The 71535-nt window shown below is 39.6% G+C and overlaps 5 protein-coding genes and 1 long non-coding RNA gene across 8 annotated transcripts; 3 read left to right on the top strand and 3 right to left on the bottom strand.

The window, feature by feature from the left end:
- Positions 1-23093: 23093 nt before the first annotated feature.
- Positions 23094-26730, top strand: LOC130742765 (trihelix transcription factor ENAP2-like). 2 transcript variants are annotated; one of them, XM_057594864.1, is made up of 2 exons: positions 23094-24115; positions 26375-26730. In XM_057594864.1, the coding sequence occupies exons 1-2, from the start codon at positions 23257-23259 to the stop codon at positions 26386-26388; spliced, it is 873 nt and encodes a 290-aa protein (XP_057450847.1). In that variant the 5' UTR covers positions 23094-23256; the 3' UTR covers positions 26389-26730. The 2 variants fall into 2 exon arrangements, with proteins under 2 accessions (XP_057450847.1, XP_057450846.1); XM_057594863.1 differs by lacking the exon at positions 26375-26730 and adding an exon at positions 24432-24735 and having other exon boundaries at positions 23100-24115.
- A 6289-nt stretch (positions 26731-33019) lies between these two features.
- LOC130748389 (protein LIGHT-DEPENDENT SHORT HYPOCOTYLS 10-like) lies at positions 33020-37949 on the bottom strand. Its single transcript, XM_057601609.1, has 2 exons — positions 37066-37949; positions 33020-33327 (listed from the first exon to the last, which is right to left on the bottom strand). Exon 1 carries the CDS (start codon positions 37642-37644, stop codon positions 37081-37083), a length of 564 nt encoding a protein of 187 aa, XP_057457592.1. The 5' UTR covers positions 37645-37949; the 3' UTR covers positions 33020-33327; positions 37066-37080.
- Positions 37950-46075: 8126 nt separating this feature from the next.
- LOC130744170 (uncharacterized) lies at positions 46076-46954 on the bottom strand. The gene has a single exon (XM_057596358.1). The coding sequence runs from the start codon at positions 46952-46954 to the stop codon at positions 46076-46078; it is 879 nt and encodes a 292-aa protein (XP_057452341.1).
- A 4232-nt stretch (positions 46955-51186) lies between these two features.
- LOC130742763 (pre-mRNA-splicing factor 38-like) lies at positions 51187-56304 on the bottom strand. 2 transcript variants are annotated; one of them, XM_057594862.1, is made up of 7 exons: positions 55863-56300; positions 55653-55737; positions 54048-54138; positions 53457-53586; positions 53292-53362; positions 52383-52535; positions 51187-51458 (listed from the first exon to the last, which is right to left on the bottom strand). In XM_057594862.1, exons 3-6 carry the CDS (start codon positions 54065-54067, stop codon positions 52514-52516), a joined length of 243 nt encoding a protein of 80 aa, XP_057450845.1. In that variant the 5' UTR covers positions 54068-54138; positions 55653-55737; positions 55863-56300; the 3' UTR covers positions 51187-51458; positions 52383-52513. The 2 variants fall into 2 exon arrangements, with proteins under 2 accessions (XP_057450845.1, XP_057450844.1); XM_057594861.1 differs by lacking the exon at positions 51187-51458 and having other exon boundaries at positions 51479-52535; positions 53457-53557; positions 55863-56304.
- LOC130742764 (uncharacterized) lies at positions 54342-54810 on the top strand. The gene is made up of 2 exons (XR_009021266.1): positions 54342-54416; positions 54582-54810. It is a non-coding gene; the product is annotated as an uncharacterized LOC130742764 (long non-coding RNA).
- Positions 56305-58550: 2246 nt separating the features above from the next.
- LOC130744169 (uncharacterized) lies at positions 58551-59996 on the top strand. The gene is made up of 3 exons (XM_057596357.1): positions 58551-58721; positions 58804-59666; positions 59811-59996. Exons 1-3 carry the CDS (start codon positions 58646-58648, stop codon positions 59994-59996), a joined length of 1125 nt encoding a protein of 374 aa, XP_057452340.1. The 5' UTR covers positions 58551-58645.
- The last annotated feature ends 11539 nt before the right edge of the window (positions 59997-71535 follow it).

Raw genomic sequence — 71535 nt, 5'->3', positions numbered from 1 at the left:
TAGGAGAGTGAGAGAAGGTTTCCAAGCTTGTGTTCAAGGTTCTTAGCCAAGCATGGCTCTTGCCATGCTTGGCTAATCTCTCTTCTTTTACTTTGGTTTTCTTGTAAGACTTTTCCTTTTAAGTTATAATCTTAAGTTCTTTCCCACATGTTCTTCTTCTTTCCTTGAATCCCATATCCATGTTTTATGTTTCAAGTTAGAACATGTGCTAGCTTTATGCTTTTCTATAATAGAACGGAAGTTTGTTATAGATTAGGGACTTGTTATGGGATTACCTCTTCTATACTTGCTACTAGGAATAGAGGAAGGGTTGGGGTTTGTTGGCCTGAACTTTATAATCTTTATGCTTCAAACAAATGTTTAAGTACACAAGGAATTGGGCTTATCTTTTGGTTTGAAAGAATTATCTATGCGAGGCATCGATAGGTAGTTGCTTAGTCTATAACATCAAGGAGAGATTCATGAGAACATGTGCTTAGAATGATGTGCTTGAATTGATTAGTTGAGAAAGAACCCAAAGTAAATCACTCCTTCTTTTCATTCTCTGTTTCATTTCTGAACTTATATTTTCTTTTTCCTTATTACTACTTCGTCATATGTTTGCCTCAATAAAACAAACCTTCAAACTCAAAGCTTGAACCGAATCCATTCACTCACAATCCCTGTGGTTCGATATTTATAACCGGGTGGATTCCGTACACTTGCGGATTTACCAACAAGTTTTTGGCGCCGTTGCCGGGGATTGTTTGTGATTTTTGGTTTGAGTTACGAGTTTGAAGTTTAGTCTACCTAAGACTTAAACTTAGGGCTGAATGGGAGACAACCCATGTTTTTTTTTCTGTTTTACGTTTTGTCTTCTGTTTTGTTTTTCAGGAAATAAAAGCCAAAGTGGAGAACACTTGGAGGCACTCAATCACTTGAAAGGAGGTTCTTCTCTTACATTGATTTTAGTCCATGCATTTTTTTGCATATTTTTCCTTTATAGATTTTGTTTATCTTTTTTATCATGCATTTTTTTTATAGAGTCTTTTATACCTTGGTCTTTATGCCCTTTACTCAAATGACATGTTCCCGAGTCTTGCTCACTCACATGATGCTGGTTTTGAAAATGTTTTTAAGTGGATACTTTGTGCTTTCTTTTGGGGAGTGATTGTATGTTTGGGAAAGAGAGGGAGAGACTTCGGTCTTCTATGTGTTGTCTTGATGATAGAGTTGATGTGAGTCCACAAGGGTCCATCTTTGACCCTTCACTATATAATTTCCCTGGAGGATCCTGACTCACTTGCACTTCTTGGTTCTGTGTTTCATTTCATGCGTCCTTGAGTCTAGCTTTACGAGACTTGCATTCTTGAGACTGGTAGGTTTTCTTGTACTTCAGAAATTGTTTTATAACATCTTTGTCCCTAGTTGACCCTTTTGAGCCTTATGGAGATTTCCTTGGTATCTATGTTTAATGGGCAGGTTGTTTGGAGGATTCAATGGGGAGTTGTGGTTCTTAACTCTTGATGGAGCTAGTTTATAAAAAGTGCAATTGTCTCTTGCCCCAAAGAAAAAAATTGAAAAAAGTCAAAAGAGAAAATGAACTCCAGGGTGTGGTGGAGTTCCCAAAAAAAAAGAAGAAAAAAATATGAAATAAAAAGGGGTTAAGAGACTTGAGAGCTAAGTATCAATAGCTTGAAAGCTCCGGAATTCCAAATTGGACCACACTCAAATTTTGTGCAGCCTTAGTCTTCCTTAGGGACCACCTACCTTGTGATTTACCTAGCCAACATTACAACCCTTTTGAAGTCTCATTGAATAATGCATTGTCAACTTTAGTTGCTCTTGAGTGAATGATTCTCAGAACCTATGAACTTGCTTGTGTGCTCAGTGCAATAAACAATTGTCTCATGCTAGGATGATAGTTCTAAACGCTTCTCATAGTGGACTCTAATTCTTCTTTATCTAAGAATAGCATGAAGTTGATTGTTGAATCTTTCTCTTGGAACTAACTGCATTTACTTGATCCCCCGGTTATCTAAAACAGTATCCCTCTTTTGGCATATGTGTTGGGAGTAATTCTTTGTGCTTGAGGGCAAGCTAATCTTAGTGACGCTCGAGGGCGAGCTGTCGTTGAGTATAGTGGTGTGATGACCCGGATTTAGTAGTGTTTTTAGGGTCATTTCTTTGTAGGTTTTGAGTCTTTTTCTTGTGTCTCATGTAGTGTTTCATGCATTCTCATGCATTTTTATCTTTTCTTGAGTCTTTGTTTTGTCTTGGTAATTTTGTAGTTTTATAGGGAGTTTTCTTGCATTTTAAGTTAAGTTTAGGACTTGCATGATTTTCTTTTGTTTTATGAAGGACCTCTTGTGCTAATGAGCTCTTTGAGCTTCTAGAATCTTCCTTGACTTGTTGGTTAGGTTTGGAGAGCAGAAACTGAAGGAGAAAGAAGGCCAAGAAGCATGGAATTGATGGAGAACTTAAAGAGGAATGAAAAGAGGAGTTTCAGAAGCCAAAAAGTCATTTTCAGGCGAGCTGGAGCGCCTAGGCGTTGGCAGGCGCTGGGTAGGCGCCAATTAGCTCCAGAGAGCATGTTTTGGGCATGCAATTGGCGCTCAGGCACTCTGAATTGGCGCCTGAGCGCCCGGAACAGCCCAACCTCATGAATTTTGCCTATAAATAGGATTTTAGTCATTTTCTCTTGGAATCTTTGACAATCTTTTGATACTTTGTAAAATTCAGAGGTAGAGGATCATCTAGGAGAGTGAGAGAAGGTTTCCAAGCTTGTGTTCAAGGTTCTTAGCCAAGCATGGCTCTTGCCAAGCATGGGCTAATCTCTCTTCTTTTACTTTGGTTTTCTTGTAAGACTTTTCCTTTTAAGTTATAATCTTAAGTTCTTTCCCACATGTTCTTCTTCTTTCCTTGAATCCCATATCCATGTTTTATGTTTCAAGTTAGAACATGTGCTAGCTTTATGCTTTTCTATAATAGAACGGAAGTTTGTTATAGATTAGGGACTTGTTATGGGATTACCTCTTCTATACTTGCTACTAGGAATAGAGGAAGGGTTGGGGTTTGTTGGCCTGAACTTTATAATCTTTATGCTTCAAACAAATGTTTAAGTACACAAGGAATTGGGCTTATCTTTTGGTTTGAAAGAATTATCTATGCGAGGCATCGATAGGTAGTTGCTTAGGCTATAACATCAAGGAGAGATTCATGAGAACATGTGCTTAAAATGATGTGCTTGAATTGATTAGTTGAGCAAGAACCCAAAGTAAATCACTCCTTCTTTTCATTCTCTGTTTCATTTCTGAACTTATATTTTCTTTTTCCTTATTACTACTTCGTCATATGTTTGCCTCAATAAAACAAACCTTCAAACTCAAAGCTTGAACCGAATCCATTCACTCACAATCCCTGTGGTTCGATATTTATATCCAGGTGGATTCCGTACACTTGCGGATTTACCAACAACAACCATTAATGTCTCCTCCAATATGAAGAGTTTATAAGAATTTTGGCATTTGTTTGCCATTAAGTGTAAGTTAGATAGTTATTAATATTAAATTGTAGGCCATTACATAGAAGGATTGCAAACTGTCTTAATTTTTCAGTCCATTGTAAATCTCCTTTTATGTTTACTTTGTTTCCAATCACTTAAGTCCAGAAAAATAATACCTTAGATTTCCATTGTCGCAGGTGCTGATTCCACTAAGCTTGGATTGGAATCTTTGATATATTGAGTCATTTTAGATCTAAATATCTCTATCCTTTTTTATTTTATATGGCTTCTATAAAGCTTTAGAACATTCATTATTTCACTTATTTAGTTGTGATTAGAAGTCAGTTTTTCACTGCTTTATATTATGGTTCTGGAATATTTATCGTAAATATGGAAGATTATGCTTCTTTGTGATGTCAAACAGAATGGAATACTATGAGGTTAGAAGTAGAAATAAATTAGGATGTGATAGTCTTTTATGATAAGTGATATATTTATCTTATTTTGGTTTCTAGGTTTTTATGGTGTTTCATTTTCAATCTCTTTATCATGTCAAGTTCAAAATTGTTTCGTGTTTATGTTTTTCTTTGATAACAAAGCAGCTTTTGCTCTACAGTTTTTCAAAGGAAACACACTTCAAGCTCCCAATATTTTGGTTTTGGCCGAGCTCATATTACCAATTGAAGTAGCTTTTGTTATGTATTCCTATTTTATTTTTTTATTGTTATCAAACCCGTATTATTTTTCCCAGTTTTTTTTTGTTTTACTTATAAATTGTTTGTTTTATGTAGCATTGATTGTGTATTCACTAACAGTTGTGATTAATAGCCTGGTCGTTACCCCATTAATTCTACAGTTTTCCCAACCCCATTTATTCTTAAACGTTTTCCCGTTCCCATTAATTACACATTTTTCACTTCCCCTTAGCTTTTGTGCATTGGATTTTTTTCAATGCTTTATATCCATGATGTTTTTCATCTCTTATGTTTTGAATGATTGGTTCTACAGGTTCAGATGAAGAAAAAATTCTGGACGCTAATCATCTTAAAGAGTATGACGCCTTGATCATAAAGAGGCTAAAGAAAGCAATAATGAAGATGATATGGAAAATTATGTTTTGTAATATATCCCTTGCTATGGAAGCCCTACTCCATTAATTACTGAAACTTAGCTATGTTTTATGTATTTATGTTATCGTTTTTTAACGAGGGCATACTACTTAGTGCGCTTATCGCGATGTGACGAAATTGTTTTATAACTAAAAACTGTGGGCTATAGCGGTTAGTATCAAGAGTTAATCTTTTTTTTTGTCATGAATTCACCATACAAAAGTTAAAAATGACAATGAACATTGTGGGAGTGAATCCAATTGTAATGATAATTAGAAGTAATTGATTGTTGTTTTTGGTTTCTTATATGAGAATTTGGTATTTGAAGAAGATAATAAGTCTTACGTGGAATTTTATGGAAAACTTATGAATATTTGTGAACCAAATAATTTAAGCTCGAAGAAAGCTTAATAATATTTGTGAACTAGGTAATATAAGCTCGACCATTTAAATAGTCTATATACTGTCTTTTTTATTTTTATTTAAGTTACAAGCTAAAAAGTTCACATGGGAATTAACTTTTTATTTGAAAATTCTCTCATAAAAATGAAATAGAAAGATAAATTTTATTGTAATTTTAATATTTTTGTTATAATATTTTATAACATTTTAAGACTTAACAAATATAGAACCATGAAATTTTCATGTAGAATAATGTTTTATTGACACTTCCTATCTACATTTACCTTAGATATATATAAGAAAATAAAATAAAAATATGCGTGATTGGATATGTGGTAAATAATACAGAGATATATATGATGATAAATGTATGAAAATGAGATAAAAGAGAAAGTGTGATGTGAATGAATCATTAGAGTATTACTTTTGGATGTGTGTATAATTTTTATTATATTTTAGCTTAAAATATCTCCCTCAGTAGTCCAAAATGTTCCCACAGGTGGAATATTTTACATGAAAATAAATTCTTGTCAAAACTAATTTAAGAATAAATTCTAATATAGTTTTAATACTTTTTCATAAATTTATAATTGCTTTTGGATGTGTGTATAATGTTTTTTTATTCTAGCTTAAAATATCTCCCTCAGTAGTCCAAAATGTTCTCACAAGAGGAATATTTTACATGAAAATAAATTCATGTCAAAACTAATTTAAAAATAAACTATAATATATTTTTAATACTTTTTCATAATTTTATAATTACTTTTGGATGTGTGTATAATTTTTTTTTTCATTCTAGCTTAAAATATCTCCTCAGTAGTCCAAAATGTTCCCACCGGAAGAATATTTTAAATGAAAATAAATTCATGTCAAAAATAATTTAAAAATAAATTTTAATATAGTTTTAATACCTTTTAATAATTTTATAATTATATATAAGTATGATAATTTGATGATGAAAATATGTCGTGCATTGATTATAAGATTTTTTTTTTCAAACCGCGATTAGAAGACTTTAATGCATATACAATCTATATTATTTATATTTAAATTACAAGTTTGATAGCTCACACAAGGAGGAACATTTTGATTGAAAATAATTTTACATAAAAATTAATATAGAAATAATTTTTAATAAGTTTTTACTGGTTTACAACAACATAATAATTGTACAACTTTAATTTTTAATACAAATTACAAGGGTAAAATTCTCCTATGGAGAGAGACATTTTTTTAATAATTTTATATATATATATATATATATATATATATATATATAAGTTGTGTGAAATTTTGCGTTTGGTGTGATATTCGTTACATGTTTATTTTTTCTAGTGCTCATCGTTTTTGCGTTTGGCGTGAATTCATCATACCTATAGAAGCATTGTAAAGTAACGAAGTTAACTACCAACATGAGATTACAACAAGCTGAGTCATCTTCTTCACTTGGAGATCAAAGAATTTGCGGATTGACTTCTTCAAGTGGGAGATGGCACGATTAAGCCAATCGATGAGGATGATTCTATTATAGAAATTCCCTCTGATTTGTTGGCAAGGGAATCTGATGATCCTTTACTTGAGTTAGTCAATTTTGCATATCCCAATTTTGCATATCCCAATGTTGTTGATAATTTGGTAAACCATGCATATTTTGAACAAAGAGCACTACTTGCTCCCACACTTGAAAGTGTTGAAGAGGTTAATAACTTCATGTCAATGATCCCTGGGGAGGAAACAGAAAATTTGAGTTACGACACTCCATGTAGGTTAGATGAAGACTCAGAAATTGATGCATAATGGTTCACTTCAGAATTCATAAATGATGTTAAGTGTTCTGGTATTCCTAACCACAGAATTGTTCTGAAAGCTGAGGTTCCTATCATGCTGATTCAGAACATTGATCAGTCTGCTGGATTGTGTAATGGAACTAGATTGATAGTGACTGCTTTGGCACCTCATATCATTGTTGCAACAACTCTTTCCGGTTCAAAAACAAGCAAACCGGTTTATATTCCTAAACTTAGCTTAACTCATTCTGACACTGGCATTCCTTTCAAATTCTCAAGGAGACAGTTCCCTATAACTTTTTGTTTTGCTATGACTATAAATAAGAGCCAAGGCCAATCGTTATCGCATGTTGGATCATACCTTCCTAAGCCGGTGTTCACGTACGACCAGCTATATGTAGCTTTATCGAGAGTAAAATCTAGAAAATGGTAGAAGATACTTATAGTCGATGACAAAGGAGTAGTATCTAATTGCACTCGGAATGTCGTGTATGAAGAAGTATTCCAAAACATATGAATGGTTAGATTATTTATCTTTGATTTCATACTTCTTTGTATCATGCACATTGTATTTCCCCGTGATGTACATTTGAATGTCTTATTTAAACTATTTTCCAATTTTTTGCAGATTCAATAAACTAAGAATGATGATGGGTCAACAAGATATAAGTGGAATGCATAAGGATCCTATTTTTCTTTTTAGTGCTTCTATAAATTTATGTAATCTTCCGCCTTTGTTGGATTAAAGTGTGATTTCATTGTTGTGCAAAAGTATCAAATTTAGTTTCAATTGTTATCTATGGTTTTATGGCAGTTAATCTATTTAATTTCATGTAAAAAAATTAACGCGACAAATTTAGAAAAATCTTTCACCGTGCAGCGCACGGGTAAAATTACTAGTTCATATCCATCAACCCTGCACTATCCAGAAAATCTCTGAATAAGTCCATACTAGTGTTGTTCTGAGGATGTAAACCATCCTTTTCCTATTGAGATAAGGCCTCATTAAAGTCTCCAATGCAACACCATGCATGGTCTTGCAACGGCTAGAGAGAAAGAAGCTCCCCCCAGAGGTGTCTACGCTGCTGGAACCTTGGGTGAGCATAAACAAAGGTGCATTCCCACGAAGAAAGTTCTCTTTTGAGTTTGATTGCAGTATGAATGTAGTTTTGAGAATCAGCCAGGACTTGTAACTCCACAATATCATTCCAAAAGAGGCCAAGACCGCCTGACATGCCTCGTGCCGGGACACAGTAGTAGTGTTGGTATTTTAAAGTTCTCTTCATCCTTTCCACTCTTTCCAGAGGCGCCCTAGTTTCCATGATGAAAACTATGGCAGGCTGGACCTTTTTACAAAGGTCTTTAAGCTCGGAACTCGTCGCGGAAGCCGCCAACCCGCGACAGTTCCAGCTCAGGGTTGTCATAATTCAGGGTGGGGCAGCTTGTGGCCTGCCTCCTCCGCCATTTCAGCATCAATCAAAGTACTGGTAGTTGGTTTGCCAACACAAGTCAAGGTAGAAGTTTTCTGACATTTGTTAGATCTTCTAGCACAAGTATCCTCAGCCAATATTTCACTTCTAACCATCTCCGCTGTTGCCAAAGAGATGTTAGCACCAAACAAGCTTGAGCCCCGATGAGTGGGGCTAAGGTAGTCTAGGAGGACTACAGGTTGCTCAAGTCTAATATCCTCCTTCTGAATGTCCAGCTCCTGTAAGACCTGGATTTTCAGAACAAGTTAATTTCCGACTCACGCGTAGAATCAGTGTAAGCGTGACAGGAGTTTGATGATCGAGAAAGATTAATGAAGAAGAAAGTTCAGGAATTGCTTGAGGAATGTTGCGTAGTCGCTTTAGGAATTAGTGTGAGTCGTCTGCACACCGGCCTTATGGCGAGCGTGTCCAGAATAGGCAGTTTCGCTTTAGAGCAACGTTTTAAGGGAGATTTCGAATCCTTGGAAAATTTAAAGATTCTCTTTATTTTTCCTTCGACCAGCGTTTCATTTCGGAACTCTGGACTGTATGCACGATAGTATTCACTTTTCGGAAGTCCGCCGACGCTACTTTCTTTGCTTCGAAACCCTAGATTCGAGCAATGGATGAAGACTTTTTCTATTCGGGACTTCTAACGAAGTTTCCGTTTGTGTTGCCAGATTTTTTTCGACATTTCCAATCTTTTTTCAGTAGGAAGTTTTGTTGTTTGAGCATCACAGCAAAAAGTAGTTTTTCGGGACAGGTTAACTTACACCGCCTTTGGGATTTTAGATATCGTTTTTCCCAAATCATAGATGTTTGTTTTGAGTTCTGGAATTCTGACGCCAGAATCTCTCTTAGAATTCATCGGTGATCGTGCTGCAAAAATCGGAATCGCGAAATTTTCATTTTCCCGCGATTTCACCTGCCTATAAATAGCTCGAAAAACAAAATATCTTCTCCATTTCACTCATCAAGGCCGCGAGTTCTAGGGGGAGAGGAGGAGAAAGATTTTTCACGAAAACTCGACCAATCTTCGTGCAGTTCGTCCCTACTTCTAGGTATTGAGGTAACTAGCATGATTCTTACCTCTGATTACTGTTTCTGTTGCGTTTCTGAAGTCGTTTCTGTGCTCACAGTTTTGAGCTTTTTCTAAAATTGTCCGATTTCTCTGATTTCTTGGTTGGGGTTTGTTCTCTAGGTTCCCAAGAGCCTAAAACCTCTGTCAGTAAACGCTGATTGTGATCCAGTTGACATGGATCTGAAAAACTGATTCAAAACCCTTTTTGTCTCACATTTCAAAACTTTATTGTCGAAAAGCTATAATCTGACTTCGTGCCTTTAGGATTTGTTGTCACGGATGTCATTAGGATCAATGCTGTCAAATTTGTTTTCCGAACTGATAACTTTGAGGTTTTGAGCCTTTATTTTGGACCAAAATGCCCTTGGATAGACGTATTTCGACCCGATTGTCCGAAAATTGTTCTGACAGTTTCTTTGCCTTAGTTTTACCCTAAAACTACCTTGTGAATTGATTTGATCGAAGAAAAAGAGCTGAAGCCCTTTTTCCTTTGAGGTCGTGGGCTATATCAGTGGGGGGGGGGAAGTTTTTCGGTTTCGAAAACTTGTCTTTTCGTACCCGATTGTCATATTCTGAAGCTTTAATGCTTTGTCTATCGTTTATGTGTTGTATTGCGATCGAACTAATCGATTTTGTTTGAATTCTGCTTTGTTTTTCCTCCGAGGTTCAGTTGAAGGAACTTTGGAAGGTTCAGAGCACTTGAGTGAAGAAGCTTGTGATTTCGAAGCTGGATCAGCTCAAGGTTAGGGCAACTTACTATATTTAGCTATGATTGCATGATAGGCGTCGATAAATTCGACTTATGTTATATCTGATGTTGATTATGATGATGAGTTGATGTTATGATGTTTTTCCATAACTTGTGATGTTGTGATATTGATGGATTGTGCGTTTTGACGCGATTTCGGAGTGGGGAACCTCTGAACTGGTTAAAGTTGGTGTTTCGGGTTGGATGAACAACCCTAGGCAAGTTCAAACGAGGGGTTTGAGACTTAGCCATTTGTTGGGATTCGTTGGAATTCTTAGACTTTCCCCGGGAAATGTATTTTGGGTGGTTGATCTTTGTAAACCTAGAATGAATAGAATTTCGAAAACTTGAGATTTTGGGAGACTTAGACTTTGAGAAATAAACTCATAACTTGACTAATCCAATTCGAAACGTTTTTACTAAACGAATAATTATAGGAGAACTAAAGGAGAAAATAATTGCGAAAGACGGGGAAAAGTCGACTTTGTTTGTGGGTTTGGAGAGTTGTGGAATTGGGAAAGCCACTAAGGTGAGCTATGGTGATGATTGAAGGTCACCGAGGACTCTAGTACTCTTGGGAGTGTTGTTCGAGTCGTGCTGTATTGACCGGCACAGACTCTGGGCTTTGTTTGTGGGTTTTGTGGTGGGAGTTGTGTTGTATTGACCGACACTAACTCCGAGTCGTGTTGTATTGACCGACATTGACTCTGGCTTTGATCTTGGGTGATCTTGTTGTTGGAGCCGTGTTGTATTGACCGACACCTAGTGCTCTTGTTGATTGGGCTGTGTTGTATTGACCGACACTAGACCCTTGTGTACTTTTGTGGGTGGAGTGGTGTTGTATTGACTGACACTTACTCCGAGTTGTGTTGTATTGACCGACACTAACTCTTGGGTTGTTTTGAGGTTGGGTTTGAGCTAAATGGTCGTGTGGTGAGGACGATTTGATGTTTGGCTAACCATATTGCATCAATCGGGTGAATAACGGGAATGGTTCACCTGTGCATCTTTTGGTGAATAACGGGAATGGTTCACCAATGTGTTAATGATGAATAACGGGAATGGTTCATCATACGGTGAATAACGGGAATGGTTCACCAATGTGTTTAGGATGAATAACGGGAATGGTTCATCCAGGATGAATAACGGGAATGGTTCATCCATAGTGAAGAACGAGAATGCTTCACTTGTGGCGAACGGGAACGCGTCACAAATCTGGATCATGATTGCATATCACACATACATTCATTCTGACTTGAACTGTGTGCTGTTTGGTTATTGAAGCAATGTTAGAGCCATAACATGCTAGGATTGTTTTTATATATATATATATATATCAACATATATCTATACCCCATATCACATGTTGAATATGTTGAGTGTATATCTACTTATTTCTGTGAGTTGACCCTAGCGCCTTGGCTTTGGTTGTATGTTTGTGTTTGGGCGGTCGGCCTGCTGCCAGATGTCGATGGCCGATTGGTTTTCGATGGTCTCTCCCTCGGGGGGTATCAGGTATGAGCTCGTCGATCGTGCTGCCCCCACCGCTTGGGTGATCGATGTCCCTAGTCACCGAGCGACGTACAGGGGAAGGGTCATGGAGGACCAGACGGATGAGCGAGGATGCCTGACGAGAGGAGTGCTACGGCGTATGGAGCTGAGTTTTGATTTGCCGCCCTCAGTTCACTGTGGACCAGGCACTGGTCATGCACCACCTGCACCACCTCCGACTTCACCTTCTGTTGAGGAGGACCCGGCGGAGACCGAGCCTGCTGTTGCTACACCTGTTGTGCCACCTCCTGCTACTACCATCGATCCTACCGACGTGGCGTCGTCCTCTAGGCTTGTGCGGCCGAGGAGGGAGTCTGTCGTCCCATCTGCCTCATGTCTCTTATCTTTCTCTTCACCGTACGGCTACCGTGTGGACCCCTTGATGAGGGTGGTGGAGGAGGATGTTCTTGCAGGAGAGGTAGACGTGGAGACTGGCTTGACTAGGGCGGTGCGCAGGACAGTTAGGAGGGAGGTCATGGATTTGGACACCGAGATGATTACGGTGGATTCCGATTCTGATTCCGAGAGCAGTGGGGAGAGCTACTCGCCGAGCAGCGATGAGGAGGAGGAGGAGTACTGAGCTGGACTGGGAGGGTAGGTTAGACTAGCGTCATTTTTGTGTAGAGCTCTGATCGTCAGTTTCTTTTTGGGACAGGGTAGGTTCCGATGTGGTGGCTTTTTGTGTGGTTCTTTTGAGGAGGATCACAAAGAGTCTGTCGGAGTACAGGGGTCTTTTGTTCAGGCCATTTTTGGGTGCCGACATTCTCATTGGATGACTGTATTTTGATACTTTTACTTACAGTGCTGGGTTGTACATATTTGCCTACGGGCGTACTACTTTGGAGTCACTGCGGGTGCGCGTGACGGGAGGGTGCAACTGAGGCTGTACTTGTGTATATATTTGTATATCGGTTAGTTTAGTTGTTGGGTGTTGTCTTTACTTCTTTATCGCTTTGATTTAAAGGAAAGAAAACGAAAAAAATTACTTGTTTTCCGCGTAAAGTTTATTTTTTGTTACTAAAGTGACACCTGGAAATCGGGGTGTTACATTGTGGTATCAGAGCTTAGTCGAGTCTTTTGGGAGTCTTTGGGGAATAGGTCTTCTGTGCTAGGTTGTGTGACTCTGCAAAGAGTGAAAATTGATTGTCTGCAGAACGATTTTTCGTTCTAATTGATTGTATTATTATTACTTAACCATATGATATAGTTTTGGTGCTACCGTACGATTAGGACTAACAGTTTTCTTGGGGGTAACAGACGATGGTGAACACGAATCAGCTGGCAGAGATGATGGCCACTATGGCCCAGGCAATGACTAACCAAGCAAATGACAATGCTTTAAGGCGTGCTGCGGAGGAAGCGCGTGATCAACACCAGCGTCAGAGGGAGGCGACTCTGGATCAGAACAAAGGTTTGAATGACTTCAGGAGACAGGATCCACCTAAGTTTTCGGGAGGTACCGACCCGGACAAAGCAGATCTTTGGATAGAAGAAATTGAGAAGATCTTTGGAGTGTTACAGACTGCTGAGGGAGCCAAGGTGGGACTGGCAACCTATCTGTTGTTGGGAGATGCTGAGTACTGGTGGAGAGGCGCCAGAGGGATAATGGAAGCCAATCAGGTTGAGGTGAACTGGAATTCTTTTCGAACTGCTTTTCTCGAGAAGTATTTCCCAGACAGTGCTCGTGATGAGCGTGAATCAAAGTTTCTGACTCTTAGACAAGGGAGCATGACCATTCCGGAATATGCTGCCAAGTTGGAGTCTCTAGCAAAACACTTTCGGTTTTTCCGTGACCAAGTTGATGAACCCTACATGTGCAAGAGATTTGTGAGGGGATTGAGGCCTGATATTGAAGACTCGGTGAGACCGTTGGGGATCACGAGGTTCCAGGCATTGGTTGAGAAGGCAACTGAGGTGGAGATGATGAAGAATCGAAGACTGAACAGGACTGGAACAGGGGGACCGATGAGGTCGACACCACAGAGTTCTCAGGGAAGGGGAAGGTTTCAAGCGAGGAAGCCATATCAACGTCCTGCGGGGAGAGGGTTTACCCCGGGATCTTACAAGCCGATGGCTGCTGCTGCTACTTCAGGAGAGTCGGGAAGCCGTACCCAGAACCGTGAGATGACTTGCTTTCGATGTGGAGGGGCCGGACACTATGCAAATAATTGCACGAAGCCACCAAGATGCTACAATTGCAATAAATCTGGGCATCTGGCTATGGACTGCAAAGCACCAAAGGCTGAACCGTCTGTAAATGCTGTTAGTGGGAAGCGCCCAGTGGCGAAGGGAAGAGTGTATACCATGGATGGAGAAGAGGCTGAAGGAGCTGATGGTTTGATCAGAGGAGAATGTGAAATTGACGGTAATCTTCTAACTGTACTCTTTGATTCTGGTGCAACTCATTCTTTTGTCTCTAAGGATTGCGTATCAAGACTGCATCTGCCTATTACTACTTTGAGCTTTGATTTTATGGTAACTACACCTGCTAGGACTCTAATTGCTAATGCCGCATGCATGCACTGTTCAGTAGTATATAAAGATAGAACTTTTCATGCCAACCTAGTATGTCTACCCCTTAAAAACCTAGATGTAATCCTAGGGATGGATTGGTTATCCCACTACCATTGTCTTTTGGACTGTAGTCGAAAGAAAGTGGTGTTCCCAGACTCGGATCTTTTCGAGTATCTTTCCATTAACCACATTAGTGCATCGTTGAGCGAGGGTACTCAGAAGTACTTTTCATTGCTAAGTCTGGAAGGGAAGAAGGAATCGGATATTCATGGTATTCCGGTGGTTCGAGATTTTGCGGATGTTTTTCCTGGAGATGTACCTGGACTGCCGCCTGTACGCGATGTAGAGTTTGTGATCGACATTGTACCTGGAACTGGACCGATTTCGATTGCACCTTACCGTATGGCACCTGCGGAGTTAGTAGAGTTGAAATCTCAGTTGGAGGATCTTTCGGCAAAAGGATTCATTCGACCAAGTGTTTCACCGTGGGGAGCGCCAGTGCTTTTAGTTAAGAAGAAAGACGGAAGGTCGAGATTGTGTGTGGATTATCGACAACTGAATAAGGCGACGATCAAGAACCGATACCCGTTGCCAAGGATAGATGATTTGATGGATCAATTACGAGGGGCTGCCGTATTTTCCAAGATAGATTTGAAGTCAGGCTATCATCAGATCAGAGTGAAGACTGAGGATATACCAAAGACTGCATTCAGAACACGCTACGGACACTACGAGTACCTAGTGATGCCGTTTGGAGTGACAAATGCACCTGCTGTTTTCATGGATTACATGAACCGTATCTTTCATGAGTTCTTAGATCGGTTTGTGGTGGTGTTCATTGATGATATATTGATATATTCAAAGGACGCAAAGGAGCATGAGGGACATTTGCGCCAAGTTCTACAAGTGTTGAGAGAGAAGAAGCTGTATGCGAACCCTTCCAAGTGTGAATTTTGGCTGGAGGAAGTCAATTTCTTAGGCCATGTTATCTCAAAGGAAGGCATAGCTGTGGATCCGGCGAAAGTAGAGACTGTTTTGGCTTGGGAGCAACCGAAGACAGTGACAGAAATAAGAAGCTTTGTGGGTTTAGCTGGATACTATAGACGCTTCATTGAGGGATTTGCCAAGATTGTTGGACCTTTGACTCAATTGACGAGGAAGGATCAACCTTTTGCATGGACTGAGGCGTGTGAATCAAGTTTTCAGACTTTGAAGGAGCGTTTAACGACGTCACCCGTGCTTATTTTGCCGCAACCGGAGGAACCTTATGAGGTTTATTGTGATGCTTCGTACCAAGGCTTGGGATGTGTGCTGATGCAACATCGAAAAGTGGTAGCTTATGCTTCGAGACAGTTGAAGACTCACGAGAGGAACTATCCGACTCACGATTTGGAGTTAGCTGCCATTGTGTTTTAGCTGAGAATCTGGAGACATTATCTCTATGGTTGTACTTTCACAATATTTAGCGATCACAAGAGCCTTAAATACTTGTTTGATCAGAAGGAGCTGAACATGAGGCAACGAAGATGGATGGAGTTCATCAAAGACTATGAGTTTACATTGCAATATCACCCTGGGAAGGCAAATGTAGTTAATGATGCTTTGAGCAGAAAGATGCATGTCTCGTCAATGATGGTTAAAGAGTTGGAGTTACTGGAACAATTTCGAGATATGAGTTTAGGCGTGACACCGTCTGAGGGAAAGTTGAAGTTCGGTATGATCAGAATTGCCAGTGGACTGATGGAAGAGATTAGAGAACGACAACTGCAAGATGAGTTTCTGCTAGAGAAGAGGAACTTGGTAATTCAAGGGAAAGACCCGGAATTCAAAGTCGGAACGGATGATATCTTAAGATGCAAGGACAGAGTTTGTGTACCCAACAATCCAGAATTGAGAAGGCTAATCATGGATGAAGGACACAAGAGCAAATGGAGTATTCATCCGGGAATGACAAAGATGTATCAAGATTTGAAACTGAATTTCTAGTGGCCAGGAATGAAGAAACAAGTGGCTGAGTATGTAGCTGCATGTCTGACCTGTCAGAAGGCGAAGGTAGAGCATCAAAGACCTGCTGGTATGCTACAGAGTTTAGACGTGCCAGAGTGGAAATGGGATAGTATATCCATGGATTTTGTGGTAGCTTTGCCAAGAACACAGAAGAGACACGATTCGATTTGGGTGATTGTGGATCGTTTGACCAAGTCAGCGCATTTTCTACCAGTGAGAACTACCTACAATGTAGAGAAGTTGGCTGAGATTTATGTGGCGGAGATTGTAAGACTACACGGAGTTCCGACAAGTATTGTGTCTGATCGGGATCCAAAGTTTACTTCGCACTTTTGGGGAGCTCTTCATGATGCGTTAGGAACCAAGCTGAGATTGAGTTCGGAGTACCATCCACAAACAGATGGGAAAACAGAGAGAACTATTCAGTCGCTAGAGGATCTACTACGGGCTTGCGTGTTAGATAACAGGGGAAGCTGGGATGATCTTCTGCCATTGATTGAATTCACCTACAACAATAGTTTTCATGCGAGCATTGGGATGGCACCGTATGAAGCTTTGTATGGTCGAAAGTGTAGGACACCGTTGTGTTGGTATCAAGATGGAGAGAGTTTGTTGATTGGGCCAGAAATGCTGCAACAGACGACTGAGAAGGTCAAGCAGATCAGAGAACAGATGAGAGCGTCACAGAGTAGACAGAAGAGTTATGCAGATCAGAGACGCAGAACCCTGGAGTTTGAGGAGGGTGACCATGTGTTTCTACGAGTTACTCAGACTACGGGGGTTGGACGAGCTATTAAGTCGAGGAAGCTCACGCGAAAGTTTATTGGGCCTTATCAAATCAATCGACGTGTTGGACCAGTTGCATATCAGATTGCACTACCACCATTTCTTTCCAACATTCATGATGTATTCCATGTGTCGCAGCTAAGGAAGTACATTCCAGATCCGACTCATGTAATCGAACCAGACAACGTTGAACTGAAGGATGATTTGACCTTTGAGGCACCGCCAGTGAGTATTGGGGATAGAAGAGTAAAACAGCTGAGGGGAAAGCAGATTTCGTTGGTAAAGGTGATATGGAACAAGGATACGGGAGACGCTACATGGGAATTGGAAGACAAGATCAAGGAACTGTACCCCGGACTTTTTGCAGAACTCTGAGTTTCGAGGACGAAACTTTCTTTTTGGAGGGGAGTATTGTAAGACCTAGATTTTCAGAACAAGTTAATTTCCGACTCACGCGTAGAATCAGTGTAAGCGTGACAGGAGTTTGATGACCGAGAAAGATTAATGAAGAAGAAAGTTCAGGAATTGCTTGAGGAATGTTGCGTAGTCGCTTCAGGAATTAGTGCGAGTCGTCTGCACACCGGCCTTATGGCGAGCGTGTCCAGAATAGGCTGTTTCGCTTTAGAGCAACGTTTTAAGGGAGATTTCGAATCCTTGGAAAATTTAAAGATTCTCTTTATTTTTCCTTCGACCAGCGTTTCATTTCGGAACTCTGGACTGTATGCACGATAGTATTCACTTTTCGGAAGTCCGCCGAAGCTAATTTCTTTGCTTCGAAACCCTAGATTCGAGCAATGGATGAAGACTTTTTCTATTCGGGACTTCTAACGAAGTTTCCGTCTGCGCTGCCAGATTTGTTTCGACATTTCCAATCTTTCTTTAGTAGGAAGTTTTGTTGTTTGAGCATCACAGCAAAAAGTAGTTTTTCGGGACAGATTAACTTACACCGCCTTTGAGATTTTAGATATCGTTTTTCCCAAATCATAGATGTTTGTTTTGAGTTCTGGAATTCTGACGCCACAATCTCTCTTAGAATTCATCGGTGATCGTGCTGCAAAAATCGGAATCGCGAAATTTTCATTTTCCCGCGATTTCACCTGCCTATAAATAGCTCGAAAAACAAAATATCTTCTCCATTTCACTCATCAAGGCCGCGAGTTCTAGGGGGAGAGGAGGAGAAAGATTTTTCGCGAAAAATCGACCAATCTTCGTGCAGTTCGTCCCTACTTCTAGGTATTGAGGTAACTAGCATGATTCTTACCTCTGATTACTGTTTCTGTTGCGTTTCTGAAGTCGTTTCTGTGCTCACAGTTTTGAGCTTTTTCTAAAATTGTCCGATTTCTCTGATTTCTTGGTTGGGGTTTGTTCTCTAGGTTCCCAAGAGCCTAAAACCTCTGTCAGTAAACGCTGATTGTGATCCAGTTGACATGGATCTGAAAAACTGATTCAAAACCCTTTTTGTCTCACATTTCAAAACTTTATTGTCGAAAAGCTATAATCTGACTTCGTGCCTTTAGGATTTGTTGTCACGGATGTCATTAGGATCAATGCTGTCAAATTTGTTTTCCGAACTGATAACTTTGAGGTTTTGAGCCTTTATTTTGGACCAAAATGCCCTTGGATAGACGTATTTCGACCCGATTGTCCGAAAATTGTTCTGACAGTTTCTTTGCCTTAGTTTTACCCTAAAACTACCTTGTGAATTGATTTGATCGAAGAAAAAGAGCCGAAGCCCTTTTTCCTTTGAGGCCGTGGGCTATATCAGTGGGGGGGGAAGTTTTTCGGTTTCGAAAACTTGTCTTTTCGTACCCGATTGTCATATTCTGAAGCTTTAATGCTTTGTCTATCGTTTATGTGTTGTATTGCGATCGAACTAATCGATTTTGTTTGAATTCTGCTTTGTTTTTCCTCCGAGGTTCAGTTGAAGGAACTTTGGAAGGTTCAGAGCACTTGAGTGAAGAAGCTTGTGATTTCGAAGCTGGATCAGCTCGAGGTTAGGGCAACTTACTATATTTAGCTATGATTGCATGATAGGCGTCGATAAATTCGACTTATGTTATATCTGATGTTGATTATGATGATGAGTTGATGTTATGATGTTTTTCCATAACTTGTGATGTTGTGATATTGATGGATTGTGCGTTTTGACGCGATTTCGGAGTGGGGAACCTCTGAACTGGTTAAAGTTGGTGTTTCGGGTTGGATGAACAACCCTAGGCAAGTTCAAACGAGGGGTTTGAGACTTAGCCATTTGTTGGGATTCGTTGGAATTCTTAGACTTTCCCCGGGAAATGTATTTTGGGTGGTTGATCTCTGTAAACCTAGAATGAATAGAATTTCGAAAACTTGAGATTTTGGGAGACTTAGACTTTGAGAAATAAACTCATAACTTGACTAATCCAATTCGAAACGTTTTTACTAAACGAATAATTATAGGAGAACTAAAGGAGAAAATAATTGCGAAAGACGGGGAAAAGTCGACTTTGTTTGTGGGTTTGGAGAGTTGTGGAATTGGGAAAGCCACTAAGGTGAGCTATGGTGATGATTGAAGGTCACCGAGCACTCTAGTACTCTTGGGAGTGTTGTTCGAGTCGTGCTGTATTGACCGGCACAGACTCTGGGCTTTGTTTGTGGGTTTTGTGGTGGGAGTTGTGTTGTATTGACCGACACTAACTCCGAGTCGTGTTGTATTGACCGACACTGACTCTGGCTTTGATCTTGGGTGATCTTGTTGTTGGAGCCGTGTTGTATTGACCGACACCTAGTGCTCTTGTTGATTGGGCTGTGTTGTATTGACCGACACTAGACCCTTGTGTACTTTTGTGGGTGGAGTGGTGTTGTATTGACCGACACTCACTCCGAGTTGTGTTGTATTGATCTACACTAACTCTTGGGTTGTTTTGAGGTTGGGTTTGAGCTAAATGGTCGTGTGGTGAGGACGATTTGATGTTTGGCTAACCATATTGCATCAATCGGGTGAATAACGGGACTGGTTCACCTGTGCATCTTTTGGTGAATAACGGGAATGGTTCATCATACTGTGAATAACGGGAATGGTTCACCAATGTGTTAAGGATGAATAACGGGAATGGTTCATCCATAGTGAAGAACGGGAATGCTTCACTTGTGGCGAACGGGAACGCGTCACAAATCCGGATCATGATTGCATATCACGCATACATTCATTCTGACTTGAACTGTGTGTTGTTTGGTTATTGAAGTAATGTTAGAGCCATAACATGCTAGGATTGTTTATATATATATATATATATATATATATATATATATATATATATATCAACATATATCTATACCCCATATCACATGTTGAATATGTTGAGTGTATATCTACTTATTTCTGTGAGTTGACCCTAGCGCCTTGGCTTTGGTTGTATGTTTGTGTTTGGGCGGTCGGCCTGCTGCCAGATGTCGATGGCCGATTGGTTTTCGATGGTCTCTCCCTCGGGGGGGATCAGGTATGAGCTCGTCGATCGTGCTGCCCCCACCGCTTGGGTGATCGATTTCCCTGGTCACCGAGCGACGTACAGGGGAAGGGTCATGGAGGACCGGACGGATGAGCGAGGACGCCTGACGAGAGGAGTGCTACGGCGTATGGAGCTGAGTTTTGATTTGCCGCCCTAAGTTCACTGTGGACCAGGCACTGGTCATGCACCACCTGCACCACCTCCGACTTCACCTTCTGTTGAGGAGGACCCGGCGGAGACAGAGCTGCTGTTGCTACACCTGTTGTGCCACCTCCTGCTACTGCCATCGATCCTACCGACGTGGCGTCGTCCTCTAGGCTTGTGCTGCCGAGGAGGGAGTCTGTCGTCCCATCTGCCTTACGTCTCTTATCTTTCTCTTCACCGCACGGCTACCGTGTGGACCCCTTGATGAGGGTGGTGGAGGAGGATGTTCTTGCAGGAGAGGTAGACGTGGAGACCGGCTCGACTAGGGCGGTGCGCAGGACAGTTAGGAGGGAGGTCGTGGATTTGGACACCGAGATGATTACGGTGGATTCCGATTCTGATTCCGAGAGCAGTGGGGAGAGCTACTCGCCGAGCAGCGATGAGGAGGAGGAGGAGTACTGAGCTGGACTGGGAGGGTAGGTTAGACTAGCGTCATTTTTGTGTAGAGCTCTGATCGTCAGTTTCTTTGTGGACAGGGTAGGTTCCGATGTGGTGGCTTTTTGTGTGGTTCTTTTGAGGAGGATCACAAAGAGTCTGTCGGAGTACAGGGGTCTTTTGTTCAGGCCATTTTTGGGTGCCGACATTCTCATTGGATGACTGTATTTTGATACTTTTACTTACAGTGCTGGGTTGTACATATTTGCCTACGGGCGTACTACTTTGGAGTCACTGCGGGTGCGCGTGACGGGAGGGTGCAGCTGAGGCTGTACTTGTGTATATATTTGTATATCGGTTAGTTTAGTTGTTGGGTGTTCGCTTTGATTTAAAGGAAAGAAAACGAAAAAAATTACCTGTTTTCCGCGTAAAGTTTATTTTTGGTTACTAAAGTGACACCTGGAAATCGGGGTGTTACAGCTCCTGCAGCGAATTGGGTCCAAGGCCCGCTCTTATAGCACCTAATTTCAGGTCTATTCTTGTAGCCAAGGTCGTCTCCTTAGTCATGTTCGTGTTACTGACATTCACAGGCTCACCAGTGCCTCTTGTACTCACCGCTGCTAAGTTGGTTATGAGAGAACCCAAGGCAGCCTTCTCAGGGTGAGCAGACACCAACCCTTTAGAGGACTCCTCCTCTAATCTACGGGCACCTTGGGAAGGGGACGATTCCCCCTGCCCCTCACCCATGTTGCTGCCGTTGTCATCATAGGTGTTGCAATGTTTGGCTTTATCCTTGTGAATCTCCTCCACCACGAAGGATCTGCCTGGCTGATCCAGTTTCTTCTTCCAAAACTCATACTCCTTACTCGGATGTGAGGAGGTGTTGCGTGCTTCCCCAGAGTTCTGCTGGCCACCAGAGGCAGCACCCTGTGGCTGGGTGGGTCTTCCATGATCAGTGAGAATGGAGGCTAGGGATCTGGCGGTGCCATCACCGAGAGAGGGAGTGAATCTGGGCATATCAGGGTTGCACACTGCCATGGCTCTAGGTTTACTGCAGTCTTTTTGTTCATGCCCCACAATCCTACATTAGTAACAGAGGCCTTGTAATTTCTCATATCTCATGAACACCCAAGTTTTTGGCAGATTTTTCCTTGGTGCCCAGAAGCCAGTGATGAGAGGGCGTGAGATATCAATACACACTTTCACTCTGAAAAAAAGAGCGCAGAAGCTTACCTTCTACCTTCGGATTCTCAACTTCTAGTACTTCCCCACTTTTACCGTAGTCATAAGCTCCAACGGTAACCCATGAAGCTGAACCCAAAACTGGACTCTATTGAAATCGATCTCATAGACCGAGATTTGGGGGGCCCAAACCTGAGTGCTCATGAGATGACCCATAACACCCCAAGGTCCCGTATTTAGGATCCGTTCCGCTTCTTTCTCGTCCTGGAAAGTAAACATGAAGGTATTTGTACCCATGACTGTGATATGCAGATTCAGGGGGTTACCCCAAAGCTTGGTTAACACATTCTTTACAGCACCCTTGTTCAGCACTTTAGCCGCCAACACCTTACCCATAATGGTTCTCTTGGCCAAATCAAGACTCTCAGACTCTTCAACTTGCAGATCTAGAATGGACCCTTCAAGATCTTCCACCAATTGGGCCTCCCTATCAAACATGTTTCCTTCAACTTCATCCTCCCCTCCTGGCATAGATGACCCATCAGCGTTGTGGCTGTTTCGATCCATGAAGTAGCTCGCTTGTAAACACAAAGAAAAGAGACAGAGAAATTTACCCTTGGAAGGTAAAAAAGACACCCCAGCTAGATCTGGGGAAAACCACTCTTCCTAGATTTCATGCTTGGAGAAACCCTAGCAGAGCTCTAGAAGAGAAAATATTACCGAACAAGACAAACTTACTATTTTGTATTTGTCTATCAAACCTTGGTAGATTACGATCCCTATAATACAAAAGTGGGCCAGAACCCATAACTACTATTTTTTTCTTCCAAAGCCCATGAAGCTTCAAACAACAAAAAATGCAAAAAAGTTATTTTAATAAATAAAACTAGGAAAAAAAAAAGAATAACAATGCAATTGTTTTCCCGCACGGTAAACGACTATCATCGTACTTCGTTCGTAACATTGCCAAAGCTGCTGCTTCCGCAGACGGCCCTCCTTGTTTCTCTGACCCACCCAACCGGCCACCGATTTTCTAATTTTTTTTCTATTAAAACCCAAACACACAGCCGTTATGGTCTCCGCCGACGGAGCTCCGTCGCGTCCTCCGCCGTCGTTCCCCAGCCGCGAGGACTGCTGGAGCGAGGACGCCACCTTCACGCTCGTCGATGCCTGGGGCGAACGCTACCTCGAGCTCAACCGCGGCAGCCTCCGCCAGAAGCACTGGCAGGAGGTCGCCGACACCGTCAACGACCGCCACGCCGGCAGTAAGAAATCCCGCCGGACCGACGTGCAGTGCAAGAACCGAATCGACACGCTGAAGAAGAAGTACAAGATCGAGAAGGCTAGGGTTTCCGAATCCGGCGGCGGTTACCGGAGCCTCTGGCCGTTCTTCTCCCGTCTCAACGCCCTCATCGGCGATACTTATCCGGCCAGAAAGGCATCCCCGCCGGCCGCCGTGAAACCGTCGGCGCCGCCGGCGTGGATTGTCTCGCACCCTGTCGGTCCCCGATCCGGGACTCAGAAACGCCCGGCTGCGAAGCCTTCGCCGCCGGTTCTGAGCAGGGAGGAGGACTCGTTGTTCCGCCGGAATTTCTCGGCGTTCGCGGCGGCTGCGGCTGCTGCGGCGGAGGCGGAGAGCGGGGAGTCGGAGGAGTGGAGGTCGAGCAGCGGCGGCAGTGGGAAGAGGGGAAGAGTGGAGAATGATGACAAGGATTTGCAGTTTGGTTACAGAGAGCTTGCTCATGCTATAGTGAGGTTTGGGGATATGTATGAGAGAGTTGAAGAGATGAAACAGAGGCAAATGGTGGAGTTGGAGAAGCAGAGGATGCAGTTTGCTAAGGATTTGGAATATCAGAGGATGCAGCTTTTCATGGAAACACAGGTTCAGCTGCAAAAAATTAAACGCAGCAAACGATCTTCTTCTGGAACTGGTGAGCTTTTTTTTCGTACAATTTTGTGATACTGTTGTTTAGTTAGTGTTTGTTTGTTGTTAATGATTTTCATCCTTTGATTTTGTGGAAATTGTATGCTTTTGACTCCATAACATGTCTGGCTTATTGTTCTGTATTGTACTATTGTTGTTGTTTGTCTGTGTTTGGATTTTTCTTTTGTTTGGATGCTAATGTTGTATATGTATGATGCGCTTGTGAATCATGGTGATTGTATGCTTGTGGCTAAAGTAGGGAAATTTGTGTAGTTGTGAGTGATTGTAACTGAAGGGCAATTTTTGTTTTCACTGTGGGTCAGGTTGGAGTTTAAGCTATGATTGTGCTTAGAGGCAATATTTTGATCAGTTGCATATGTCGTCCATGATGGAAAGAAATTTGTTTCATTTGTCTCATTTTCTTTTCAGAAAGCTGTATTTTGGTTCTCAATCATGTTTTCTTCTGAAAGGAAGAATGTAAAGTGGCCCCACTTTTGTGTGATTAATGCCTCATATACTTGGATCTTTCTAGTAACTACATTGACTTGTGCTTTGTTACTCATTTCTGGCTTGCTTCTTGAATATTTTTTTCACACTCATTTCTCGAATTATTATTAGTGCTACCTTGAGCTTTGGTTTATCTTCTCTTTTGGCATTTTAAAGTATAGCAATAGCTACACATTAAGTGCATTCTTTTAAATCTTTTGGAGGGTTGGTTCATTGCAGATTCACAGAATGATGGAATTCAGTTTAACCTCACAATTTATAGTATATGGTTTTTCTTTAATTATATTTTACTGTTAAAAAGCTAAGACCAGGACTTCTGATATCAAGTTTTGAATTTTGATCCGATTAGTGTTTGGTTATATAAGATATGGCAATATGGTAAAGCCTAGTTCAGTGTGTCTTCTTTGTTGCATATGGTCAACAATTGCTTCAATTCATTGACATTGAGCCATAAGGGGTTTTCTGGTTTGGAAACTGAGCAGAATTTTTATGAGGCTAGTTCTTTATTGTTTCTTGCTTTTGGTCATTCTTTTTCTTTTCTCTCCTTAAACACAAACATGGTCTTGGACTCTTGGTGTACTAATTTGTGCAACAGCTCATTGAAAGATATATATACCCTAAAACTCCAACTGAAAATAAAAAAGTCCCATGACATGAATTTGAAATGTCATAAAGTACCTCACCTCCACTTAAGTCCACTTAAGTATTGGCCCCGAAATTCCATTCCAAGAGGAAATGGAATGTCATCACAGTCTCCATTTGTTATTAAAAGTTTGCTGAAATTTTAGACACCTTGAAAGAATCAAGACATATGCAGACAAAGACATAAGTTGAAATCCTGCGTTGTGAAGTATTATATTACTATAATAAAATAATTCAATTAATTTTGACTATGGAGGCTTAGGTTCAGCTTCCTTTTTTTGGTCCAATTTATGTCTGTAGTTGTCAAAGCACCCACTCTTGCCTTTAATTCCTCTGCCTCAGGCCCTTATTTAAAACACCTGTACTCTGTTGAGTTCTGTTGGAGTAATCTTCATTGCAGTTGATTATTAATTTAACACTTTTTAAATTTGTGTTTAATATATAAATAATCATAAGATTTTTATTCTTAGTGTTATTGTTACATGTCAAATGAAGTAATTGCACTCTAATTTTGTTAGTGGTATGTTGGTGTTGCTGCCATTAAAAATAAAAATAAGGTAAGGTTACCAAGTTTGTTGTTTGCGGCTTAGTTTTTTGTTTCTCTTTGTTTGTACATGCCTCTCAATCATAAGCACCAAGATTTGTGCGCTCTTGTATGTTTCTGTCGTATTTTCTCATCTTCTGTGGAAATATTTTTTGGTCTCCAAATATAGAAGTTTTCATATAAAAATAATACTCATAATTCAGTTTCCATAGAACACTTAAATATCAAATGTTGTTTTCTTATGTATACTTTGATTATTTTTGAAATCATACTTTCCTTTAAATAACGTTTATGTCAATTCGTACTTGGTAGTATCTTCCAAGGCGTAGTTTCAGTTTTCGTTGACATGTATATGACTTTGATTAATTGTGTCATGATTAATTGTGTCATAAATTGAATAAGACAGATGGCACCACTATAGTTATTAATTTTTGGAGATTATTTTTTCTTTTAAAAATATTTTATAGATTAAGGTTAAAGAAGGACTTTTTAAGTATATGAGCTGTATGTTTTTAGATAATTTCAATACATGTGTATTCGTATGCTTATATATTTTCTTGTTTCCTCTAACAGATAGTTTCTCATAGCAAGCAGTGATGGATATATGATATATGATATCCTATTGGGAAGAACTGAAGAATAGATAGATTTACATTTGGACATGGAAAGCACATACCCTTTTTTTTGGAATGAAAGAAAATTTAGGCAAAGGTATTTCACAGTGAGTATTTCGGGTTTGGTTGTTTTTTTAATGTAATACTTGCTTTTGTGTAGTAAATTTTCTTTCTTTTTTCTTTCACCTTTGGACTTTGGTGAACATCCGAAGATAAATGAGGGAAAAGATGATGGCTTAATTCGAACTTTCATTTTGTTAGATTCACCTTATAATGATGATTTAAATCTTTATTTAATATTTGCCATTTTTTTTACGTTTATGTCTTGTTCCGAAATCTTTCATAAAATCAAGGATTAATTCTACTTTTGGTCCCCTGATGTTTGACAAATGTGCGAAGTTCGTCCCCCTTTTTTTTTTTCCGAGCGGTCAAGGTCCTCGAAGTATCTACCGTGAGTGATCGTAGTCCCAACCTCTAACTCTGTCAGTTGAGTAATAGAAATGCTGATGTGGAGCTCGTTTATTTAATCAAAAATAAAATAAATGAATTAAAAATTAAATACATGTCTAAAATTGAAACACCAACAGTTCATCTACAAAACCCAGAAATTTAACGGTTGTCTTCATCTTCAAAACCCAGGCACTAGGATACCCATAATTCCCTTCATGTTCTTCCTCCTTCTCCTCATCCCACTCCCACCCAACACCACCATCACTAGCGAACCCCCCTCCCCCACCATCACCTCCACCGCCAACTCCCCAAAACCCAATCTTCTGCCCACCGAAATAAAATAGCAAAAATCCCCCAAAACCCATCTCTCACACATAGATCCAGGTGTCTTGCCCTATTTCTTCATCCTCAAATCCAAGCCCCAAACCAAACAGAAGATGAAGACAATCCAAACAAATCCAGACCCAAATCAGAAAAAGGAGATGAAGTAGAGGTGATGGAGGGATGGATCCAGAACTCGCAACAGAGATAGAGAAGATCGCGAAGGAAGTAGACCGCGATGGAGGAAGGGAGATCGAGGGTGAGAGGACCCACGACCACAGTGACGGCTCTGGTGGAGGCGCGACACCCTTGCTGTGGTGCAGCAATCAAAGCTCGGTGGTCATGGCGATCCGAGGTGGAACAAGCAAGGGTAAGGAAGTGGTTCGAGAAGGGATTCATTATGGTATTGGAGTTTGGAGTTGTTGTTCCTCCTTCATCTCTTTCCGACCGTGGTTTTGGGGATTTGGTTGAGGGGGATGCAGGCTTTGTTCATCTCTTGCTTCTGGTTTGGGTTTTGGGGAAGTCTAGTATGGTGCGATTGAGGTTTTTTGGTTTGAGGATGAAGGGAATGGCTTCTGGGTAGTAGGGCTCTAGATTTGGTGGTGACATTGGGTTTGAGGTTTGTGTTCGTTGATGATGGTTCAGGTTCTGATTAGAGATATGTCATGGCAGTGGTGGGTATTGATGGTGATGGTAGGTGCTTCCGAGTTAGTGTTTGGGACTGGTTCTGTGTTCATGTCTGAAGGAGGATTCTGAGACAGGATTCTATGTAAAAGCTGGAGTTCAAGTTTCCTTTTTTTTCAAAATTTTTATTATTATTACGTTTTAATTTTTTTTTATTATGAAAATGATTTTTTTATTAATTAAATAAATGCAACGTCAGCATTTCCGTTAGTCAACTAACGAAGATGGACGAAAGGACTATTATCGCTCACGATGTAAACGTCAGAGACCTTGACCACTAAAAAGATTAAGGGGACGAACTTCACACGTAAGCCAAACATCAGGGACCAAAAGTTGAATTAAGCCTAAAATCAATTAGAAGAGACGAAGAGTATGGTTTCTAACTCTTGCATTAGGTGGATCCACACTAGTGAAGGAATGAATTAATGTAGAATCTTGAAAATAAGAAAACAAATAATTTTCGTAGATTTTTTATTCATTAAGAGGCTTAGAAGCCCGGAAAAACAAACTAGTTTCTCAAATATAGACTCTATATGACAACATTTCACTTAGCTTAAACTAGTTTAAAAGCTTATTTAACTTGTTTAAAATCTCTTTTAACTTTGGCAAATATGCTTATTTCAATAAGTTACGTCTTATTAATAAGCTACTTGAGGTAGCTTTTAGCTTATATCGTATAACTTATCATATTTATTCTCATTTTTATCTTTATCGTTTTTCTTAAGCATGAGAGTAATAATAAAAACTAATTATGATATTTTCATGAGACTCGACGGTGGAAATGAGTTGGGCTAGGCTTCGTGAGACTTAGGCCTAGAATGCATTCAGAACTCGCAACCCAAGTCTTGGCCTGTGGCCTTTTGAAGGCCAAATTTTAAGGCTCGGCCTGACCTTCGAGGATGCCTGACTTGACGTACGAGTCTGTTTGAAAACCTACTTACCTAAAAATGTCCTCTTAAAGAGGCTAATAGGCCAATAGGCTAATATGTCTTGGGGAGTTGAGCAGCTGGTGGGTGAGAGGCTGAGAGAGTGACAGTAAACAAAGTGAAAGATAAAATGAGAGAACATTTCTAATTTAGATTTACATCTTAGGATTTCTTCTCTTTTAGGATCCAGTATTTTTGTATTTCTTAGACATGATATTCAATTTATTACTCCCTCCGTTCATTTTTAAGAGTCGTTTTAGAAGCTTTTTTTGTTCTTATTTAACTGTCATTTTGATGTTTTAAGGTTACAATTTGTTAATTTTACCCTTACTTTTTTAATAACTCTACTTCACATTTTCCATAAAATTCTCTTTTCTCAATAACTCTCATTCCCAATACTTTAATGATATGAGAGAAAGTGGGAAAAAAAACTAACAATCCTATCTTGGTTGGAGAGTTTTATGACAGAGATGTGAGAGGGTAGAATGAGAAAAAAACTCTAACAATCCACTATCTTGGTTGGAGAGCTTTATGCTAAAACGACACTTAAAAAGGAACGGAGGGAGTAATATTCTTTTTTCTTACAATTAAGTTTATTAATATATCATTTCAAAAAAAATTTATTAATATATTAGTATATTATAGATATAATATATTTATTAAACTATAAAAAAATAATCAGGTAATCAAGCTTTTAAAAAAGTCTAAGCCTGACCTTTTAAGCAAAGCCCGGCCTAAACCTGTCCTTTGGTAGGTTAGGCCATAGGCCCCTAACAAACCGCTCGACTCAATTTTCATCCCTAATAAGACTCATGACCTGTAAAATTGTCATTGTCCCTAATATTTTATTAATTTACTATTTATTAATTATATCATAATGTTATTTTTATTATCATATTAATCTAATAGAAATATGAAAATGGAAAACATATAAAAAAATAATATTATATTGTTTATGACAAAAAAATATGAAGACAGAAAACACAAAAATAAAACTAAGATAATAAATAAAAGACATCAAAATAAAAGAGTAAAAATAAAATGCTAGAATCATTAAGTGAAGGTTTCAATCTAATCGATCCATTTTAATCTTATGGTCAGAAATTATTCTTATCTTTCTCATATAAGAAAAACTTTATCATAAGATACTCCCCCTATATATATATATATATATATAATTATACTATATGTATGACTACTCAAAAATGATAAATAGGACTGAAATCGGAAATTGTAGAGAGAAATGAGATGGATAACAAAGAAATATGAGATGGAAAACAAAGAAATTTAGAAAAAAAAAGAGAAAATAACAGATAAAATTGAGAGAATAGAGAAGAAAAAAGAGGAAGAAGAAACAAAGGATGAAAATAACCTCAAACATAAGCACTTTCTTGTAGATGTGAGGAAGACGCCTAGGAAGATCACGAACCTCCAGTCACCGACAAATCTGCCGGAAATAAGTTGGAATTTGTGTTTGTGTGGAGGAGGAGAAGAAGAAACGTGAAGAGGAAGAAGAAACAGAGCATGAAGGGAACACTAGGTTTCTTTTGGGCGGGATTAACTTCATTAACCCGAGGCAAAAGGACCATTTTGCCCTCATTTTTTTAACCTAATGTGTCTTAAGTAGGGGCCAAAAAGAAATTTCGCACGCCATCACTTTTCATTTTATCCATCGCGCCGTACCAAAGGCGATTTTGGGCGCAATTGCAGACGCTACCACTATTACGAGATTTCTGCACCACTAGGCCTCCACCGTCACAGCCAACCATCGTGCCGCCACGCTACACCACTATAGCACCGCAATAGCGCGCTATTAACATCCCTTATCTCATTACTCAATTTTTTTCTTCTGTAAGTTACTTTTAAAATTAGAAACTAATCATAATTTTTGTCATTAATTTTCATGGTAAAATATGTATGTGTATTTGTTGGTTTTGTTTGCTTTTATTAATTTATATGAATAAAGTTAGGAAAAATAATATTGAAAAAATAATATTAATTTGAATTACTTACAAAATATTTCAAGAACTAAAAACTATATTAACATTACCTATAAAATATGCAAAATGAAAAATATTACTATCAATAAATTAACATGAAATTTGTCGTAAATTATCTCCCAATTTAGCTTCGACATTCTATAATCTAAACTACGGATTTGGATCCCCTCATGTGTTAATCTCTCACATGACCATGTCATGTGAAGATGGTCATGTGAAGATCTCAGCCTTTAGATCTATTTTAATGAAATCTAGGCCCTTAAAGAATACATGGAGAGAGAAAATTAAAATTGTGCTGGAAATAATACTGACCATCAGATTTCATTAAAAAAGTAATTAAAGGTCCATATCTTTCACATGACACGGTCATGTGAGATTAACACATGAGGGGATCCAAATCCGCTACATATTAGCTTTAAAATTGTATGTTGATTAGCAGGTTGTAGATTTGTTACAAAGCACGACCGTGCTCCAGCTTAGCATGATCATAGTGGAGAGCACGAGAGCCAAAATTTATAAGTGTGGAAGCACGACTATGTAGTTTAGCACGACCGTGTGCACACACTCTTCTTGATTGATTGATGAGATTTTGAGTGACTGCGCTCTTATTTTGTAAAATCTCTTTCCTACAGCTGATGAGTTTGTCATCACAACTAGTCACTGAATCCATAATCACCAGAGATCGTACGGTGTTGGTGGATTGTTTCGCTCTCTAGTCCCCATTTCTTCTGCCCTCTTTTGCTTTTCGTTTTTTTTTTTATTCTGCGATGCATTTTTGTTTTGTCAATTATGCGATGTATTTCTTTTTCCTCTTGCTACTAACCGTTTTTAGGTACAAGTGAATAAAAAAAGAAACAACTACAAACACTTGCAAAACACCCGATACAACTAAGCACGGGAAAAACTAGTCCCTATAACAACCGCCAAGAGATGAGGAGTAAGGTCAGTCGTAGGGTCCTAAACTAGAACAAAACCAATGTCTTGACGAGCACTTTTTTGAATTGACTTGTAAAAAAGTATTTTCAAACAATGTCACCATATTTGTTTTTGGTCGAAACAAACTCCCCTACTTTATGGACCGGCCCATTTACAATTCCATATTTGTTGCCAACAATTCCATATTTACGAACTGGGGTTCAGGCCCAATTGACTCCTCCAGCAAAGCAAAACTTGTATTCTTTCTTTGATTAATGAAAACTTGTATTCTTGTTCATTGAAACGTTGGACTGATCATCTTGATATTATTTTCCCTCCCTAAAGAATTTCCCCTTATGACAGTAACTAAAACAGATAAAAAGGATCACGATATATATTTGAAAAAGTATAAATATATGAACCTTAATTTGTTGAAAATACATCTTACATTTTAATGGAACCGACACATGCATAAGGGAAATTATATAGGGGAAAACTTACCTACAGTACCATACATGCAGTTGGTACTGTTCCCCAATTAAAATCAAACACCTGTACATTTTTATTACCAAAGTGAAACTGAAAAACAGAATTGACGGTGGGCAATAGAACTCCATCAGTGTTTGACCACTGTCCCCATCTCCCTTCATAACCCATCTGATCACCCCACAACGATGCAGAAGAATAAAGGGAGAGAGATGGAGGTGGATAGAGTGAGGGGTCTCCGATAGAGGTTGAATAACCAAACAAGAAGAAGATTAAGACTCCCAGACCCGTAAGGGTGACTCTCCTCGGATGGTGGTGTCAAACAACCACTTAATCCCAAAAGCTTAAGCTGTTGGGTAAGGGCCACTTTAATGGTTTTATATTATATTCTAACACGCCCCCTCACGCAAGAGCCCTTTGGGCTTGAAGCGTGGATAAATGCACAGGTCCGCCTACCATGTGCTTAATTAAATTCCACTTTTAATTAGAAAGTGAGGGGAGCAAGGATCGAATTCTAGACCTTTCGGTCACAGAGGCTCTGATACCATGTCAAACAACCACTTAATCCCAAAAGCTTAAGCTGTTGGGTAAGGGCCACTTTAATGGTTTTATATTATATTCTAACAGGTGGTTGTGGACGTTAAGGCTTGGCTGGGTACTTGCGGTGGCCGGAAAAGTGAAAGTTGTAAAGGGAGAGGGGGAGCTCAGTGGAATCTGGATCGTGTCGGTGGCCACCTCGCAGTGGCGTGGTCGTCGGAGCTTTGCGTGGAAGAAGGTTGGGGGGGGGGGCGGGAGTAGAGTTGCAAATGATGATTCAGAAAATAAACCCATGTACAGGTGTTTGATTTTAATTGGTGAACAGTACCAACTGCATGTATGGTACTGTAGGTAAGTTTTCCCCAATTATATATAACTAAGATACATTGATGCATATATAACTGACGATTTATCATGAGCTTTTGGTTTTACTAACAGCATACAAATTCTCAAGTAGTTATTAACAAAAAAACAGAAAGTTTAATAGCACTAGGATGCCATCAAATTACCGACTATAGGAACCAAACCTTCCATAGATTGTGTTGTAGGTAAGAACTCCTACAATTTAGTTTATATATATGCCACACCTAGGCCTGCAAAGAGATTAGGGAGTGTTAATAAGTTCACAAAACTTCTTTGTCAACATCAAAATATTGCCTGTGCATATTCAAAACTATAGAAGAACAATACATGTCCAAGTTAATTTGAATAACTAATTCACACTCATAATAATTGGTTACTAAAATCTCGTGATGGAACACAGCTGATTGTTCCTATAATTAGAAGTATCATGCATTGAAATCCAATTAAATAAATAAAAAAGTAAGAGAGTTTAATTTAATGATCAACTACTATACATTGGTGTGTGTGTGTCTATATATATATATATATATATATATATTTATTGGGGTTGTCTAAATGATTCTATGCAATATTTAAGTTATTTAGACAACTCCTTAAGTAAAAAATAATTTTTTTATAAAAGGATTAAGTCTCCGGGACTGTTTAGTGTGTCCGGGAGGTGGATCTAAACACTACTACTAGTTTGTTGCGAATTAGAAATATATTTATTGTTGCGAATCAGACTCGTCTTTATTTATTTAATTATTTTTTGGTTATTAATTTTAAAATTATTTTAACCATTTATTATATATTTTTATCATACAGATTATATAAGATGACAAATCTATAATAATTTATAATTTAATCAGTCTAAATTTCTTAATATCTTACGTAAATATATTAGATATTATCAAAATAATAATAATTTTATTATATAATTACTTCGAGTTCAACCTCGATTGAACCTTGAACTAGTATCTCGATTAGTCAATGTTTGCATGGTACGATTTTCTAAACATTGGAGACCCTTAGGTCGGTTTTGATAATATCTTCCTAGCTATATCCCTTTTTGTCCCTAGACGCCCCTTCATGGACTAAAAATCATATTATCAACCCTTTTGCATTGTTTCTTTCAAAGATTTCTTTGTACGTACATATTTGAACAACCGGACATTAATAGGTACCTTAACCGTTTTTCTTTATCTTCTCATCTATGAGTGTCACATCAATATCTTCTCTTATCGATCATTGTGTATCATATCCTTTTTAGTGTGATCACTCATCCATCTTAAAAATCTTATTTCAGCTACTCCAATTTTTTTTCTCATGTTGTCTCTTTATAATACAACATTTGCTAGAATCTAGGATAATATCCCTCATTGGGTTTCAAAATACTTTAATTTGAATTTTATAGGTATTTTGTGATCACAAATAACAAATAACTACTAATGTGTTTCTCCCCTCTAACCACCTAACTTGAATCTAGTGTGTGGCATCTTTGTCAATTTCTCATTAGTTTTTTTAATATATTTGAGATACGTTAAAATGTGTGCAATGTTATTTCCAATTCCAAATTTACTTCGAACATATGTACTCTTATTAAAATTGCAATGTATATACCCCATTTTACTCTTTTTTTCTTAAAAAAAAACCATATCTTAAGTGAAAACCGTTAAATTTCAAAGTCTTTCTCAAAATCTCAAGTTTACAAGTAACTTCTTCACTGAATTTCTTCAATTAGAACTATATCATTTGCATTTATTACGCAGTTAAGAATGCTCTTTTGTATATCTTTGACAAGCACGTCCAAAACCAGATTAAACATGTACGAACTCAGCCTTGATGTATCCATATTCATTTCTAGAGGGAAGTCATTAGTCATGCCCCTAGCTAGAGTTCTTACACACTGTAGTTTCCCTTTCATAAATTATTTTGTTTAATCCGTTTTTTGTTTTGGAACAGTCAAACTTAACTGCTGGGAAAAAAAATTGAACACAGAGAGCACAAGTGAATATGATTACTGAGTCAGCAAAAAATGCTGTGATTTCCAGCACAAAAGCTGCTGAAGAATTGTTTCATATACTTCCTTCAGAAAACAAAGCTAGAAAAACCCTAAGAGGTCGTCACACATGATTTATGAATTAATGAAACGTTTTTTTTTTAAAGTAAAATACATATGATAAATATATCAAATATTGAGAAACAATCCCTCTCAACATGGATAAAGTAACTTTAGAGGAAGCATTACGCTTAAGAGATTCAAGTTCATTAATCAAGGTATATATTGAAAATATTAAGCACTTAAGACACAAAACGTGTCTATTCAAAATTGATATTTAATTTCTACTTGAAATAAAAGCCGACAAAACATGTGAGTTGACGGGAAGCACAAAGCTCAAGCATTCGCCTAACCAAACAAAATATTTGTCCCCAAAATACTTAGTCAGTACTAATTAATTAAATACATTTGAAAACCAAATAGTATCGTTTTCAAGCAACGGATGAAAGTACAATAATTAGATACCATAAGACATGATTTAATTAATCTACTAGGATTAAAAAGCAGGGTCAAAACTCAAAACAACATATAGTGAAGAAAAGGAAAATAAGAATGTTAAATCACACATTGCAAGGATCTTGTTTAATTTATTAAGATAGTAATAACTGGGGCATATTTTAGAATTTGTGATGGTAGCCGGTAGGAAATTGCTAAGGGGCTAGCTAATGATGCGTTTAGTATTTAATTAGTAGCATCTAGTTTCTCCAACATCTATCTGAAAGAGTCCATTTAATCATGACTTTGTCAGTATAAAATTGTGAATTAGAAAAATTAAATGCTTACAAAAAGAATGCATTAAAAAAGTCTTTAGTTTAATAAGATATTTAATTTGGAACAAAGAACCTTAATTAATCACATGTGTTTTTTCTTAAAAATGTTAGATGCTAGTACTGTGATATATAACATCTCTCTTGAACAGCCCCATAAGTGTGAATTCTATGACTTCTATAATTTTTAAATGAAGCGGCATCTATGACTTCTATAATTTTGTAACCCTAGGAAGAACACTCAAGCACATACCTTAGATAGGGGGAAGTGGTCACCGCTACTAGTGTCGTCGCCACCGCTACTAGTGTCGTCGTTGTCGAACCTTTCTCCTACTTCATTTTGTTTGCATCAGAGTGAGTGTGATTTCAAATGCTCCAAGCTCTCTTTAAGTGTTTTTACTCTAGTCTCTAAGAATTTATAAATTGGTACTTTTGCTATTTATGTATTTTGTAGAACTTTATTATGATTTTGGATGCTGAATTTATTAAGCTAATGTCCTAGTTATGGTCCTAGTAGGTTATCTTATACACAATGATAGGTTTTATTGAGTGTTTATTTTTTTTTCTTTATTTTATAAGATCTTACGTGACTACCTATCCAAAATCAGTTTGCGTCGACTCGTGAGTCTAGCAACCTTGGTCATAATTTTCTTTTAGTTGTAATATGTGCACCAGAACTTGAAGCTGTAACCTATAGTATGCCGAAGCTTTTAGTATGTGTTTGAGTTTTTGTTGAAGTCAATATATTTACATTGAATTCATGGTGTTAAAACCTGACGTTTTTAATCCACGTTGAACTTAGCGTGTCAAATTTAAAGCTGTCGATGAATATATTAAAATGCTTTAAATCACTTTAGCATTTACACCAACACACAAAAACAAAAACACACTTAATTGTCCAATTAATTAAGCAAGAACAAGCTTAAATCACGGCTTTGGCACTGAGATTTTTTTCTGAAGTTCAGTTTTGGTGTTATGCTTAATTAATAAACTTTTACAGGTTTGGCTTGTATCTAGACATGGCCCTTTTTGCATTTGACTCTTGACTCTTGAGAACATCCTGTGCTCAAGACTACTTCCATTCATTAAATAATTTTTTTTTATGCTTATAGAAAAAAGAAAAACCAAGCAAGCCAATGAGCTACTATGAATGTAAAAATTACCAAGAGCTGAAATATTCAGGAGAAGTGCATGTTTGAGCTGGATTCTTCACCAATCCCCTTGTTGCTTTGATCCATGTTCTTCTTTTTCTTCCTGTAAGGAATACCCCTCGCTTTCGCCTGGCTCTCTCTAACCTCCCTAAGGTACACACGAATGGAACCACTTGCAAAAGGGTTAGCATCTTGGGACCCACCGTTTTCCTCATAAGCAGCTCTGAGCCTCCCTATGAGAGCATCAAGGCTCCCCCAAGCCTGTCTCAACGGGCACGGGCACCGCGCGGGGGGTTCGGGCTGCCCGTAGAACATGCAACCTTGCAGGTGAACCTTGGTCTTCCCGAACTGGTCAAGGTAACGGAGGAAATCCAAGACGTGGTTGCAGTTGCACTCGGAGAGTGGGACTGGAGGTCTCTGGTTTTTCAGGTACTGACCGAATGTGTTCCAGTCCCTTCTCTTCTGAGATTCATAGCGGCTAAGCGGGATGGGTTCGCTCTGCTGTTGCTGCTGGTGCTGGTGATGATAATGATCTAGTGATGATGATCCTTGTTCCAGATCCTTCCCATGATTGCCACTGCTGGTAGACATGTAGTGTTGGTGAATAGTGAGATTGAGAGGTTTGGTTTTTCTTTTCCAGATAAAGCCAGAAAGAAAGGGAGGTGAAAGATGAAAGGAATAGGAGGTGAAGGTGGAGGAAGATGGGTATATATAAGGGAGTAATGATATATACACACTTCATTTTTAAAACACTTCATTTTCACCTCTTTTTGTTTCTATCTCTCTCCTCTTACCATCTATCACATCTCATACTTTCTCTCCCTTACTTTTTCTTTTCTTCCTATCTCTCTCATCATTCCACCTCACACACCTCAAAAGAGAGGTGTGTGAGTAACATTATTCTATATAAGGAGATCATGTCGCTGCGCTACTGAATAGACATCTTATGGGCCATAGTAGCTAGTTTATAGAGTAATGTTTCAAAAATAATTGGTAAACATATATAGTAACCGACACCTGGATATCTTCAGTTTGTCACAACTTTTGCCAAGTTAATATAATTATACACTATGTGGCAATGTGTCTAGTACTCTAACTCTCTAAGTGTATTTATGAATCAATTATTTGTCTAACTCTAGTCTATTCTGTCAATATCTGTAGGTATTTATTGGTTAACTTAGATGAACTTAGTTTACACACGGTAGTATAACAAAGAAATGCTCTCTTAATGAGGTTATGTTCTTTTGCACATTTAGTTGATTTTGAGTATTATTACTATCACCAATTAGTTAAGTTGGTTGTCTATCATGAAGCTTGCGGACTTTTCCTAGAAGTAAGTAAGTAGACTTCTAGACCACTCTATGTTTCAATTTTCATGAGGGATGATCAGTTATCTAGAGATGCTAGAGGTCCCTAAGACATGGAAACAGTGTAAATAATCTCTTGCGTTTAAGGGAGGTTGAAAACTCCTGTTAAAAAAAGCTTGCAGATAAGAGGTTTAAAACCCCCGCTAAATTTATATCCATGTACCAGGATTTGCTGAAAAATGCCGTTAATGATTTGTGTGCAGTGTAACTTCGGAATTTTTCAAAACTCCTGCTAAGTAACTCGTGGTGGTTGAAAACCCCCACTAAATGCAAAAAAAAAAACCCCGCTAAATAACGTTTTTTTTAGTGCAATGCTGATAATGTTTTGTTTCCATACTAAATGCAGCTCAACGATGAGATAAAGAAGAAATGAAATATATGATAAATAATATGATTGAAATATCAAAGAGATAAAAAAAGAAGATAAGTGAAATTAAAGTGTGATGAAAGAGAAAATAAAACTTCATATTTTTTTTCTTCTTCTTCTAACACTACAAAAAAAACGTTATTTAGCGGGGTTTGTTTTTGCATTTAGTGGGGGTTTTCAACCCCCGCGAGTTACTTAGCGGGGGGTTTTGAAAAATCCCAAGTTACACTCCCCACAAATCATTATATAACGGCATTTTTCAGCAAACCCTGGTACATGCATATACATTTAGCGGGGGTTTTAAACCTCTCTTATCTGCAAGTTTTTTTTAACGGGAGTTTTCAACCTACCTTAAATGCAAGAGATTATTTACACTGTTTCTATGTCTTAGAGACCTCTAGCATCTCTAGATAACTGATTATCCCTCATGAAAATTGAAACATAGAGTGGTCTAGAAGTCTACTTACTTACTTCTAGGAAAAGTCCGCAAGCTTCATGATAGACAACCAACTTAACTAATTGGTGATAGTAATAATACTCAAAATCAACTAAGCAAGCATGTCGTTTATTTTCAGATTCTAAGCATTCTCCAAACGCCACAAGCACCTCAATGTTAGCCCCAAATTCAACAAACATGAAGAGAAAAGAGAGAAATTCAGTGAGGCACTTCATCAGGCATTTTGCTGGCATTATAATTTCAACAATCATATGAAGGCAAACTCATTCACGCATTTTCTAAAACAACTTATGGACAGAGGCTACAACAGAATTATAAAGCAACTTAAGCTGGTCATGATAAGGAAAGAGAGGACCTGAGACAAAACTGTGGTTGCAATCGGCACTGTGCTCCGCCACTGACTCGCATCCTTTTCTTGTTTCTCAAGCATGAAGTCTCACTTTCAGATTTTATGCAGTCCTTAGATGGGTCCGGATTCTCTCCAGTGAAATTCTCTCAATTTTTCTCCAGTGGACATTTGTGGCGGTTTTGAACCGCCACAAAAGTTTTCCAACTGCCACAAAATGCTGCTGAATTAAATTGACAGACTTTTTGGCAGCTGGAAAAATTTTGTGGCGGTTCAAAACCGCCACAAATGTCCACTGGAGAAAACTTGAGAGGATTTCATTGGAGAGGATCCCAGCCCGTCCTTAGATGCATCATACTGACTTGATTCGCATCAAAAAACTCAACGGAGACATGAAGGGAAAGAGAGAAAACCAGTCAGGAATTTTGTCGAACAGTTTATAGGCATTAAAACTTCAATGGTAATATGCTTATAAATTCAGTCAATCAATTTACCGAACAGTGTGTATGCCTCAGAAACCAGGATAAAAATACTAAGAAAATTAGGTATCTACTCCCAACGCAAACTAAAAATTCCATAGATAGTATCAAGCAATTTTCAAATGATTCGAAACTGTTACAGCAGCAACAACGAAGGTTGCAGAGAGAATTGCAAATGCATGCAGCGAAACCAAATCAGAGAACAGAAAATGCTGAAATTGAAGGAACGATTGACGAAGAAAGAGGGTTGAAGAAGAATGAACCAACCTTTGAGCAGTGAAGCCATGAAACAGTTGAGCAGTGAATCGAACTCAATCGCTCTTCAAGAACTGATTCTGCGCTCAAAAACAAAAATCCGTGAGAGAAGAGAGTGAACGATCGGTGAGAGAAGAGAGTGGAGAAACAACGATCGGTTGCTAGATCTAGGGTTTCATGGTGAGAGTGGCAGAGAGGTGAGTTGCAGAGAGATGAGAGGTGTGAGTCGTGAGTGAGGGAATTAGGAAAGGGATCTGAAATAAACGAGGGAAAATTAGAAAAAAAATCCGCGAGTTAATTATGGGGTTTAGTAAAACCCCCGTAACTTTAAAAAGTTAACGACATTTGCGGTATTTAAAACCCCCGCTAAAAAACCCCCACTAAATAACAGTTTTTTGTAGTGTAAATGGGCATGTTTGTGCTGCTTAAAATATAAGTGATTTAAAAGTTGAATAAAAAAGTTAATTTTATTTTAAGTGAATTTTTAAAAATGAGAAATTAATATAAGTTTTTTTTTGGGTACAATGAGGAAATAAATTAATATAAGTTTGTGTACAAATATAAAAATTTCTTTTCACTTAAAAATACACTAGATTAGAAATAATTGATTATTTGAAAAGCTAATAGATTTTTGTCTTTTTATCAAAAGCATACACAACAACTTTATAAAATATATAAGTAATATTGTTTTTAAAATAAGTTATTGTATCACGGAAATAAGCAATGAGAAACAAAAAAAATTCATTGACACTCAAAACTACAAAGAGATAATTAACTATTGATAGTTAAAGTTGAAAAACTTTAATTCATAATAACATTAAACATTATCAAGTGAATTTTAAATTTTTAATTTAAATAATAATCATAGTTGTTTTTTGTTTTTAATAATAATCTTAGTTAAATTTGGTATAATATTTACTATTAATAATTAGTATTAACATAACCTATTAGAATATTTATTATTTTAAATTAGTTAAAAGAATTATGATTAATTATTAATAAAAATATTAAAATAATTTATGATAATATTAATAATTAGTAATATTTGAGAGAATATGTAAAGTAAATCAACAAAAATATATTTATAAGGAAATCATTCCTTATATATAAATAGGGAACACAAAATGTGTGAACGAATACAAGAGATAAAATAAGAGGAGCCTCAACAGATCAAACAATGTCTAGATGAGAAACATAATACTTGTCGGCCTTGCGGCGGAACCAAGGGCGTTTGATCGCTTTGCAACCCCCGTAAGCAAGGATGTTGTCGAGGGGTTTTTTGTGGCAAAAACCTCCGATTTCCTAGGAAAGGTCTGAGATTGAGTCGCAGGTCTCATAATCGGAGGGCTGATTGATAGCCTCTAGTAGGGGAGCGGATTGAACAGCAAGAGGGAGGGACTGGAAAGTCCTAAGACGAAAGGCTGTGACTTTTGACTGGTCAAGTAGGATCCCGCCAGGAGAAGGAGGCCTGATTAGCACCGAGGACGTCTGGTCGCGCCGTGAGGGAACAAGCGGAGTGAGATGGCGAGATGAGCCCCTGGTTCGGTGTTTAGGTGGGCATAATGGAGGAGAAGTTGTCAAATGGGGAAGGATGCGATACCGAAAGCGGTGGCGTCGGAGTGATCTTCAGAGGGCGATCAGGGGGATGGAGAGTGAAGGTTTCGAAAATGGCAAATGATGGAGAATGAGGGATTTATAGGCAAGGGACTGATGACGGCAGAGGACGTGTGTAGGATTTGAGCAGTCGTTTCATTGCGTGTAGAAGATGGGGAGTTGCGCCTCATAATGACAGAAGGGAATGATTTCCTTGAAAAAAACAAACGACGCAACCTTGGGAGGCATTGGAAGCGTGGGACTAGTTCAAATTCTACCCTCTATGATGTGAGGTGACGCTTCGAAAGTGATAGTTGAAATTTCAAAGATCCGCTAACTTTTCTACTTCGCTGACGTGTCGGCGCACTAGGCGACCAAACTCACCACGACCGCCGTTCAAGCGTGGCGACCAAATGCTCCGCAACCGCCGCTTGTGGACTTGTGAAATTTTATTGCTTTTAACGCCATGTCGGCGATTTAAATATTTTTGCACAATAGCGCTTTAAGTTAGTTATTTTGATCCTTAAAGACACACTTAGTCTTCATGCTTCGTGCTCGGTGTCTTGTGGTCTAGTGGATTGGGCGAGCTCCTAGGGGGCCTACGCCCAGGGGTTACCCGCCAAGGGGCGGTTGCCCAGCCTGGGAATTGGGCCTCCCCCGTGAAGCCCAATCGGCCCAACAGAGGTAAATGTATACATTAGGTCCAGCTCCCTAACTATAAATAGGGAGCGGTTGTCATTTGTAAGGGACTCTTGGCTCATTTTGATCAATACACACTTGTGATTCAATTATTTTCTCTCTCTAAGCGGTTACTCTCTCTCTTTCTAGATTCTCTCTTAGTGAAATCTCTCTCTACTATAAGTATTACACCCTATCTCAATGTTCATGGCAAGAACAAAAAGTTTTTTTTAAAAGAAAAACGAAAAAAAAATACACCTGCTTTTATGCTTTATTTTGATTTTGAGTTACTAAAGTGACTCCCAAAAATCGGGATGTTACACAACTCCCCTTCCAAGACCATCGTCGCACTAACCACAAAGTTCGATGACACCCTTATCGTCATCAATGCCCACAAAAATATCTCCATTTCCCTCACGGTGAAAAATTACATGTCATTGTTTTTTTTTTAGATAAGGAAAATTTGTATTGATTAGGAAGTACAAGGGGTACTTCAATCCCAATACAAGAGAGGAGAAAAACAAAAACAAAATACAAAATTAAAGACAAGAATTAAAAGAAGCAGAAATAGAACTATGCAACGGTCAAGGCATTCACCAGCCAAATGAAACCCCATTTACATATCAGCTTCCAAACCATGTGCTGAGAATCCCATCAACGAAGGCAAAGAACAAACTGGTACCAACACCAACACAAACCAGCCACGGCCAAACCAAATACACCAACAAACAGCACACCAATTAGGAGGAAAACACACACATTAGAGGATTTGAGTGCCACTCAAACAAAGAATACTCAAACCCCCTAAAATTTGCCTTGTTCCATTGCCATGACCGCCATCTCACCAATTCCAACGCACTAGCCCAGCAAACTTGCTCATTCCTAAACACAACTCCATTCCTAATCAACCAAATAGTCCAAATTGTTGCAAACCACACTGATAACATACCCAACAGATGTAGCTCCTTCCAACCGAAGTGAAATTGCAGAAAATGATCCTTCATGCTCCCCTGAAGCACAGTTTGGCAACCAATCCAATGATAGCAATCTTGCCACAATCTCATAGATAACGGACAGGAAAGAAATAAATGTGAGACCGACTCAACCTCCGTTTAACAGAACTTGCACAGCTCCGCTCCATTCTGCAAAACAATTTCGCGCCTCAACAGATTCTCCATAGAGGGAACACGACCAAGCACACAACGCCAAGCGAACGCCTTAACATTTGAAGGAGCAAAAGAGTCCCAAATGAGCTTGAACACACGATCAGGAAGGCCTACCGCTGGTTCCTGCAAAAAGACATAAGCAGAATTCACAGAATAAAATTCATCCGGTGACGGCCTCCAAGACCACCTATCAAAAGGACCTTCACAAAGAGCAACAGTATTAGCAGATTTCAGCAAGTCTTCCAACATGCCTTGCTCACGAACACCCAATGGACGACGCCAAGGAAGAGTCCACTGCCAAGTACCATGAGACCACTTCCCACAATCACTAACCATCGCATGCTTGGCCCTTGACAAATTATACAGCCTATAAAATCTCTCCCGAAGTGGACCACTTCCAGTCCAATCCTCCAGCCACATACTTGTACAATCCGCACCCCTTGCCCTTTTGGCAACCCCGTCATCAAACCAATTTGAAGAACCCAAACAGCAAGCGGTTTGCACATCACGCCACCATGCTGACTCCTTCATAAAAGACCCATCAGCATATTTAGCTTTTATTATCCTGCACCACAGAGCATCTTTCTCATTCTTCCACGTCCACATCCACTTGCCAAGAAGAGCTTTATTAAATAAAGTTAAGTCTTTCAAACCCAACCCTCCAACCTCCTTAGGGAGACAAATTTTGTCCCAACTTACCCAGGAAATTTTCCGGTCTCCTTCACTACCTCCCCACAGGAAACCACGCATAAGACGAGTGCAGGCTTGAACCACGCAATTTGGCATTTTAAAAAAATGACAAAAAGAAAAGCGGAAGAGCAGATAGAACACTTTGGATCAAGCAAATACGCCCTCCAAAAGATAGCAACTTCTGTTTCCACAAAGACAGTCTACTCCTTATTTTTTTCAACACTGGCTCCCAAGTCTTAGCATAACTGGGTCTTCCCCCCACCGGAAGACCCAAATAAACAAAAGGAATACCCATGACCTTGCAGTTCAGAAAGGAAGCAAACTGTTGGACAACACCCGAAGCAGTAGCAATTGAAGCTAGGCTACTCTTGTGAAAATTCACCTTCAGACCAGACACCAACTCAAAGCAACGGATCACACATTTAAGAACCACCAAATTCTTAATAGACGCTTCACCCAAAAAAACAGTGTCATCAGCAAACTGCAATAGAGAGACCATAAGATCACCGCCTGAGCCAACTGTAATCCCCCGGAACTCCTCCAACTTTACCGCATTCTGAAACAAACCATTAAGTCCCTCAGCAACAATCAAAAACAAAAAAGGAGCAAGTGGATCACCTTGCCGGAGACCCTTTTCCAATTTGAACTCCCTAGTTGGACTACCATTCACCAAGACTGACACAAAAGCTGATTTCAAACAACCCATAATCCACCCAATCCACTTCTCGCTGAAACCCATCATTTCCATCATATACTGCAGAAACACCCACTCAACAGAATCATAAGCTTTCTCATAATCCACCTTGAAGACAATACTAGGCCGCTTCTTTACTTTAACCTCATGAATAACCTCATTCAACACCACCACACTATCTAGCATATTCTGATTCCCAATAAAAGCAAACTGCCTATCATCGATCACCTTGTATATGCATCCAATTAAAGATATTGGACGGAAATCATTGAGGGCTTGAGGATTTGATACCTTTGGAATTAACACGATGAAAGAAGCGTTGCACCCTCTTGGCCAAGCCCCCCTCCTCCAAAAGTCCTTGACAACCTTGATCACATCACCCTTCAAAACCTCCCAAAACGTCTGAATAAATTTAAAATTGTAGCCATCTGGCCCCGAACTTTTAGTCCCACCACAAGCCCAAACTGCAGTTTTTATTTATAACTCATCAAATGGCCCAATCAGACCTGCATTATCACTAACAAACACAGTTTTAAACTGAACACCATCTAGCTTTGACCGCTGCAAGACCTCAGACCTGAACTTGTTCACAAAGAACTCCTGAACAACTTCCTTCACCTTTAGAGGCTCCTCTTCCCAACACCCCTCAACCAACAACCCCACTAAAGAATTTACACGGCACTTCCAGTTAATAACAGAATGAAAAAAACCTGAATTCTGGTCACCTTCAGAGATCCACCTCGAACGCGTCTTCTTGCAAAGAATAGACTCATGATGACGAAGCACCGACCAAAACTTAGATAGTAATTCCCTTCGAGATTCCTCTTCCTCCATAGAAAGACCTCCTTCCTCCTCCTTGGCGTCAAGGGAGTTAATACTCTCTACAATCGCTGCCCTCCTTGCTCTCATATCCCTAAACACCTGAGCATTCTATTCCTTAAGGCTACCTTTCAGACCCTTGAGCTTCTCCTTTAACACATATGATCCCCAACCTCGGACACGCAAATCAGCCCAGGTTTTCTTCACAAAAGCGTCTAATCGATGGTCATCAAGCCAGCAATTAAGCACCCTAAAAGGTTTCGGACCCCAGTCATGGAAAGCTTGCCTTAACAACAAAGGACTATGATCAGATATATCACGGTTAAGGACCAATTGAGAGAAATTTGGCCAGGCATCACACCACTCCTTAGAGATCAAAAATCTATCAATCCGACTCTGAGCTTGATTATTTGGCCGGCGCCAAGTGAATTTCCTGCCCGCTAATGGTATATCCATCAGCTCCATTGTACCAATGAACACGTTAAATTCAGACATCTCCCTCCTTTGAGAGGGTTGCACCTCGGCCACACCCCTCCTCTCCTCTGCATATCTAACTGCATTGAAATCCCCCAACAGGCACCACGAGAGGTCCTGACACTGCTGTCTCCACTCAAGCAACCTAGACCATAGCACCCTCTTGTCCTCCAAACCACACGCAGAATAAACATTAACTATGACACACCTGTGTTGATTCAATGCCCAAACGCCAATCAAGCCAAGGAACCTACTTCCCTGCACAACCTCCTCCACAGCAAAAGTATTCGCATTCCAAATACAAAGCAATCCACCTGCACTACCCACTGCGGGGCTTGCTCTCCAGTCATAATCAGTATCACCCCACAACATATTACAAAGACGCCTATCAGCATTCTGAAGCTTGGTTTCTTGGATGCACAACATATCCACATAATTTTGACAAGCCAGTTCTCTAATTACTCTTCTCTTCGCCCCCACCCCCAAACCTCTAACATTGAAAGAAAGTATCTTCATGAGTGCTCTGTGTTACCCCTTCCACTGTTGTCAATAATAATACCCCCATTGCCATGGGCATCCCTCCGTTCAGCTTCAATCAACTTACTAAGAACCTCATGTTCCTGCCCTTCAAACGAAACACCCAATTACATGTCATTGTGTAACCTTGTTTTTTCCTCTTCAATCGTTACGATATGCTCAAATAACTAAAGGGGTCAACAGTTCGTCCACCAAAAGGCAATGATGAGGCCCAATCTAGTGAATACATTCATCGGTTCCCACATGGCTATGTGATACTCTCGACCCTTCTGGCTCTTTATCTTACAATGTTATACCCATGGTAGCCTCGATTGACACCTTTCACAAGGTGTGATTGATCTTTTCGTGTTTGGTTGCTAACAAGTCTCGAACATGTTTTATGAAGCTGGAAGAGAATCTTTCATTCGTAACCCTCGACGCTCGATCTATTGGTGCTTTCTTGCAACTCATCATGGCCAAGACATATGAGTTGAGTTTCATTGACAAGCCATGTCTGATGATGACATCATATTGCATGTATGTCCTAATCGGGCCTATTGTAGCGTGTAGGGAGATCGTTGCTCCCATCCATGCTCAGGATTCTTTGAAGAGCTTCATGAATTGCATGAAGCTTATGTCAAATTGTAGAGGCACTGGCGGCCAATCTAATTGTGACAACCAACTATGTTCACAACACGATCAATAAGCTCGATTTTTCCAATCCAAGCTACAGCCCTTCCAACTATCACAACAATATATCCCACTGTAACAACAACAAATTCAGGAGAGGGAACACACGTTATCATTATAATAGGGGAACTATGAAATTCCGAATGGACGACCACAAATTGTGTACCAAATTTACGACCTCACCGAACACGCCGATCATCAGCGCAATCGTGTCCAATTCACTTATGTAACCTTCATCACGCTAGTCTAATGACAACTAGTGGTTTGTTGATTCAGGGGCTCTCATAGCTTAACCATCGATCTCAACAATTTGTCCATGCACTCTGAATATGATGGTCCTAATAATGAAGCAAGTTCAAAGGATCGATGGATGAGGGTTGCCAATCACTTCTCGTCCTCTTATTTTATCTAACACATGTATGCGTCCTTCGGTAAAAAATTCAAACTCTATTCATTATACCGATAGTAAAACTAACCCATGATAATTCAATTTGTTTTTAAAAGTCTATCTGTTAAACGCTGACATATTATTGTCATCAAGTAAAGCAAAGCTAGACCCCATTATATGGCATTAGTTGTTTCACATTAATAGAGACGATCTTTAGAAATTCTTTGAATGATGAGAGACATGTTTGCTGTTAGGTGACATACAAACGTGCAGATATATACATAATGATAGCTTATCTTAAGATTCTCCCATATAAATCCATGACTAATTCTCTTTATAGTAAGTGCAGAAAGTTAGGGTTTTTTAATTGCTCGATCTACTCACTTCTTGTCTCTGATGTCATTTGTCATGACTCGAGAGAGAATGTGAGGTTAAGAAGGGTTGTTTTCATACTATTAGTCCCAGATGCGAATTATAATTTTACACCCAGGACTAAACTCTAGTAGCTTCACCAATACATGTGTAGAGTAGTACTAAGTAATTAACTAACCTAGAGGTAGGCAATATATTCACAATGAATTGAAGCCAGAGAACTGTAAGGTATATTATGGATAAAATTGCTGTCAGTGTAATGAATCAACTATTCTAAAAGTTTAAATTAAACTATTAACTTAATTCATAATTAATTCTGATAACGTTGATCCAAAATATATACTTAGTACTCCCACACAAAACTTATTAATGTCTAAGATAAAAGTGTTTTTTATGTGAATGTAAAGGAAATTCAAACACACACACTGGTAGCTTATCTCAAAATCATTTCTTCTCCAAACCTGAAAACCTAATGACTTCTTACCAACTAATTAATGATGAGACAGGGGGTTAAGTTGTTGTTTTCAATTTTCCCCGGTGCTTTCATCCATTTTCACCAAAACAGGTGCTGCTCATTTGCTTACTATCTATCCTGTGAGAAAATTTTCTCTTTTGGCTCCAAGCTCGCAAACTGGTCTAAAGATTCTGAGCCACAAAAATCTCTTTTCCCTTTTTGATAGACAGTGTGAAGGGCAACGCAATAGCATCCCACTTATTTTAGGTGCATGATGATTAGACTAAAAATTGGGTGTTGTAAAGTTGCGTAATGTATAGAATATGAAGGCACTGTTTGTCTATCAGATGCGTAATGAATATGAGGGCACGTACTGCTCCAGGCCCTCCCTCTCCTTTTTCTTCTTTGCCCGCCACTTTCTCCAGTCATCTTTAATTATTAACTTTAGCCCTAAGGCACGGACAACTTACATAATGTGCATGCATCAATCAGTTTCTTCTAATAAATAAAATACATCATGAGTTGCAATATATATATTTTCTTGTCTCCACTAATTCTTAGTTCTTACATTGGTTATTTACGTTAGTTAATTCTCGCTTCTGACATTGCCGTAAAGAATGATTGTTTTAATTTCTAGCGATTATGGCGCTCCAAATGCGAAGCCTTCACCTCGACGAGCTTGACCGCAAGCACTCTCTTTCTCTATCTCTGCAACCTTGCGTCGTCTTTGTTTGTGTTCTAGCACCCATGAAGAACATAGATGAAGAATGATAGGGTTTGGGGGATGAAGATGAAGATGGGAAAAAAAAGGAAAGGGTAGTTTAAATGTTCAGTGGAAAAAAAATTAAGAAAAAAAAAAGACATGTCAGCACTTACCTCTTAGTTGGCATGCCATGTTAGCACCCCAACCGATAATGGGATGAGACCCACCCGGTTTACTAAGTTAAAGGTTGGAAACCAGCAAAGTTTTTGTTTAGGGACGTATCCCGATTTTCGACCATAGTTCAAGGACCCCGAGATTTGTATGTATGTTTTGTTGGAAACCCTTTTTTTTTTTACTGTAAGTACGTTTTGTATGCTAACTTTTGTACTATCAAAGAGTAAAACTTGACTGGTTATAGAGGCTGTTCAGATGGTGAAGTGAAGACGTGGCGAGCCATTGAAGACACACCTTTCCTTTATACATTAGATTAGACACAGTGTCTTGTGGATATATACGAGCCATTAAAGACACACTTTACCTTCATACTTCAGACACAGTGTCTTGTTAACTAGTCGATCGCCTCCTAGAGTATAGGTTCGCCTTGATGATGCCTAGGCGGGACGATCCCTCTCAAAATTCTATGGTCGTGACGACCAGAGGATCTCCCAAAATGGACTCAAGGATGAGCCCTCAATGACCAATTACTGGTGAGCCATGTTGGGGCAAGAGAGTTGAGACCCTCCGATTTGGCGACAACCTCATATGCATGGAAATATGATTCCTTGTTTTAGGGCCTAGACCCCATTAGGTCGACCTCGGTCTAGTTGACAACCTGTAAGGGCTCTTGGATCGGTGATTTATGAGGCAAAAGAGTCCAATCATATAGATCAGATTTAGGGTTTAACACATTCCCATGTAAGAAGAAGAGGATATTTTGTAAGAGGCATGTTCACTTGATTTATCTAAAGCGGATAGGTCATTAGAATCCATACTTTTGCTAGGATCTCGACTTAGCAAGTTTCACTGTCTCACTAAATATGAACAGAAATATATTTACCAACAAGGTCCACCACAGTTAGTAGATAGCTGAGATTTTTAATCATTTAGTCAAAGTTTCAATCCCTAGGCCGTTTGTATAGAAAATGTTTTGTTGGAAGAGATACACCTACTTAATGTGATTGTCAAGCCTCGAGGCTAGGCAAACCAAAGAAAAATCTAATATTTCCGTGGAGTGCAATTAATTGTTATTTTTTATTTTAATGGAAAAAAAAATGATTCATATGATTTATATGAAAGTTGGAAAAGCAATTACTTTCGGGTGATCCATTTTCTTCGAGCCTTGATATTTTGCAAAATTGATTGCTATGACACTACAACACTTTTTGCTTTTGATAAGATTGATTTTAGCAACATGCTAAGTTGTTGCCAAAAATGCATTAACAATCAGTTCATGATTGTTTTCTATAGAGGGCTCATTTTAGGCAAAATATTTTCTTAGAAAACTAAATAGTGCTATGTATTTAATAGTTGGGAGCAATTATTACATGATAATTGTTGCATTTTTCATATAATAGGTTAAATTTTGTCACAATTTTACTACAGAGTATACGAGAAACTGTTGCCAAAAGGAATAGGTAATGCTGGAAAATGAAACTATCGAAAACTGTTGTGTAATGTTTAAAAGATATTTTTCATGTATATAGCTACACTTTTATACTATTGAAGAAAGAAAAAAAATGTTGTAGTGTGAGTTACAAGTGTGGGCCTATGGCCATGATGGAAAGAGATTATTGTTATATATATACTCTACCACAAGTCCTTTATCACGTTTTAGAAGAACGACTCCAAAGCTTGCCCATTCAGTAGCGCCATTCAGACAAGTGGTCCTGACATCCATCTGGTGCAACTCCAAATTAAAATGTGTTACAAAAAATGCTTTAGTAATTCTAAACGAGTCGTGAAAATGTGCACACTGAATTCCCTACCAAATGGTCATTTTGGGATAAGATGTGATTCTTCTCATTCAAAGCACCTCAGATGACCCACTTAGTGATATCACTCTCAGCTCGGACAATAGGTCTACCAATCCTCTTCTAACCTAATATGGTATGATGATCTTAATCACTTTGAATGAGAGTTATCTAAAAACTTGGCAATCTAAGGATCTTATACACTACTAAAAAAAAGCTATTTAGCGAGGGCTAAAATCCGTCGCTAAATAAGCTAAAATCCGTCGCAAAAGATTTACCGACGGAACGTCATCCGCCATGTTTAGGGGTGTCGCTAAAAAATTAACGACGAAAAATTAAATCCGTCGCTATTAGCGACAGAAACTGGTCGTCGCTAACGTATATATTTTCGTCGCTAAATCGCTTACAGGATTACCTCATGAATCCGTCGCTATTTCTGACGGGAGATTACGTCGCTATTTACGACGGAAGTAACTAGCCGTCGCTATTTGCGACGGAACGTAGCAGTCAGTCGCTGTTTGCAACGGATGTGTCCGTCGCTAACTACCTGACATTTTTATATCCATTCCCTCTCTAATTTATCAACGGTAGAGAGGGACAAAATTCGTCGCTAACTTTACCACTGGGTAACTGAAAGAAATTTTTTTCTGTACAATATCAATTCAATAACCAGATAATCAGTCATCATGAAAAAAATATTGTAAAGAAAGAAAAAGAAACCTATCTTTAGCTGGACTATTTACTACATTACTTGAAAGTGATCTCTAGAGCCCTAAATAGTGATAGTGGAACCAAGATGCATTTCAGAACAAACCATGTAGCATCAATGAGACTGAGACATGCATACTCACAAAGAACTTGATGTGCCGTCATCCGCTTCTTAGGGTCTCTTATAAGCATTTTTCGAACAAGGTCCTTTGCACTTTCAGATATGTTTGGCCATGGGTCAGAAACAAAGTCAAGCTCTTCTTTCAAAACTTGCTCAAATATTCCTTGTTCCGTTTCTGATACAAACACCAAATACATAAGGCACTTAATAGTAGGTAATACAGATCATAATCAAAACTAATGCAGTCAACCTCCCTTAATGACTCATACAGTCAAACTCCCTTAATCGCATATCTTCAATAAGACATAGCATATGGGGACAAACAGATCAAAATTGGGGAAACCAGTTGCTGAAACAACCAGGTTGTAGTAGATCAAGAAAATTAAGAATTGAAAAGAGGCAAGATGATGATCCAATAAGTATTAAAAAGGATGAACACAACTCTTCAATACATAAGACCTTGATCATGGCACTATTTATCCATTCAACATAATTGTCTGACCCATCATACTTCTCGCTGCACACTGTTAGTGCAGAGAAACCTGGCAGGGTCATTAAATTTTACTATAGGAAACAGTTCTATACCACAGGTGGCTCTGAATGCCAAAGTGGAAACATAAGTACAACTTTGACAAGTTATATGGTGTGTGTGTGGCTATGAGCAAGTTCAAAAACAGCTTCCAATACAATTCATTCATATCTGCAGATAAGAAAGCTCAGAGTTTTCCTAAAATCATATAATTATAAGAAAACTGTGATTTATTTGAGATTCTAGACCAAGGGGCCAAGATACACCTCCACAAGCAAAAAAAATTGAAAAACAATACGCAAATGTAAAGACTAAAGAATGTAAAAGCTTTTTCAATAACAAGATTCACATCTACATCAATTCATATGAAGTTGTGAAATACTAGCAAGGAAAAAACAGTACCTGTGTCTATGACTATCACGTCTTCTATCCCTATCTCTTTCCCTTGCAGGGCTTCGCCCACGATAATAATCCTGTAAATCATTCAATAATTAAACCAAAATATAAGAACAACTCACTTTCTACATTCTCAAAAATAAGATTTGATTAGGAAATAAAGGGAAGCACCTTCTCATATGCCCTATCTTCAACCTCATCAACAGGCTGGTCATTATCCTCTTTCTCCTCTTCCTCCTCAAAATCTTCTTCAAGTGCACTTCTCCTAGGTTCTAAAGTACTAAGAGATTCAATAGTCCACCTACAGAACATAGAAGACGAAAACTAAACATCTTCACACCACAAAATCACATGTTTGTATTCTATATTCTAAAGCGTCAATTTCACAGTCACAAACGAACCAAGCACTACTCAAAGCAAACAACTCAGTAGACCAATGTTTTATTTTTCTAAGCACGGTAAAGCAACCGGGGAAAATTGCTCAAAGCTCAATTTCAAATGTAAAGGAGATAACTGAGGGCAAGAATTTAATAAAATCACAACTTTAACCCCTACATGCTCCTCGACAGACAAATAGAAGTACATCCCAAAAACAAAAAGAAGCAAAATTGCGACGCTCAGTTTAAGCCTACTTCAACTTTGAATTCTCCAATTAGTGAGAGAAAAAAAGTTATTTCCATCAGTTAAACACTAAACATAAAACATAGTAATGTAAGTAAGTTCTTCACACAAAAGCAAACCAAAATCATCAGAGGCAACTACCTTCTCTTGATACGCGGCATAGCAATATCATAGGAATAATCTTTCGTGAGAAGCTCATCAATGACCTCATCCACATGCGTCAACGAAAACTCTGCAACACCAATAGCAACAAATTAGCTTAACAAGCACACACGCACGATAGATAAAAGCATTTTATTAGTATGTGCTTATACGTGCTATCAACCATCGCATAGCTGATTAAGGATAATTCCATGTGATCCGAAGAGGACAAAGCATTACAAATTGTATTTATACTAAAAAATGCTGAATGTGGTTTTTTTCTTTCTCATAACATTTTTTGGCAGGGAGGAGTCTGCTTGGCATTTGCCGACGAGGTATTATGCTGGCTTTATGGAACAGTCAAAGAAAGTGAGTATTATTTAGACCCCACTATCAACATTGTTTGTCTGTTGCACAAACAAACACATAAGGATGATGAAATGTTTCAGGAATTCCAAATCAAAATACAGTTTGTTATTTGACCAAATGCTTTCATTTTGTCTGTTAGTTAACATGCTTATTTGGTGGTTTCAGACGAAGATTACATTTTGCAGTATGCTCCACCTTCCAACCGATTGGAGCTACTGCAAGCCCAGTCTTGCCCAGATGTAATTACAAGTCATTTGGAGCTACTGCAACCCCCATCTTGACCAAAAAAAAAGGAGCTATTGTGAAAATTGGAAGACCTTGACAGTTATTTAAACAATTCAATATAGCTAAAAAGGGGGAATGAACTCTGGATTTTCCCCTGTAACTTTGATCAGTTCATGAACTTTTGGTATAGGGATACCCTATGTGAGTGCTTAAAGCTGCATTTACATCTTAATAGAAATCTGCAGAAGTTTTTAGTTGGAATATAGTTTCTCATTTTACTGTTTCCAACTTTCTGCTTCCATTTTTCTAAACCCATTTTTGTTTTCCTATGTTTTAGAAGAGAACATGCTACGATAAAAAAATAGGGGGGATAAAAGAAAGGAACAAGCTATTAAGGACATGGAGACACAAAGGTAGGTGAAAACGATAAGAACAATGGTTTGGGTTATGTAAGGATACACAAGGAGAAGGGGAAGATAGATAAGATCTAAGAAAAGTGCAATTATGGTACAGACTGGAGGCTTCACTCCTCTGCCTATTATATAAAAATACAAGGACACAAAACAATAAAACAGCTTAATTACTACTTTGCAAATTTGGATTGTCATTTTGTTAACATACTAGTATATGCTGCTAATATGTTCTGCATGTCAGTATCACTTCCTTTGGCCTATTCTTATGTTCTGCATGTCTCGGTATCTCATTGCTGTGACTTGTGAGTTTAATCTAAGACTATGTTTGCATTGATAAAATACAATGGAGCGAACAAAATAGAACGAAATGGAATGAGATGAGATATGATAAAAGTTTCTTTCCTTTGTTTGAACATTTTATGAACTACATTGCAATCACAACACAAAAGCTAAGTTCAATACACATTATATCAGAACCAGTAAGACGCAAATAAAAAGCACCAAGAATCCTCACATACCTGAAAACCAAACACATAAACAGAAACCATTCGTTCGTTGATTAGAAAGAATTAAAGAGCAAAGAAGAGGAAATACTTACCTGTAATCCTCCTTTTTTATGAACTCGATGACGATTTCCCCATGCTTGTGCCCTAATTGGTTCCTCAAGTTCCCATCATACAGAACTAAATAGAAGGGAAAAGAAAGTAAATATTGAACAACAATAGAAGAGGATTCAGCTAGCATCAGGTTCTACTATGGTCTCACTACCAAAATAAATGGTGAACGGAAGAAGAAGAATTTCAATTACCTGAGAAATTTTCGTTTTCGTTAACCGACGATGGACGATGAGGGTTCACGAGTTTTCCCTTAAGCTTGTGGTGGTTTGCGAGCGACGAGCGGTGGAGAAGGAGAAGGCCGCGGCCATGTGAGAGTCAGACACGCCAAGGGGTTTGAAAGTTGTTGTGTGTGGCTTCGACACACAAGATGAAGGAGGCGTTGGCTGGAGGGTTTGCAAGTGGAGGAGGTGTGCCTTGGAGGCGGCGCAACGGAGGAACAGTGGCAGAGGGAGAGAGAGAGAGCAAGAGAGCGGCTGGGAGTGAGAGAGGGAGAGGGGGGCCTACAGCCGGCGGCGGCTGGGCGTGGGAGGGAGCGGTGGCGGTGCAAGGAAGGTATGCACGGTCGGTGATATGTGAGAGTCGAGAGGTTTCAGATAGGGATTTGGGTTTGGCGCGCCCCACCCCTTAGGCTACGCGCCCCAGCCTTTTTTTTTATTCCAAAACTACCCATCGGTAAATGATATGCCGATGTCAATATACCAATCGGTAAATCATTTACCGTTATTGTTCCTCAGTATGAACACCTTCATCCCATTACCCAGAACAAGAAGAACAATATCGGTTAATCATTAACCGATTCGTATATTTATATCGGTATATCATTTACCGATTGGTAATCTGGCAGTTTGATCACCTTTTCACCATTACTCCTCCCTCCACCAACCCCTCCACCATTACTCCTCCCTCCAACAACCCCCCACCAGCCCCCCATAACTCGCCCAAACTACCTTATTCTACCATTACTCCACTCCTCCCTCACATTTCACCTTCCCACCACCACCACCATCTCCACATTTCCACCACCACCACCACCAACACCACCACCACCAAGGGAAAGCTTTTAACTTCTGGTAAGTGTTGTTAGTTTTGGTACTTTATTTATAGTTAGTTTAAGTAGTTAGTTGTTAGTTTAAGTAGTTAGTTTAGTTAGTTAAGTTGGTAATTTAGGCTGCTGTATCGTGAACTGCATCGGTAAATGAATTTCCGTTAATGTATCGGATTATGATATTCCGTTATAATACCGGAATTTTATTTACCGTTATAGGGTCGGTTATTGATTTACCGTTTTTGTTCCAGGGATGACAGAGTCCTTTTTTTTTTGTGAATCACAATTGATACATGCTGCTGGATTGGAAAATGAGAATCCATAGGAGCAACCATCACTAGTTGAACCTCAGATTATATCTATAGATGTCTCTCATTTGTATCATACTGATCAGGTACTCATTGCACAATTTTTTGCATGTTTTGTTTATGCTTTGTTTATACCTTGTTTTATGCCTTATGCCTTGTTTATCCTGAAACAGCGTTTCCCTTTGAAAGATGATCTTATGAAATGGGTTCGCGACATTTCTATGGCAAATAATTTTGTTTTGGTGACAACAAAGTCTGATAGTGGTGCGAAGGGAAGAAAAGAATATGTCATTCTGGGGTGTGAGAAGCATGGTGCGTATATTCCCTACAGAGAACCGGATCTTGTTGAAGGAACGTCAACACAAAAGACAGGTTGTCCTTTTAGGCTAAAAGGACGACGTACGAAAGATGATAAAGGTTGGTGGTTGAAGGTGAAGGACGGTAGACACATCCATCTCGCAGCTGAGTCACTACTTGGCCACAATTACGCTGGTCGACTGAATAGTGAGGCGAAGGAGGACGTGATAAATCAGGCTAAGACTTGGGTTCCACCTAGAAAGATGTTGGCATCCTTGAAGGAAAAAGATCCTTCAAACCTGACTACCATCCAACAAATTTATGGTGTTTGCAAGCGGTTCAGACAATCCGTTCGTTGGTCACTGACAGAGATACAATACTTGCTGAAGAAGTTGGACGGTGAGAAGTATGTTCACTTCGAACGAAATGAACCCGGATCGGAAGTGATTAGAGATATATTTTGGGCTCATCCGAATGCCGTCAAACTTTTCAACACATTCCCATATGTAGTGATCATGGATTGCACATACAAGACCAGCAAATACAAACTACCCTTGCTCGAGATTGTTGGCCTGACCTCCACGGATAAAACATACTCAATAGCATTCTGTTACATTGGCAGTGAGACCACATATGACTACATTTGGGCATTAGAGTGTATGAAGTCTCTGATTTCCGACCAATCCAGGTTGCCTAGAGTGATTGTGACAGACAGAGATCTTGCCTTATTGAGTGCTGCTTCACAAAGCCTTCCCACCACCACCCATTTATTATGCTTGTGGCACATCAACAAGTGTGTTTTGGCAAAGTGCAAAGAGTATGTTGGCACGGATGATTTTGCTCAAGAGGTTATGGACAAGTGAGCCGAATTGGTAGATGCTCCAACAGTTCCAGAATTTGAAGCTCATTGGATTGAATTGTTTAACATGTGCAAGCATAAACACAAGTTGAAATTTGCCAAGGCATGGACAAATCATGTGATGCATTTTGGAACAACAACAAGTAACAAGTACAAAAATTATGTTATGACTTGTTATATGTATTTCATTTCATAGATTATTACAGTATTAATTCTTACATGTGCGTTGTTGGTTTGCAGGGCTGAAGGTGCACATGCCAGCTTGAAGTTGATGTTGAGGGTGACCTGGCCACATCATGGGATGCGTCGCATAGTTTGACCACCAATCGTCACACTGAGATAGTAGCATCGTTTGAGCACAGTATGAATAAAATTGATCACCTTTTCAAGACCCCTTTCTACACAAATATTAGGGGATTTGTGTCAATCAAATGCCTGAAACTCATTGATGCTGAACTGACAAGAATGCGAGCCTGCGGCGGTAGATGCGATTGCTTATTGAGAGAGACTCATGGACTACCTTGCGGTTGTCAACTTGCAGGTTACCGGTCAACCACTCTCCTCTCAACTACTTCCAATTATTTATATTTGTGATTCAATGTAACATGTCTGTGAACTTGTAGATTATGAGAGGATTCCGTACGAGGCCATTCATCCATTCTGGAAGAGCCTAAGTTGGGAGCATGTACCTGTTGCAGATACTGGCAGCTCAGATATTTGCGGACTAAACCATGGAGAGATGCACCCAGAAGTTGAGGCACTGACACGTTATTTCCATTCTTTGGATACTGGAGGGCAGAGTATGGTAAGGAGGAAGCTTCAAGCGATATATTGTCCTGAAAGGAGTACACTATGTACTCCTGAGCTTCGGATAAAGTCCAACCGCACTCCTAAGTTGAAGGAGAGCAAACAACCCAAGGGTCGAGCAATAGGATCCTTGACTCGTGATCCTTCAGCGTTTGAACTTACTGACAAGAAGATTAAAGAGGAAAAGAAGTCTTCACAACCAGCAAAGAGGAAGAAGCGTGTGAAGAAGTCTGATACAAGCCATTTCATGTGTAACTTTCCAGCCTTTCTCCATCCATATATTGGCACAATTACAGATGTTGAGGATGATGGTAACTGTGGCTATAGATCCATTGCTGCATTAATGGGGCATTCCGCCGGTCAGGACGGTTGGCCTTGGGTTAGGGCTACATTGATACAAGAACTTGAGACCAATGTGTTAATGTATAATAGGATGTGGGGCACAGATGTTGTTTATGGCTTACATGATCGTCTCACTCTTCCTATTGGTGACCCGGCCACCCCTGACAAATGGTTTCAACTGCCAGAGATGGGATACCTTGTTGCCATAAAGTACCAATTAGTTCTCGTATCCTTATCCTCTATGGGTTGTAACACGTACTTTCCACTGATAGGAGCCGGCCCACGAGATGAGCATACTGTTATAGCTATTGGACATGTGATAAATCACTGGGTACAGGTATATTTTGACCAAATACTCTAATATTTTAGTTGCCTAGCTTGTCGATTAATTTTTGTATGTGGAAGTTATCTAATACTAGCTTGTCGATTAATTTTTGTATGTGGAAGTTATCTAATTTTATGGTTATTCTTTAAAATGCAGCTCCAATTAACTCCTGGACATCCTATGCCGACTATTGCTCCCCAGTGGGATTGGCACGCTGATCTTGCCTCCAAATACTGGCGCAACCTATATGGTCCACGTTTAGGCATGTATGATGCACAATTCCAAGCTTGGCTTGGTGCTTTTAGTGGTCATGCGGACTATGTGGACATCACCACAGATTGAATGTTCTTGTATTGTGTAATATTAATTTGTAAACTCTCTGTAATTTGGTAGAATGTGGCCCTTATCACAGGTTGTTGTTAATGATGAAAACCTAGAAATCATCGTAGATTGGCAGGTTCATGCGTGTACTTTTGGTAATGTTAATTTGATGTACTTTTGGTAATGTTAATTTGATGTACTCTTGTCATTTTCATTTTCATTACCCTCCACCACCAATCCTGACATTACTCTCAACCACCAGCCCCAACCACTCTTCTACCATCCACCAGTACACCTTAAATGTTTTGACCGCACTCCTGAGCTATAAATCTATGTTGTGTCTTGCCTCTTCTTCTCACTCTTCATTCCTCATCTTCCTGTCTATTGTGTCTTGACTCTTCTTCTTACTCCTCATTCTACACAATGGAACAAGACCCAAATCCATTCCTCCGCCATTGCAAAGGTCAAAGCAACAACTCTGGCCGCTCTCGTCCTCTCATTCCTGGCCCGGCTGGCGCCATCCAGGCTGCCATGTATGCCCGTAGATCCACCCCTAACACACCACTCATTCCGACCCAGGAAATCGTGAGGCGTGTGCTAGATCATGGATCAACCGAAACCGATCCTGATTTCAACTCACATGCTTGGCTATCAGCCCTGCAAGAGTGGGGAATAGCCACTCCGTTGGGCTCTCTGACAGCGAACGTTGAGAGGGTGGAGAATGTTGTTGCTGTTATCAAATCTTGCACTCCCAATGGGTTTGGAGATGCGAAAGTTACCCTCAAGGTATGTCTTGTCCTTGCTTTTGTAAGGCCTTGTTTTTGGTCCCCCTTGACTAACCGTTCTTATTTACTTCTCAAACGATATCAAAAATTTAGGACCCCACGGGTGCTATTGATGCTAGCATCCATCGCAAGGCCTTTACTCACAGTGAATTTGCGAATGACATAACTGTTGGATCTGTTCTCGTTCTCCAAAAGGTCTGAAACCTAAACATGAAACTTGCTTCATTTTTTGGACAGATAAGCATGGTTTAATTAAAGTATACATTTCACTTGCAGGTTGCTGTGTTTGCAACTAGAGGAACTGTTTGTTATCTTAATATAACATTGCCCAACCTAGTGAAGGTATTCCCAAAAGATTGCGGACCCCATGACTTCATCGATATCACAGAGGAATAATTTTGTTTTCGGTGTTGCTTATGTATGTTTAATTTGGTTGTGTAACCGTTTAACTTATTGTCATGGATTACTACATGCTTTGAATTATTTATGTTGTCTTTGTTTCTGTTTTTTTCATTATAAGAGTCATAATATTAAGACTAAAAATATAACACATGTAAATAAAACGAGGTAAGAGTCATAACATAACATAAAAAGTCCTAACATATACATAACAAGTGTAATAAAATCACTCTCCCCGACCCCGCCCCCTGCGACCTCTAGGTCCACGCGCTCGACCTCCACGAACACCCTCTCCAGGATCACCCTCTCCACGAGCTCTGCCTCCACGAGCTCCGCCTCCACGGGGTCTGCCTCCACGAGCTCTGCCTCCACGAGCTCTGCCTCCCGCAGCTGCGGCTCCTCGAATAGCAGAAAAGGCAACTCCCTGGGTACCAACGAAGGAACTCCGTCGAAAGAGATCGAGCGCCCTCTCCGTGAGGATTCGGGGCTGTGTCCCTGGAGCAAGAGCACCTGGCACCTCCAGGGACTGCTCCAACAACTCCATACCCCTACGTATGGCAGACTGCATAAAAATAATATACAAAAATAATTTCATTAACAAAAATCACAATTGAATGAATAAAAATAAAAAATAATATACAAGTTTAAAATCCAAACTTACCACGGCACTAAGCGCCTCCCTCCTATCCTCAGAGATGATGAACACATGGGACACTCTGCTATACCACCTCATGTAACCCTCCACCGCCTCTTCCGGATATGTAGCAGGTATCCCCTGAGGGCGGAGGTGCGGCTCAAACTCAGCATAGGCGGCATCTGTGGTCTCAGCAAGGGACCCCGTCGTCTGGATCTCAGAGGGGTGTCGAGGGATGTCCTGTATGAAGCCAAACTGGCGCATAACCCGCTCTGGTAGATGTCGGCTCACAGACCGGCCGTAGGGTGTCCTGATGTAGCCGGAATAGAGGGCCCTGGGATCCCGCGGTCGAACATCTCGATGGTCCTCAAAAGGGGTCCATGTGATATCATCCACTGTAAGCTCATCGAGCATGACTCGTCTCTCATCGAGTCCGGAATGCGCGATCCGAGACGTGGACCACCGCTGCGCCCTAGGCTGGTCCTGTGTGTAGCCGGGGACCTCCGTCCTGATAATGACGCTGCTGGATATGTACTCATACGCCCATGACAGCAAGAGGGAGGTGAACCCACCGATCTGCGCTGTCTTCCTGCGGGAAGCACGACTCAGCTGTTCGTACAACGATGCCAGCGCAATCGCACCCCACGCGTACTCCGACACGCGACCGAGGTCCTCAAGCATCCCGATCCAGTAGACAGTAGTGTGGTAACCACCACTCTTGCTGGCAAAGAAGGTGGCACCAAGCTGGTTCACCAACCAGATCCTAGCAGCATCCTCATAGCGTCCCTCTACAATGAAATGAATTAAGTTAACAGTTATTAATAATACGCTAAAAATAAATACAACTTAATAAAGTAATGATTAAGACATACCATCCAGAGCAGACGTGTACATGGCCTTCAGAGTAATGAACCGAATGTTCTGGCCACCCGCCGCCTCAAACTCAACCAGATAATCAGCAACAGATCCTCCCAGGAGCTAGGCGCAGAGCGCTGCAACCTCATCTCGCTCCCCTCTGCCCGGAGTGTAGAACCTCGACCCTGTGGGAAGATGGAGAAGAGCCGACACATCGTCCAGGGTGATAGTCATCTCCCCGAACGGCATGTGGAAGCTACTCGTCTCCTCATGCCATCTCTCAACAAGGGCCAGTATGACAGCTGGGTCTGTCTCCGGTAACCCGCACCAAGGCAGGTGATACAAACCCGTCTGCTGCAGCAGCTGTCGCACATGTGTGTGGGCCTCTGAATCGCCATCACAGGGGAGGTTCCATACCTTCCCCCAACAGTGGCCACCCTCAATGTCCGACGATCCACGTACCGCGGGTCTGTGCGAAGAAGTGCCTGCCACGTCCAAGGAGCCTTGTGGTCAGGATAATGCGCAAGAAGCGAAAGATCCTCAGGCCCCCCGGGAAACGGTGCCACCCTCTGGATGAGGTCGTCATCCGCATCGCCCTGTGCCCCCTCCTCTGGCACCACATCAGCAGCATCAATCTCCTCCTGGAGAATAAGAGGCTCCTCCTCCTCACCACTGGCCTCAGAAGCAGTCTCAGAAGCAGACTCCTCGCCACTGGGCTCCGAAGAAGACTGCTCGCCAGATGTCTCCTCAAGAGGTAACTCAACCATCGGAGAGACCGGAGTAGGATGAGGCTGAGGCTCAGCCGGAGTACCTGACGGAGCTGTAGCAGATGGACCACCTGACGGAGCTGTAGCAGATGGACCACCTGACGGAGCTGTAGCAGACGGACACGGAGACGGAGCCCCGGCCGGAGTAGCAGACGGAGACGGAGACGGGGCCGAAGCCTCAACCGCCTGACTAGCTGCTCGATGGTCGCCGCGCTGCGTAGAAGCATGCAAGCGCTCGTGGCGATCCTCTGCTTCATCGACTGTAGAAGATCGAGACCTCTTCCTCCCGCCCTTCATTCTCCTATGAAAAGCAAACAAATTTAACATCAAATTACAACTTGAACAACTTTAACAGTTACAACTTGTACAAACATCTCTCATATAGCAACAAACATCTCTCATATAGCATCAACACCCTTTCTAATTTGTCAATCTAGATAACTAAAATGCAACATTAAGGAAGTTCCCTAGTTCTAATAAGCCGATACCATCAACACCCTTTCCCAGTGTCATGACACTAAAATATTTGAAAATTTGTACAAAATATTCAGCCCAATAGATGGAGGAAAACTAAAAAAAACTGGCTTAAAAAAACTGGCTTAAACTGGTTTACAATCGAGAAATGTTTTCCCATTACAGAATCGGAAAAACATTTTCCATTACAGAATCGGAAAATGTTTTTCCGATTTTACAGTAACCCAGAACCAGAACTGGAAACGACCCACTCGTGCCCATGACCGTTTCATGCCATTTCAGTCAATAAAACCTACCTCTAATCAATAATCAACTACCCTAGTGTTCAACATTCACCTAATAATCCATCAACTACCTCTAATCATCAATCAATGTGAGATAATCAATAAAAATCAAACTTACCTTTTGAATGTAATGGAATGGGAGTTCCGGTGCTTTGAGGAAGCTTTGATGATGATGGGACCGAAGCTTGGAGTGGTGGAACGCAAGTTTGGGAGAGATTTGAGAGGGAGTGATTTGGGGAGGGAAATGGGTTTTGAAAATTATGTGTTTCAAAACCTATCTGATGCTGTTATATCAATACGAATCGGGAAATGATAAACCGATACGTATCGGCAAATCATTTACCGATATTAATCCGGAGGGTTTCCGGTAATTTCCCCACTTTAAGTTGGGCGGGAAGCCTAAGGACTGGGGTGTTAAACCCAATTCCCTTTCAGATATGAGCGAGCATGAGTGAATGGATTGTTTAAGTGTTTGGATATTTTAACCTAGTAGTGTTTGTAAATTTAAATACATTTATTTCAAAATATATTACAATAAATATCATCTAGTTCAAATGGCTAAGGCCTCTCCTTTTGGAGACAAGACCCAGGTTCGAATCTAGAAGGAAAATTATTCATTTTTAAAAACAATATATTTAGCGACGGAATTTCTGTTAGCTTTCCGTCGCTAACTTCTTATAAAATTTACCGAGGGAATTTGCGACGGGAGGTCATCAGCGACGGCATAAATCCGTCGCCAAATTGCAATATACTCTATCCGTTCCTAATTATAAGACCTAGTTTTAAAATTTTCTAGTTCCTAAATATAAGACCTTTAACAATAATCTAGCAAAAAGTATTCTACTCTTCCATATATAACCCTTACATTAATGGTGTGTTTTCAATTCCAAATTTTTAATTACCACCTACCATTTATTAGTGAGAGAAAATAACAAAGGGTAAATATGGAAGAATGTATGCATTTTTAAAAAACCAACACACTAATTAGACACATTTAATGTTTTATTAATAAGCGCAATTTTTTGTATTAGGTCTTATAATTAGGAACGGAGGAAGTAATATAATAAAATGGAATTAGCGAGGGGAAAATTCCGTCGCTAAATTTTAAAACTGAATGTTCATTTTCAATACGTCGATCCGTCGCATTCCGTCACTAATAGCGACAGATTATTTTCCCTCGCTAAAATCCGTCGGTAAATCACGTTTTCTTAGTAGTGTTATGCTGCAAATATTCAAACAAGGGAAAACTGTTATGGAATAATATTATAGGCCCACAACATTGTTCAATTAGAGAATCCCTTCCTAATTAAGAGAATTGAGATTACTAAGGCCGTCGATGTGGGTGCGGGTCCCGGTTGGGGATGAGGTTGAGGAGGTTATGTTGTGAACGGAGAGATATGCAGACTAGGCCTCCAAGCAAACCAGGTGGTGTTCCCTCCCAATAATTGAGGTTGATTCCCTGCTAACAATTCAAGTGGATATGCTCCTCCCCCTCCTGGCAACATGGGTGCCCCCCTTCCGAGCAATCTTATATGCTCTTCCTAACAACTAATAACCTGATTTTTTTTCAATCAGCTTGATAGAAAATGAAATAGAAGTTCTGTTTAGAAGAAGACGAAAAGATCGAGAGAAACCGAACTTAATTGTTAACCTTTTAGTTTACCAATCAAAAAGTATGAAACGGGAAAATAATATTTCTCGAGACTCTTTTTCTTTGCAAAAACTAGTGAACACACAATTAATGAAAAAAAATGAATCTGGTAACCAAATAGGGCCTATGTAGGTGGTTACCCTCCTCCTACTAACATGGGCATAACTCCCCCTCCTGACATGGCAGTGCCCCTCATAACAGTAGTTATGAGTTATTTTTTTATAGGAAAATGTTAGTTGTTAATAAATTAGTGTTCCTCAGAGTTCGAACCCTTCACCCTTCCAAACCAAACCCTTATGTCTCCTAGCTCTTACCACTTGAGTTAACCTTTAGGAACACGTGCTTATGAGTTATGACCTCTCATAATAACTATGCTGGCTACATGGGAGGGTATCCACCAAATGCACGGTGGTCAAACAATGCTTCGACCACGGACACGCCAAACTGGGATGTGGGAGTTGCAGTTCGTGGGGAATTAAGTGCCATTTTGATAACAAAAGAAAAGAAAAATCAACAGGGCTAAGATGGTTAAACTGAAGCTTGTTTGTAACTTGTAAGGATCGACTTAACTTACTAATCACTGTTTAGAAATTGCAAAATCTCTTGAAAGAGGCTATTAGATGCTTAAACTAAAGGTTGTAAGGATCGATGTTGTGTAGGGTGAACTAGCAAGTCTTTCTCAGGGAAAGAGAGTTTATTACAATTGATTTAACGGCAAATTACATTTATCTCTCATTATGTTTGTTATAATTGCTCTGACATTCCCTCCATTATTTCATCCATTACTAAATATCTTCTAAAGTACCAAAAACAAAATTCTAACCCTTCTTACCGACTTCAAGTTTTATTACATCGATTATTTTATAACATATCTTTTTTAATTTTTCGTCCTTCTCTTTTTATTTATCCCCTTAATTGTAAAAGGTGGTACTACTAGTATTTTAGAAAATATTAAGGCGTGGAAGCATAATTTAAGACTCTAAAAGTTGTCAAATAAGACAGAGCACAAGAACCCAAAGCCAGCCGTTTTATTATTGCATTTAGTTATTGTCGAGTTCGTCTGAAAAGGTCATCAAATTCCTCATCTTGCGTTGTAAAATCCACAGAAGATATCTCTCACTCAATTGACCACAAAAATATTTTGGGAAATGTTATTCAGACCCTCACAGCTATTCAGACACTGATAAATTTGTAAAATCTAAAAAAGCCATTTATAAATTTTTTTCGCTCGACTTTGAAAGTCTGTCACTATAGTACTTTGAAAGTGCGATAGTCACACACTTTCAAAGTGTGATAGTCACACACTTTCAAAGTGCGATAGTCACACACTTTCAAAGTGCGAGCGCAACACATATATTTCTTTTTTTTCCTGTTTAATTTTCGGAAGGAATTTTGAACTGTCACTTATTAGTTAAGATAATATGATCATTCTAAGCTCAAATATGCAGTTAGAATCTCCAAATTCCTACACCTTCTAGTAGTCTCACGATTTTTAAAAATCATCTAATATTAGTTATGTACAAATTTGCAGCAAAACACACTTTAAAAGTGTGTTTACTTCGCACGTTAACAATGCGTTAACTATGCACTTCTAAAGTGCGTTTATTTGCAGGAAAAAAAAAACGACAGAAACAACTCCCTAAAGTTGGATATCTTCAAAAACGACAGAAGATGGAGGTTGTGGTGGTGGTGGTGGCAGCGGCGGCGGTAGCGGCAATGGTGGCGGTGGGTGGTGTTGGGTGGTGGGGGTGGAAGAAAGAGGAAAGAGGTAAGGAGAGATGAGAGAGAAAGAATGTGAAGAGAGTGAGGATTGTTTTATATTTTTTTCATTAAGGACACTTATGACTTTTCATACATTAATGAAGGGTCTGAATAGCTGTTGGGGGGGTCTGAATAACAATTCCCAAATATTTTATGTTGCGTTAGTCTACCAAGTGGTTCAGTTCCCACTTCCCATCTCTAAATTTGATTCTGAATTTCTCTTGCATTTGCACGTATGTCTACATAGACATAATAACATAGTAAAGTCAAATTAAAAAAAAACATAAATTCACACCTCATTCTGAGTGAATAAAATTTGGAGGTAAGAGAAAAGAAAAGAAGAGAGAAAAAGATAATATGTGATAATACAAGACGCCGGTAAAGACGTCAAGAACAGCCAGTAAAGCCGTCATATGTTAGCGGCCATAATTTCCGGCAATTACTATTGCCGTTAAATGTCATATTATGCATTACCATTATAAAGCTACTTTTGGCGGTTTTAAACCTCCAGAAATTAGTTTCATATCTGCCAAAAATGATAAATCCCTTGAAATATTAGTAACTTGTTATGAATAGTTTGGATGACCTTATGTATTTGGGTATATGGGCTACACTAGAAAGTTTGTGGGTTTGGCCCATATGTATCCTCCCCTTGAATTGACCTAGTTCTAGTGCTATAAATAAATGAGGTTGCATCAAGCAGCCACACCTCATTCCACATAACAACTTGTCTCACACTTGCTCCTTTCTTCCCCCCCCCCCTCTCTCTCCCTCTTTACTAATTTTTCAACACGTTATCAGCACGAAGCCGCTCATCAATCTCCTCAAGAATCAAGCCATTCTCATCAAGAATCAAAGTAATATTTTATTTCTTCTACTCATCTTCTCGAAGTTTTTTTTTATGAACGCTACCAGTCCAGAAGAACTCATAGTGTACTTTTTTTATAAATCCTGAAAATTCATTAGAAGATCTGGAAAACATTTTTTTCGGTGAATCCTGAAGATTCATTATAAGATTTGGAAGACATTTTTTTTGGTGAATCGTGAAGATTCATTATAAGATCTGGAAGACAATTTTTTTTATGAATCCTGAAGATTAATAAGCATAATATAAACTATGAGTCTATAAGAAACATAATATGATACTCTAGCCATGAATCCAGAAGATCCATAGCATAATTTGAATCCATGCTTTGTTCATAAGCCAATTTATATATATAAAGAAGAAGCACAAGGAGTGCCAAATAATTACAAGAACAGATTGAGTACCCATAAAAGAAGAAGAGAAAAGCAGGGTAACAGTCTCCTTTCTCAAATGATTTATCGTTCCTCTCTATGAACACCTAATTTTGTCCTACATTTAATAAGATTAATTTAATATAACTTATATAACATAAAGTGTAAAAAAACAGTGCTCAAAATTATAATAATAATAGTTATCATAATAAAAAATACCTAATTTTGAATAATTATCATTTAATAAATACGAAAATAAATAATAAATACCAAAAATAAATTAGGTTATTCTAGATGGGCTTTTCTTCCTCTCCAAGAATGGTGACGAATGATTCCCAAGAATATTCTAAGAGTGGTGAGCAAGGTTATATAACTTGTCTGGATTCGTCTATGACAGGTTCCGTTGGATTTGTGGAATGAATCTTTCTTCACCTCTATTGGAAATAGGCTAGGGGCTTATGTGTTGTCTGATTCCGCAACCTTGTCGAGACATAGAGCGGACTTTGTGCGCATCTTGGTTCGTATGCACCATCCAATTCTACAATGTTTTACTATGTTGGTGGATGTTGCCTTAACGACATGCATTGTTCTGGTTGAGAAGGACCATGTAGCATATGACTATGGGACAGTAGAGGTCATGCCGTCGACGCCGGTCAAAATCTATAATTCAGACAATGATGAGAGCTGCGATGACGGAAGCATGGGGGATGAGGGTGGAGAGGGTGATGCGGGTTTGTTTGATACGCCAATTCATCATGACAAAGAATACGAGTCTGCCATGGACGTTGAATCAGATGAGGAAGATGAGGCATATAGGGATGGTGTGACAGAAGGCTTGCAGGTCTGTGCTGCTTCAGCGATAGATAGCGTGTTGCCTGCGGCTAGAGTAGTGCTGATGGAGGGGGAAAATTTTCCAGCGTAGAAGGAGGAGCCGGCGGTGGTTACGGAGATGCCTAGGCCGTCGGGTATGGGTGAGCAGGTTGAGAAAAAAAATTCAAATTCAAACGTGGCAGCCATCAATTCAGGAGAGGAGCAGAAGGAGCAGTTACAGGTGCTCATTGATTCTGGTTATATGTTAGAGGAGATCAAGGAGTGGAGGAATAATTTAAAAGTAGAAGATATCTTGTTTAATGGCAATCATATCTTAGATAAAAAAAATTCAAAATCAAGGCAAATGATATTCAGTTACAGGTTATTCCTTTGATGCTCAAGATTTAATTCAGAAATCAATTATTTGTTGGCCTTCTAATCCACAGCATTGGGACCCACGAAATTTATCTCAAACTAATGGGGTTGAGGTGTGTTTGCCTTCCCTATCAAAACAACAAAACGGGTTTTTTGGTTTCACAACAACTTTTGCTCCTTCGCCAACTTCTGAGCAACGTGGAATAACAGACATTTTTGTACGCACGTCTCCACACCAAATAGTAAGACAACGTGCAATCCCTTCTGCTACTGTGCGTCTTGTTTCTTCTCCACAGTCGCCTTCTCCACAGTGCTTTCCTCTCACATGCCCACCTGAACCTGAGGCTTCTGCTGGTCCTGTGACTCCGGTAGTGAAGAACTCACCAAACACAAATTCCTCCAAGAAGAGCTCTCAGCGGGGGCGACCTAAGGGAAGTAAGAATAAACCTACACCTCTTCCAGTTGATTTTTTGGAGCATGTGCAGGGGGAAGATGGAGTGACAACTCGGGCTCAGAGAAATTGGCTACTTGGTAAACAACTGGGTTTGAAACCGAGAGGATTAGAAGCTTTGATGCTTCATGGCTTAGAGGCTCAAATCCGTCAAAATTACTTCCATCGCAAATAATATGTCGGGACCTTGGCATTGAGAGTGACTTTACTCTCGCAGTAGGATGGGCTAGCGGGGCTAATAATAGGCCTTGGAACCTTACTAAGGAGCTGATTATGATTGATTTTTTACTTCCTGAAATTCTGGCAAGTGTAACTGGAATGTTCGACCAGATGTCTAAGACATCTTGTACAACACTATGAACAACACAGCAAATTCTACAGCAAAATAACAACTGAAACACAATAAAGTGTAAGATCAAGGTTTGATCAGTGGTTGCATCTCTATATTTTGATGATTACAATTAAGGTTTGTGATGATGAACAATTGTGGTACCCTAACGTTTGTCTCTTTTAGTTGTGACAAACAGGTTCTGAATCTGAACCAAGCCTATTCATTCAGAAGAAGAAGAACTAAGGGATACTAAAAAGAGAGCTATAAAGATTATCATGTTCGTTCAGAACAGTGGCAAATCCTTCAGAAGTTCTGAAAATGGAAGCTCTCAAGAGGTACTGAAGAACCGGAGTCAGAAGTTCTGAAGACCAAATGTTCCAGCGGAACGGTCCAGAAGTAGAAGACTCAAGTTCTGAAGACCTGAAAGAAGTTGGTATCTGAAGACCAAAGCTATTCTAGCCCTGACGTTCAGAAGTTCTGAGGAACTTGTTCAGAAGCAGAAGTTGCAAGGTCAGAGGATCCAAGCTTCCGTCTGACTATGATCGGAAACTTCACCAACGTTCATCTGAAGCACTCCAGATCTCAAGTCAGCTGGTGAAAGGACAGGCCGCTGTCATAGTACAAAATCGTACAAGCCTCAGTCTGTCCGCCACCGACCTCGTGCAGCCTAGCAGTCTGATATTACAAGATTGCCACTCCAACGGACAAAACCCTAGCAACGGCTACATCATATGCCTTGGAGTATTT

This window comes from Lotus japonicus, chromosome 3 (genome assembly GCF_012489685.1).
Source record: "Lotus japonicus ecotype B-129 chromosome 3, LjGifu_v1.2".
Lineage (NCBI taxonomy): Eukaryota > Viridiplantae > Streptophyta > Magnoliopsida > Fabales > Fabaceae > Lotus > Lotus japonicus.
Note: the sequence above shows the minus strand (reverse complement) of the source record. Positions and strands in the feature narration are given on the sequence as shown.

Coding starts and splice junctions, on each gene's coding strand:
- LOC130742765 (XM_057594863.1), top strand. CDS start 23,257: ATGGTCTCCGCCGACGGAGCTCCGTCGCGTCCTCCGCCGTCGTTCCCC. Junction 24,116..24,431: donor ACGATCTTCTTCTGGAACTG/GTGAGCTTTTTT, acceptor ACTGTGGGTCAG/GTTGGAGTTTAAGCTATGAT.
- LOC130748389 (XM_057601609.1), bottom strand. CDS start 37,644: ATGTCTACCAGCAGTGGCAATCATGGGAAGGATCTGGAACAAGGATCA.
- LOC130744170 (XM_057596358.1), bottom strand. CDS start 46,954: ATGAAGATACTTTCTTTCAATGTTAGAGGTTTGGGGGTGGGGGCGAAG.
- LOC130742763 (XM_057594861.1), bottom strand. CDS start 54,123: ATGTGGATGAGGTCATTGATGAGCTTCTCACGAAAGATTATTCCTATG. Junction 53,363..53,456: donor AAGATAGGGCATATGAGAAG/GTGCTTCCCTTT, acceptor AATGATTTACAG/GATTATTATCGTGGGCGAAG. Junction 52,536..53,291: donor CGTGATAGTCATAGACACAG/GTACTGTTTTTT, acceptor TGTTTGTATCAG/AAACGGAACAAGGAATATTT.
- LOC130744169 (XM_057596357.1), top strand. CDS start 58,646: ATGCGAGCCTGCGGCGGTAGATGCGATTGCTTATTGAGAGAGACTCAT. Junction 58,722..58,803: donor TTGCGGTTGTCAACTTGCAG/GTTACCGGTCAA, acceptor GTGAACTTGTAG/ATTATGAGAGGATTCCGTAC. Junction 59,667..59,810: donor TGATAAATCACTGGGTACAG/GTATATTTTGAC, acceptor TTTAAAATGCAG/CTCCAATTAACTCCTGGACA.